Source organism: Tasmannia lanceolata, unplaced genomic scaffold (genome assembly GCF_043159265.1).
Source record: "Tasmannia lanceolata isolate RefF3 unplaced genomic scaffold, GAP_Taslan_0.1 ptg000008l, whole genome shotgun sequence".
Lineage (NCBI taxonomy): Eukaryota > Viridiplantae > Streptophyta > Magnoliopsida > Canellales > Winteraceae > Tasmannia > Tasmannia lanceolata.
Window position 1 is genome coordinate 48,276,730 of NW_027518685.1, and position 72,089 is coordinate 48,348,818.

At 38.9% G+C, this 72,089-nt stretch overlaps 3 protein-coding genes across 3 annotated transcripts; 1 reads left to right on the top strand and 2 right to left on the bottom strand.

Moving 5' to 3' along the window:
* The first annotated feature begins 6,357 nt into the window (after positions 1-6,357).
* On the top strand, positions 6,358-53,879 carry LOC143885346 (polyadenylate-binding protein-interacting protein 12-like). The gene is made up of 10 exons (XM_077389474.1): positions 6,358-7,478; positions 7,579-7,689; positions 8,037-8,081; positions 8,184-8,256; positions 8,363-8,475; positions 8,594-8,653; positions 8,742-8,789; positions 8,888-8,956; positions 53,343-53,404; positions 53,509-53,879. Exons 1-10 carry the CDS (start codon positions 6,987-6,989, stop codon positions 53,564-53,566), a joined length of 1,131 nt encoding a protein of 376 aa, XP_077245589.1. The 5' UTR covers positions 6,358-6,986; the 3' UTR covers positions 53,567-53,879.
* LOC143885582 (uncharacterized) lies at positions 10,395-11,347 on the bottom strand. Its single transcript, XM_077389795.1, has 3 exons — positions 10,975-11,347; positions 10,556-10,887; positions 10,395-10,468 (listed from the first exon to the last, which is right to left on the bottom strand). Exons 1-3 carry the CDS (start codon positions 11,331-11,333, stop codon positions 10,395-10,397), a joined length of 765 nt encoding a protein of 254 aa, XP_077245910.1. The 5' UTR covers positions 11,334-11,347.
* Positions 53,880-59,218: 5,339 nt separating the features above from the next.
* LOC143883012 (secreted RxLR effector protein 161-like) lies at positions 59,219-59,863 on the bottom strand. Its single transcript, XM_077386383.1, has 2 exons — positions 59,514-59,863; positions 59,219-59,363 (listed from the first exon to the last, which is right to left on the bottom strand). Exons 1-2 carry the CDS (start codon positions 59,861-59,863, stop codon positions 59,219-59,221), a joined length of 495 nt encoding a protein of 164 aa, XP_077242498.1.
* Positions 59,864-72,089: the final 12,226 nt, after the last annotated feature.

A 72,089-nucleotide genomic window follows, 5' to 3' on the forward strand; every position in this document is an offset into this window, starting at 1 on the left:
TTTCTTGTACTTTAGAAATTTCTTGAATCTCTTGGTGAAGAGAGCAAGATCATCATCTTGTATATCATCCTCACTCTCTTCTTCACTCTCAACTCTTGCTTTGAAAGCTATTCCTTTCTTTTTAGTATCTTCTTTTTGTTTGTTTAGTGTTTCTCTTCATTTTAGAACAATTTCAAAAGTTATCAAAGACCCTATTAAGTCTTCTAATCCCATTTTTTATACATCTTTTGCTTCTTCAATGGCGGTAACTTTAGGATCCCATTATTTAGGTAGTGATCTAAGGATTTTAGTAACTAGCTCCTTGTTTGACATTTGTTTACCTAAAGATTTTAAACCATTAGTTATGTTCGTGAATCTAGTGTGCATTTCGGCAATGGTTTCATTAGGGTCTATCATGAAGAGTTCATATTATCTAAAGAGAAGATTCATCTTAGACTCTTTGACTTGATTTGTCTTTTCAAGAGCTACTTCTAGCATATCCCAAATCTCCTTAGCAGTTTCAAGAGTAGAAACTCCGTTGAACTCTTCGGAAGATAAGGCACAAATCAAGGCATTCATGGCTTTAGCATTAATAGTGGATTCTTTCTTTTCATTATCATCTCATACGTTCATGTAAATACTGGGTTCTTTATATCCATTTTGAATGCTTCTCCATATATCAAAATCCAAAGATTTTAAAAACACTTTCATCTTAGCTTTCTAATATGGATAATTTGAGCCATTGAAGAAGGGAGGTCTAGTGGTGGATTGCCCCTCACTACTTTGAGAAAAGGTTGCCATTTGGATCTTCTCCTTGTAGTTTTTAAGAGAAATCCTATATAAGAGCCTAAGCTCTGATACTAAGTGAAATTCCACTTAGCAACCTAAGAGAGGAGGTGAATTGGGTGTCTTTTGAAATTTTAAGGATTTTAAAAACTTGCTTGCATTAGTTTTAGTTTGATTAGAAAATTAATAATAAGATTCAAAGACAAGAGTTTAAGCACTTACCACAAAGAGAGGAAGAGAAAAGACAAGAGGCTTCACACAAGATTTTTATATTGGTTCGGTCTTAAATCCAAGACCTACTATGGGACCCGATCCCGCGAGAGGGGTGGGGCGCGAGCCGCCACGATCTCCCTTGGTCTCTCGTACCCACGCGATTGGCGTGTGCTCTTTTAGTATTGATTTTAATTCGTCTTTTATGTGAACTTGGGATCACTAAGGCAATCTGAATTCCACACAAAAGAGACTGACAGAGTCGCCACCTAGATGTGGGATCTAGGACCCATAATTAACCAGAAATCTAGACTCGCTACCTGGTTACAAGAATGGAAGGTATGGGGAGTTATCCACCACATGCACCATTCCTGCCCGATAATTGGTCTTCGATTCCAAAAGCTAACTCTTTTAAATTTATTTTAAATGGCTCATTCAACTCTTAGTTAATGTGTTATCTATGTGACATGCATCCTATGATCTAATTTCATTATGGATCCTAAATGTGTATCTTGATTCCTTAATTTGTTTGAATTCAATCTAGGTGCAAGTTCTCCTAAGATTCTAATTTCATGGAAAGTCCTAAGTGATTTAATTAAGCATTTACAAGAAAATTAATATACAAAACCCCACAATTTGTTGTGGAGCCGACTCGCGGTTGGTATGCCATCAGACATCCAAGCTGCCTACGTACCCAAGCCTCACTGGGATCAGAGTCGACGTAGTTCGGTGCACCTAAGCTAAGCTACTTATGCCTAACTCATCTAAGATGCTATATGATCCTATCTAAATGCAAGTTATTCCTTAGACTAATGCAGGTTAGCCTACATCCTAGCTTACTATGCTTGTCCTAGGGAAAGAGTGGGTGACTAGTGTAACTAGACCTATGGCACGGTTGCTATTCATAGCAAACGTCCGTGATGAGGCTGGACTCCTAACTCTAGGACTCCCTAAAACCTAAGACTCCCTAAAACTTAGGACAAGACACGACACCAGTGTTCCTAAATTGGGCTCTAAGGGTTCTTATGACAGAAACTGTAATCCAACGGTTCCGAAAGACACGAGATGAATCGATTTCAGTTCTTGAAGTTAATTAATTTCAGATTTCAAGGATTTTCGGTTTCTGGACATTTAAGGAATACCAATGGTTCTAGGGTTCACCAATTTCGGCCCAGAATAGCATCCACGGAAGGGAATCGTGCGCTCTTTCCTTGTGGAATTTAATACTTATGTTATAGCATCTTATTGCCTGGCATATCTCAGGATTTCCATGGACAGTAACATCGGAGCCAACAACATGCTATAGCTTAAATATTCAAATTGTCAAAGATCGGTTGCAATTGGGATACGATTGTGGATGCGCTGGCCATTTTTCCAGGGAAATCTAAAAATCCTAAAATTTCTGTTTCGATGGATTAAGGAATTAATATGTGACAGAATCTTAAGGTTCTTTAGAAACTTTGTGATGATTTTTAATTAATTTCGGATTTTCAATGAATTTTATCAGTTTTAAACCATATGAGTGATTTTACAAGTGAAATTATTGCAAATGAATTTGAAATGAATTGAAACTTCTACAGAAGCAAGACATGATGGGATGTAGATTACTGGAAGATTTTTACAGATTTTTACACTAAGCTCATATTTAATTTTGATTTAAAAATAACGAGACCAGATTGCAAAAATAACACAGAAACTACTAGAAATAGGAATCTAAATTCATTGAAATTTCTACAGTAGTGAGATATAAGTAAAAATAGCGTGCTGTGAGATTGTCATGACTTTTAGAAACTATTTACTATCAATTTCGGATTTTTCAATTTTCAGACCAGATTATGAATTAACACTACATCCCATAGGAAATAAGATCCAAATGAATTGAAAATTTTATAGCAGTAATAAATATAAAATATAAGAGTACTGTAAAATTTTTGTAAATTTTAATAGTGATCTGATGTCAGTAAAAAGTCTCACAAAATCTGATAATTTTCGAAGAAAAATAAAATAATATACCAAAAAAAATCCAAAAAATCTCAATAATTCAAGGTGGAATGTATCAAAATCATATTATTTTCCCACGAAATTTCATTAGTTTTGGAATCTATTTAGTATATATTTTATTTTTCTTCGTCGAAAAGATATTTTTGAAGAGTTTTTCATTTTTAAAACACGATTTTTGAGAAAATTACGACTCCGGAAAACGTCCTTTAATCTTTTTCTGATATGATGAACACAAGAAAATTTTAAAATTCCAAAAAATAGATCATCCTGAGATGGCTATTTTTTTGAATTTCGTAATTTCTCAGCCATTATTTTAAATAAAATTCCACTCTTCACTCAAATTCTAAAAAACCTTTGATCCAATGTCCGATCCGATCCGATAGTTATTTTATTCTATTTAAGTAGATCATTGTATTAAATTTCGGGACGAAACGGAATTGAAACACTCATGTAGATCGTGATTTTGAGCACAGACATATAATATTGAATTAAATTCAATTAAATGCTAAAAATCGTGCAAAAATACATAAAAAAATATGAAATAATCCTGGAAAAATCTGAGAATAGTGCACCTACCTGTGATGGAGATTTTGGGTATCTTTTGAATATGACAAGATTTGAAGGCGGGGATATGGAGGATTTCTCTAGTAGTTTTCTTTGAGTCTTCTTCCTCTTTTTTTCTCCTTTTTTGAAAGAAGAGAGCATGGGTATTTATAGGTGAGGGATGAGCCAGGTTGCCATCTTTAGGGCCTAGAGGTGTAGGGTGGAGATTAAGTGATGAAAAAAGGAAGGAGAAAGAATGGCCAAGATCGGATTTTTCTAGAATATTCTCCCTCTTCTTTGGCATCTTCCATTTAAGCCATGGCTATGTTAAAAATGGCAGACACTTATGCGGCCAGGATCAAGTACTAAAGATTTAGGAACAATTCAAGGTCTAAGATGATGCTATTTGTCCTTGGAATCTTTGTAGATTTTGGAAGCAAATTTCAAGGTAAGGGAAATGTCCAATTTGGTTGCCTTTGTAGAGAATGGCAACGATTTGGATGGTTGCGATTAACTGCAATCTCCATGTGATCGAAAGAACGGGCGAGATCGGGTCTCCAAATATCCTGAAATCTTTGCAATGATATGGAATAAGATTGGGTGGTTGAGATCAATTTCGATCGAAAGAATGGACGAGATGATGCCTCCAAATCTCCTAGAATCTTGTAAAAGATTTTTCAAATATTTTGAATGTAAAAATCGAAAAACGCGGTTTTCAGGAGATTTTGAAGTCCGATTTCGATAATTCTTTCGCCATTAAAATCGTTGATTTTTCCTCTTTCATTTAAGCCCAATGTTGCCATAGAAATATTATTTTCAGAATTTTTGACCAATGCGAGCCGTCGGTTTTTAACAGCGAATCGTTTTTCCAACCGTTGATCAAATTGACGATTCGATTGATCCAACCAACTTAATCAATTTTTGATGAATGATCCTAACCTTTGAAATATGAATTTTGACAACAATTAAAGTACTGAAAGCACTGTTGTTGATAATTTGGTTAAATTATTTCGACGGCTCTCGTTCACCCACATTGATCCGTGATTTTTCACTGGGTTTTTGCTCAATTAAGTGACACAATGTTTAATCTGAATTTGAGATTAACCTTAATCGATCATATTTTGACTAAATGATCACAAATTCTTAGTAAGGAAAGACACCCAGGTTAAGATCTGCCCTTGATCTAACGATTTACGGAAATCGGGTCTCGGAATGGAATCAGGTCCCGGGCTGTGAAGTGACCCTAGCTTATTTTGTCCCGATTGATGATCCGTAAAGTCAGATCGAGATATTAATGACCTAAAACATATAAATCCATGATAGAGGGGCTCTCACATGGATTTAACACACTAAATTCACCAATCATGGTATTTTTCAATTTTTCGGATCTAATCATCTCACCAGGTACATCTCTTTATCATTTCGGTTTTTCAGAAAATTTGAGGATGCATACTTTACCAATGAAATTCCACGGATCAATATATTAGGTTATTGTTGGTTAAAGTGTAGCAAAATGAGGGTGTCTACACCTACTCCACTCTTCTCAAGTTGATCTCTTGAGGATTCCACAAGAATTTTCTTTTAAAGAACTTAAATACGGCGTTCCTCCCGCCAAGTACAATTCGAGCTTCAAAGCTCCAAGGGTCTTAACTACGGCGCCCTTTGTAGCTCGCTTGCCTCTTAGTAGGCTGATTAAATGTAGATAACACTCATTCTCACTCAAGAAAATGAGAAACAAGTAAAGTCCTAAGGTCTCTCAAGAATAGTCTAAAGTAAAAGGCACAAGAGAGAAAATGAGAGTGATTTTCTTGTTAAAATGGAGTGTAAACCCTTATGAATGCTCAATGAAGGTTAGGTAAGTTATTAAGAGAGTTCCTTAAGGCCCAAGTGGAGTATATATAGGAGAGTATGAAATATGGCATTTTTAAACTCCCCAACGGTCATTACGGAATTGCCGCTCGGAATTCCAAAGTGACCGTTGCACTTTAATTTTTTCAAACAAAACCTTTCACGGAACTCCGAGAAGGCCAATTCCAGCAGATTTTTAATATTTAGTTGCTGATTATTTTTTGGCCTTCGGAATCCACTTCTATCTTGATGAATGAAATGTCATATGGGTCCAAATTGTGAGGACACTACTATGATCATTCACTTGTCCAATTAGGTTGATTTGACTCCATTTTTGTCAATTTTTGTTGATTTAACTTATTTGTTTTTTTTTCACAAATTCGTCTTTCTATTCTTCCGCTTTCGAGTTGCCACGATGGTATGAAAAAAATAGAAATATTTAGGGAACAAGTGTACATTTTCATTTTCATTTTCTTATCTTATGACACCACACTAATGTAAAATCAAATATAAATCCCATCCACCCGTCTTTTAGAAATAAAACGTTTTTTTTTTTTTTTTTAAATTACACTTTCAAAGGGCATTAAGACGCCAATAAGAGAAGTTGAAAGAAGTGTAAAACAATTTGAGTTGTCCATTATCAAAACAGGGTAATCTCCGTACTGATGACCTCCAAGACCAAAGTTTGATCTAACAAAGAAGACCAAATGGTTTTTTTTTATGTTGAGGGTGATTTTTTTTAATGCTAGAGGGAGGGTTCTACAGTTGGTTGGACAACCATAACACCCAAATTATTAGCCAAACAGCGTGGTTCTCTGTATCATTTATCCCCAAAAAGAAACTTTTGCATTTTCCTAACATTATCCGCACAAGAAAAAAAAAAATGAGAGAAGAAGAAAACGAATCAAATAACGCCATGAATACAATATAAACATTGAATTAGTTTTGATAAAGCCACTCACACCCCGAAATGCATTTTGAAAATCAGGGCATGATGCTCTTCTCAAGAAAATCTCCTGTGCTTTCTCTGCCATGGATAGAGTCCTATGGAGAGATAGGAGAGAGAGACTTCCGTATCAAATGTACCAAATACCATCTTACACGTATCAACACGACAGGCTATTTCTGCCCACGCGGAGAATAGAAACGCCCTCAATATAGAATAGAAACATCTCGCACCCCAAGCCATACATCCGACCCATCCGTTGATTGCCACGTATGTATTTATCCCATGACATGCATGATGATGGATGACAACATGGGGTTGGGGGAGAATAGAAGGAGACGTGTCTTCTCCATAATTTAGGACGTTATAAGGTCTAAAACGGCAGAGGAGAGAAACGGAGGAATCAAAGAACTCCGTCGTCTGCAGAAATAAAAATAAAAATAAAAAAAAGCCCTCCCTTTTTTCCCATTTCTACCCTTTCTTCCCATTTCCTCAATAACAATCTCGTGGTTTTCCAATGGAGGCGATTTAGAAAGCAGGTACGCTTCGTTCCGGGTGTTAGTTTTTTCTTTCCTCTTTAGGATTTTGTTGATCATTGGAAGGAAAAGGGGAAAAAAGAGAAAAACAGAAAACATTTTTGTACAGAAATTGAGGAATCGGTTGAGCTTGGATCATGGCTGTTGTGGAGAATGCGGGAGTCGATTTAGGGATGAACATAGGTGGTTCTACAACTAGAAATTTTGAAGCTGAAAGTGCTAATTCTTATGATACTGATCAACAAAAACAGAACCATCTAGGAGTTCGGATGGCGGATCCTAATCTCCAACCTAATCAAATTATACGCTCACACGATCAGACCTTTCACATAAAGGTCCACCAATTGACCAACCATAAGCCCCAGATTTCGCATGGGCTTCATCAGGTCCCAAAGAATGGAATCTTTCCCCAACACAGTTCGAATGGGTATGGGCATTCAAATGGCCTAGGTGAAGGTTTCAAGAGGGATATGAGGGATTTAGAGGAACTACTCTCGAAGTTGAATCCTATGGCCGAAGAGTTTGTCCCGCCATCCCTAGTCAACCATGGATCTGACCTGGGTTTCTATTTGAACAATTTCGTGATGCATAATGTCAGTGTCAATGGCAATGGCGATGTTATTAGACGGGTAAGCGAATTGTGTTGTGTTTTGCGGTTTACTCTTCTTTTTACAAATGGGTTTGGTTGTATTTCTAGTTTTGTGCTTGACTTGGGCTATATTTGTTCAGAAAAAGAATACCTATATTCAAGGAAAGCGGCGAATTAACAGCCGAACGAGCAATGCACAGCGAGAAGAGATCATTCGGAGGACTGTATATGTTTCTGACATCGATCATCAGGTATATAGCATCAGTTTCCTATATTTAATTTATTTATTTTCTAACATTGTAATTGGTTTGGTAGGTTTCTGATTAAATTTAGGCTAAAGTAAGTTTGTTGTGGCAAAAATGAAACTATAGCGTATTTGAGTACTTGATATTCACGCATTCTTTTGGCCCATTTTATCTGTTCAGTTATTGATTATGATATTGTGATTTTTCTATTCGTGTTGCAGTGTATTGTTGGTTGGTTTTTGATATCTCTCATCCCTCACTTGGCATCTTTCTTTGTATTGTTGGGTAATTTGTTGCTTTTGCTTAAGATCAAAAGTCCTTACATTCAGCATGTTTTATCATTGGATGTTTAGGTCACTGAAGAGCAGTTGGCCGCCCTCTTCATCAGCTGTGGACAGGCAATCCCATATTTATTTTCACTCATCTATATGCTGCTTTGAGTTTGTTTTTAACTTTTTAAAGCCTTGTGTTCTGAAGTTTTTTGGTTTTCTGGGCTCAAGGTTGTTGATTGCCGTGTATGTGGTGATCCGAATTCCGTTCTCCGCTTTGCTTTTATAGAGTTTACTGATGAGGGTAATTTCCGCAACTTATTCGAGCTTTTGATTTGCATTTTGATGAATTTTCCATGTTTATATTTTGAAATCTTTTTAATGTGCCTTCATGGATTGTGCGACTGTAGAAGGTGCAAGGGCCGCATTGAGCCTGGCAGGAACAATGCTTGGATTCTACCCAGTTAGAGTGCTTCCATCAAAAACAGCTATTGCACCAGTTAACCCAACATTTTTGCCAAGGGTGAGACTTTCTCGTGATTGATGATTGTAAATCTCTTTGTACATGCATTGCTACCTTAGTCCTTATTTTCCATGATTTCTCTTAAAATTTTGTCGCTAACTGTCATTATGGTCTATAGTCTGAAGATGAACGTGAGATGTGTGCAAGAACTATTTATTGTACAAATATTGACAAAAAGGTATGATTTAAAATTATTTGTTATGATTGAATTGGTCATGTAAGTGGATGACAAACCTGTTTATGATTAATGTGTTCATTTGGTGTAGGTTTCTCAAGCAGATGTTAAACTCTTCTTTGAAACAATATGTGGAGAGGTTGGTGGCTGCTATTTTTAATGCACTTCAAATTATTTTCATCGTTTATGTTATTCTCAGAAAAGAAGGGACTGATGAGCACATTTTATATGGTGTAGGTTTATCGCTTGAGACTGCTAGGAGATTACCACCATTCTACCCGCATTGCTTTTGTTGAGTTTATAAATGTACGTATTTATTGTTTATTTATGCATAGGTATTTACTGCCTCTTTATCTTATTTGTAATGGAGATTGGTGTTTCTACACAAAATGAAGCCCCAATGGACTGTTGAGTGATCTCAATAGCTGTTTTTGAGATAGTTTTAAGCTTTCAAGCACGAAATTTGATATTTAGAAGTTAGTTGTCTTATGAAATTATCTTAGACAATATTCATGTAAACCAGCATGGCAATCCTTTGTTTTAGCGAGTGTTTTTTGATCAATTCTGTTGTGCCACGCTGATACTTACCAAATGATTTGAGACATAAAAACTATTCATGGTTATATGTTTCTCTTTGCAGTGTGATCTGATCTGCTTTTCTGGCTGCCATTTATGGCGTTCAATGCTAGTTTGTCATGAGCACACACACACACACACACACACACACACATATATATATATATATTGAGTAGCTTTGTTGCCTTTGAGATTAGGTGAAAGCTACATTAAAGAGAAGAATACTTGTTACGAGTACAATCTGATCAGAACAGTGGGACCTTGTAGAACTCTGCCCCTTTTTCAGCTCCACGATGAAAATGTTCACTTGTTGAAATTCCTCTAAGTTACAGACACGCAGACACTCTTGTATATCTTTTGTCACACATCCTCATAGAATACTTTATATGATTATTTAAGATTGTTTCATTTGTAACTTTAGGCTCATTAGATTTGAGCGGGTAGTTCCTAAAATTTAGCTCATCCCAACACCTTCACATGCACCCTTGCTAAATATCATAATAAATTTCTCAGACTTAGTGTTGGGGAAAGTTGCCTTATTTTCCACCCACGAGAGTTGCTTGGGTGGGAAGGCAATAAGACTAAATAGGAAAGTTGGCTTTTTTGGGTTTTGGTTTTGGAACACAGAAGATACATAAAAAGCACTTGATTTTTACTCTCGTGTTTTTGTGTGGTAACACAAGAGAGAGAAAAAGGGAAGAGAGGAGAGAGGAAGAGAGAGAAGGAGAAAGAAGTGGCTATTCTTCTTGGATTTTCTTGTGCTCTTCTTGGGTATTCTCCAAGGTTGCCAGGGCTGGATTCGAAAACGGGATTCGATTCGAGATTCGAAAGCGGGATTCGAAGGTTCCAGGGATGGTTGGGAGCGGGATTCGATTTTTCGCTTGGGAGTCGTCGGGGATTCCCCGTGGATTCGTCGGGGAGTCGTCGGAGAGCGATAAAAAATTAATAAAAGATAAAATTTAAGGAAAAATCTAAGCATTCAACTGTATACCATTAAATATAAACATGATTCTCCAAATACCGAAATTAATCAAATTATAACAATTTTTCATTTAGGACCCAGGAGGCTCAAGACTCCACCATTAAACAAAAAATTCAGTTTCCAAAAAGCGAAATATCAAAATTATTACAGAATTTCTCCAGTATTTTCAAATAAAAAGAAATAAAGTTAAGCTTTTCTCTTTCCTTTCGAATAAATATGATCAGTTCGTCCTCCTCCTTCTCCTCTTCCTTCTACATTTTCTGCAAAGGAAAAGTTTAAATAAATGAATTAATATTTATAAGACTAATATCTTCACTGAGAAATTGAAAGTGTTAAAGATTTTGTACCTCCCCTTGTACGTTCTCCACGACCCAGGAAACTAGTAAAACGACTTTGAGTGTTGGATGGTCTTCCAATTTCAAGTTCCGAGCTACTGACCACTCTTGGAGTCCCATATCCTGCAGCTTCGTCATTGTCGTCTAAATCATGAATAGTGAGTGAAGGACTTGAAGGTAATGACTGAGATGACGCACGAAATGTAGAAGGTCTAAGGAAATCATCATCAAGATCCTGCCATCGCATATCCTCAATTCTGATAGAGGAGTCATCCATAACTAGGAGCTCTGGGTTGATGTCCCATTTTCTATTTGGTCCTTCTTTGTATGCAGCCGCATTATATCTAAATAATAGATTCCAAATTAAATAAATAATCTGACATAAGTAATGAAAAACAATTATTACATGCAAAAACGAAACAAACTTAAACCTGGATAGGAGTCGAAGATTTGAGTGGATGTACACAAGGGTATCAGCACGATGTGAATTTAAGCGGTTACGCTTTACATTGTGAATGAAGCTATACGTGCTCCATACTTTCTCTGCAGAAGATGTGCTGATAGGCTGTGAGGGAATTTTGATGGCCACTGACTGTAACTCTGGTACATGACTTCCATGAAAGTTCCACCATTTGGTCACACACACATTGGGATCTTTTGCATCCTCCCTGGCAAATTTACTGGAAAACCTTCCAACCCTTCCTATGAAATCATATAACTGACGTCTAATCGTACCACTCATCTCATCATCAGGGGAGAGATCCTTAATGGCTTCATATACAGCGTCCATGATTTCAGGGTCTTTATTTGAAAATAAAATTGAATAATCGATCAGTTGGTAACATAAATGAAGATAAATACAATTACATTATGAAAATTCACAATATGAGAAGCAATTACATACCTGGGGTGACTCGTTTACCACCGCCTGGTGCTGGAATATTGCGATATGCAGGGTCATAATATTTTGGAGTGAGTACATGAGCCAAGGCATGCATTAGAATATTCATCTTCCCCCATCGTCCCACCACAATACCATGAATATGCTTGTACATGTCAGGCACATCTTTCAAGTTATCTTTTATTTGTCCTAACATATTGTCAATGCCTTCGTACACTTCTGATATCAGACAACCTTCCTGGTCAGTGAACTTAATCATTTTATAGATGGATTTCGTAATTAATAATGCCAATTTTATGTTCGTCCAAAATTCATCAGAGACTACACAAGTAGTTGTCATCTCGCCCCTCTCTATCATCACTTTGTCGGTGCAAGCATTCAACCAATCTTTCCAAGAATCTGTTAATACTGTCATCTGCAACGTCTCCCTTACATCGAGAAGTCTCTTAAGTGTAGTATAATGAGTTGCAAATCTAGTCTTCGCAACTTTCAGCAACTCAAACTTTGAATTGCTTCTAAATATAGCAAGAGCCTGCGAATGATTGGTAATATATTTGACGACATCCTTGCAAGAACGGTAAGTCTCTCCAATCCAACCTAGGTGGTTATGCTTGGTCAAGTCTTTGAATATCAAATTTAATGTGTGAACCACACAAGGAGACCAAACTATGTGGGGAAAAACTTTATTAACTTCTGTCCCAGCAAGCTTGCAATTGGCTGCATTATCTGTCAGCACTTGCACAACATTAAAAGGCCCTACTTCTTGAATGGCATCCAACAAAAACTTTGCAATGTTTTTCCCTGGTTTCTCGACGGCAGAGAAGTCGTGCGCATAGAGAAACATTGAACCGAACATATTCGATGCCAGTACATTAATCAGGGCTTTGTTCTTCACGTTTGTCCATCCATCAGAGACAATAGAAAGCCCATGTTTAGGCCATTTTTCTCTCAGAACACCTAGATCTCTTGTTACATTCTCTTTCTCATGGTCCAATAAAGTTGTTCTTGCTTTCTCATAAGAAGGCAACTTGTATCCAGGCACAAAATTAGCGGCAATTATCATCTCTTGAAAATATGGAGATCGGAGGACGTTAAAGGGAATCCCATTGGCGGCCAAAAATCGCAGCACTTTATGATCAACATCGTCTCTATCTTTTGCTCTAAAAGACTTGCCAATTGGTGATTCACCAACCTTACTTGAAGAAGTCGCAGCAGAGCTGGAAGACTTTGCAAGCATGTCTAACCGTGATTTCTTCAGTGGCTGTCTCCCAGGTAAATTCTCTGCTCTTTGGACTTGGCTTCTGATGTGCTCTTGTAATTGTCTGTCTTTTGCAACTGCACTGCAATATGCTATTCCTTGACCTTGACCTCTTGGTGCTTTCACAAGGTGTGCGTGCACCCTTGTATACGTCCCAGTGTAAACCTTCTTACAGTGCTTACATTTTCACTTTTTGGTTCCCCCATGTCCTTCGCCAGCTTTCTTTCCTTTGACTACGTGTTACCATAAAACTGTCGCTGACCTTGCGTTCGGACCCAACACTATGTCCTCGTCATAATCTTCTTCCACATATTCTTCATCATAGTTGTATTCTAGGCCCCCTTCAAAAACTATGTCATCATCACCTACACCTTGGCTTTGAAATTCTTGGTCGACAGTCTCGTCCATCTTTCCTCAATTGCCTCTGACAAAATGAAATTGTAAAACATTTGAATAGTATAATAGATATTTTCTACTGTGAGTGTCTTACATGCATGCATGCAAGGGTATGCAGCGGTAGGCTCAGGGTTGGGTTTCCATGGGAATTCCCGAGGGTATTCACTATTTTGCAGGGGTAGGTTCAGGGTTGGGTTTCCCGTGGTGCAGTGTCGAATCCATTGGATTTATATCCAACAGACCGTCTTACGTGGGAATTCCCGAGGGTATTCACTATTTTGCAGGTGTAGGGTCAGGGTTGGGTTTCCCGTGACGCAGTGTCGAATCCATTGGATTTATATCCAACAGATCGTCTTACGTGGGAATTCCCGAGGGTATTCACTATTTTGCAGGTGTAGGGTCAGGGTTGGGTTTCCTGTGGCGCAGTGTCGAATCCATTGGATTTATATCCAACAGACTGTCTTACGTGGGAATTCCCGAGGGTATTCACTCTTTTGCAGGGGTAGGGTCAGGGTTGGGTTTCCCGTGACGCAGTGTCGAATCCATTGGATTTATATCCAATAAAGTTAACTACCATTACATAAGCCCTATTTGAGAATACAAAATAGTAATCAACTAATTAACTATTGCATAGATCTGTTACCCCTTCGGCAAAATACATCATCAAAATACAAATAAATCACCCCCCTTGCACCGCTCCTAGAAGCAGCATTTGACTCAGGAGCACCACTTGCCTCACCACTTGCCTCACCACTTGCCTCACCAGCCCCATACTATTCCCAAAAATAGTTGTTCACCTCTCCAGAGGTGGGGTTGTCCTGAACGACAACGATGGTTCACCGATTCCAGTCTCTATCAATTGCATTCACTGTCCTCATCTTCAAGGATTGAGGGCGAATGGAGTCCGGTACCGAAACATCCATCATCGCTATGTAATGTTGGGCTCTAAAGTACTGTCGGAGGATCCGCAGAGGCAAGTAAAAGGAAGTGCTCTGGAACCCCATTATCCGAACGCACTTCTGACCAGAAGTCTCGAGGACTGCAGAGGAAATGGGAGCCCATGGGAGAGTCCACTCAATGTCCTTACTTTCGCGACCCTGAAGCCATATAGCCCAACTGTTACGATCATCGAATGAAACCAACACCTCCCGAGTATTAAAACTCCTCGTCCAGGCTCGTCTTGGCAAAGGTGGTGGAGCCAAAATTCGTAATCTCTCCACTAGCCAAACATCATTCAAGCATTTTTAATAAATCATCCAATACTTACATAAAGAATGACAGAACTTCCCGAGAAGTCAGACTCAGATCCAGTAGATCGGCGAGCACTATCTAGGCTATCAAAAAGTTCCGCTAAGACAGTAGGGCTAGATTTGCACCTTGGCGAACTTGATCAACCAAATCTACATAATATAATGGAATTGTTCTGATGACTCTGATCGGCCCGGAAAGAGAAACATTGGATAAGCACATAATGTTAATTCATTTTCACGGCAACGACGATACTCCATATCCAGTTCTCTACCCGGTGAAAAGACTTGTACTAGCTTATGTACGAAGATACTACTTGCCTGACGGTAGTGACCTAGGGACTTCTGTGGCACGCCAATCAGACGGCTCAATGCCTTATCATAGCCTTCCTTAAAGGAAGGCTTGAACATGGGACCATCAGGAGAAATGTGGAGCATCATGCAAATATCTTCATGAGTCGGACAAAGCTCTTGCATTCCAAAATGAAACACAAGCAAATCTAGATCCCAACAACTGATTGCGGCACGAATCAAACCCCAATCAACACAGATAGTGGCAATATTGCGTAAGCTGCATAGGCCCACCTTGCCAAGATTAACTCCTTCCACTTGATGCAACCCATGGATCCATGCCAGTAAACCATTGTTAGAGACTTCAGCCATTCCGCTCGCCATCACTCGTAAAGGCCCCACGTAGGCTCGTATGTAGTCTCGTACAGTCGTACTATTATCAAATGACAAATGATAAACAATATATCTTATTAGCTCAAAAGATAAGCTAATAAGATAGGCCCATCGTAAGTTAGAGACAAATTGAGTTTGTACTTTGTACAACTACAATGCTACAATCAGCAATTCAGGACATTCAATTTGAGTCGGAGACAAAAAATCAGCAATTCAACACATTCAATCATAAACAATATTTGATAAAAATATTTTTGCACAATGCTACAATCAGCTCATTCAATCTAAATAATATTCAATTTTGAACTCAAACTCAATTCTCAAATTCTAAAATTCCTAAATGTAATTTTGAATCAGTAAACACTTTTGGAATCAAAATTCACATCTCATCTAAGGAATATCAATTTGCAACACCTTTAGTGCCACTAACAAGATCATCCATCAGCCCCCTATTTAGCCAAGTATAGTTTTTTTTCAAAAAGGACAGTGGGGCAACTTCTTAGGATAAGCCAAGTATAGTTCCAAAGTTCGAAGTCCAAACCAAATGAATGGTTTGGATCATCTTATCAAGTGGGCTCCACTATACTTTTGGAAAATCACTCAGTCAGTCAGTTGTGCAATATTAAAACATGGTAGTGCTAGTAGCCAAAAGCCACTGCCAAACCCAAATGTATTTTGATGGGCCACGGCCAAAAGGACTACTGTATTTTGATGGGCCACGGCCAAAACCCAAAATGTATTTTGATGCGGGCACTCATCACTTTATTAAAAATTTAAAAGTATGGTATGGCCTGCACTACAGGATGATCCAAACCGTCCATTAGATGGGCCACGGCTTAAATAGGCTGGGCCCCAAAAATCATTTCCATAAAATTGAACCTAACCCTCCGATCTGAATGTTTGAGGGTCGATCCTAACCCTCTATAGATCGGAGGGTTAGGATCAACCTATGGAAATGATTTTTGGGGCAAAAACCTTTTTAGGCCATGGCCCATCGGACGGTTTGGATCTATAGAGGATTGATCCTAACCCTCTATAGATCGGACGGTTTGGATTATCCGATGGTGCGGGCCATGCCATACTTTTTAATAAAGTGAGGAGTGCCATTAAAAAAAACCGACAATTTCACATAAACTGTGTGAGAATGGTTTCTCACAGAAACCATTCCCACACAGAAATGAGAAAACCCATCCCTTTTTTAGTTTTTTCAAAAAAAATAGAAAAAAATATCAAATACATACCTTTTCGGCTTTTCTTCTTCTTCTTCTTTCTTCTTCTTCTTCTTCTTTCTTCTTCTTCTTCTTCTTTCTTCTTCTTCTTCTTCTTCTTCTTCTTCTTTGCCGGCGGGAATCACGGGGCGACAGTGAGAGAGGAGAAGGGGAGTGAGAGAGGGGCGGCAGTGAGGAGGAGAAGAGAAGAAGAAAAGTTGGTTTTTTCCTTTTTTTTAGGGTTTTGACTTTTATTAGCTTTTAAAATGAAATTACAAAAAAAACCCCACTCAAATACCCCCCTTACTGTAAAAAAATGGCCATAAATGTAATTTCCCGTCAAAAGTTGGGATTCGCGTTTCCCATTACTAAAAAAACGGATTTAATGTAATGGGAATCACGGTTTTAACTTATGTGATTCCCGAATCCATACGAATAAAAACCGCAGATTTTATTTTCATAAAACGCGTATTTACAATTCCAGAATCGCGATTCCGGTGGAAACAGAATCGCGATTCCCAATTTAGGATTTGCGAGTCCGATGGAATCGATTCGGGATTCCCCATAATTGGGGAATCGAATCGAATCACGATTCGGATTCGCGATTCGGGGAATCGCGAATCCCCACCTTCAGGTGCGAATTCTGCTTCCTTTAGTATTTTCTTCTTGGGTTTTTTCTCGGGTTGCTCTTGGTGTGCGGTCTTGGGTGAGAGAAGCAAGGAAAGGGTTGCGGGTTTGTGGGTTTGAGATTAATCCATTGTAATCCTTGTATTTTGTTTTTTCTCATAGTGGAAGATTGTGTTTCTCGCCTGTGGAGTAGGCTTGGCCGAACTACGTAAAATCTTGGTGTTCATCTTGTGGCTTGCTTGTTATTTTTCTTTTCCGTTAAATTTGTGCACGACTGGATCGGATTGCCCCGTGGATTTTCTCAATAAGTGGTATCAAAGCTGTGGTTGGAGCGATCGTCGAGGACGGGTGGAGTGATTGTGGGTGTTGTGGTTCGATCGTGGTTAGAGCGATCTTTGGGAGTGGAAAGATTGTCCAAGAAAGATTCTCGTTCGAGGTGGAGTGCTACACCGTGAAGTGCGGAGTAATCTTAGATGACAGTAAAATCAAGTTCTACTCGGTCAACATCAACAGATTTTACGAAAATGGCAGTTTCACCCTATGGCAGATGAGGGTGAAGGACATCCTAGTTCAGCAGGGCTTGGCTATGGCGTTGAAGGGAAAGGATGGGAAGTCGGAGAAGATGACGGATGCCAAGTGGGAAGACATTGAGTCGACGGCGGTCAGCACGATTCGACTATGTCTGGCAGATAACGTCATGTTTAACGTTATGGAAGAGGAAGATGCGCCTAAATTATGGGAGAAGTTAGAAAAGCTTTATATGTCAAAAAGCTTGGTCAATCGGTTGTATCTGAAGCGGCAATTGTACGGGTTGAAGATGTAGGAAGACGGAGATCTTCTGGAATACATCACGATGTTCAACGGGCTTGTGGATCAACACACAAGGTTGGCAAAAAGTTGAAGGAAGAAGACAAGGCCCTTTTGCTTCTTACTTCTCTTCCTGATTCGTATGACAACCTGGTGATGACTTTATTGTATGGTAAGGATACGATAAAGTTGGAGGAAGTCACGGCGTCGCTCTTATCGAATGAGATGCGGAAGAAACATGTTCTTAGTGGAAGTGAAGAGCATGAGTTGGTTCTTCATGGTGGGAATCAAAGAGGAAGGTCGTCTGACAGGGGATCTGTAAAAGGCAGGTTAAGATCCAGGGTCGGCGGAAATGGCGTGCAGTGTTACCGTTGCAAGGAATATGGCCACATCAAGCGGGATTGACAGAAGCGAGCTGACCAGGTGGACAATGGTGCTACGAATACTGTGGTGGCGGTAACAGATGAATAGAGTGAAGAGTTTGGAGACGTTCTCATAGTCTAAACAAGTAATGACACTTCTCCTCATGATGAGTGGATTTTAGATTCAGGGTGCTCTGTTCATGTATGCTCCAGGAGGGAATATTTTGATACGTTCCAAAAGACAAGGGCGGGTGTTGTGTCCTTGGGTGACGGGTCTACTTGTGAAGTACGAGAGTTGGGACGGTGAAGATCAAAATGTTTGATGGAGTGGTTCGTTCTTTGGGTGGTGTGACGTATGTCCCAAAGATGCGAAGGAATCTAGTGTCTCTTGGCCAGTTGGACTCCAAGGGTTGTAGGTTTTCAGCTGCAGGTGGAGCCATAAAAATCACGCGCGGTTGTAAGGTTCTGATGAAAGGAGTGTTCGTAAGATCTCGATGGCTAGTTGGAAACGGAGTGGTAGCGGGTGTACGCGTAGGGTCTCTTTCGCAGTTGGTGCAGAGACAGGCTTCCAGGTTGCAGACGACGGTGAGAAGGTGACAATACCTACGTTGGGGAGGATGGATCGAGATCCCTCTTCAAGGTTGACTAGGTGAGTCAACGAGTTGGCAGCTACACATGTGCATTGGCCGTATCGTTCGAATCTGGAGGAGTCAGAACCAAGGTGATTCGAGGGTGTGTAGCTGGTACTTTGGAAGGCCAATGGTGGTTTTGTGGCGATAGCAGACTGGTGACAACATCAACAAAAAATCTTCAAGTGGCTGGGAAATAAGCCAAGGTGGAGATTGTTGGGGAAGGTTGCCTTATTTCCCACCCACGAGAGTTGCTTGGGTGGGAAGGCAATAAGACTAAATAGGAAAGTTGGCTTTTTTGGGTTTTGGTTTTGGAAAACGCAAGATACATAAAAAGCACTTGATTTTTAATCTCGTGTTTTTGTGTGGTAACACAAGAGAGAGAAAAAGGGAAGAAAGGAGAGAGGAAGAGAGAGAAGGAGAAAGAAGTGGCTATTCTTCTTGGATTTTCTTGGGCTCTTCTTGGTTATTCTCTTCTTGGGTTTTTTCTCGGGTTGCTCTTGGTGTGCGGTCTTGGGTGAGAGATGTAAGGAAAGGGTTGCGGGTTTGTGGGTTTGAGATTAATCCATTCTAATCCTTGTAGTTTGTTTTTTCTTATAGTGGAAGGTCGTGTTCCTCGCCCGTGGAGCAGGCTTGGCCGAACCACGTAAAATCTTGGTGTTCATCTTGTGTCTTGTTTGTTATTTTTCTATTCTGTTAAATTTGTGCACGATCGGATCGGATTGCCCGGCCGATTTTCTCAACACTTAGGTCAAATACATCAGTTTGGGGACATGTTTGAGTGTGATGGGCACTTACGATTTGGAGCCTTGTCTTCAGTTTCTTCCACAGGGTGTTCTAAAAGTAGCTAACAAACTTCACATATTGATCAATACTATTGTGGAAGTGAAACATTGTGTAAGCACCTTGTTCTTCTTGAAAAACAAATCAGCTATTTGAGATGCATCCAAAGTTTTTCGAGATTCTACGATGTGAGCCATCTTGGATATTTGTTTGATTACAACAAGAATGCAATAATTTGTCAGCATTGAAGCCCAGAAGAAAGTCCATGCTTGGTCTACCTATATCCAAGGTGAAGAGGTTATTGGAAGTGGTGAGTATAATTTGGTTCTATATGAGATTCTCCATTGTTAGTCAGTTAGTATGTTCGACATTTCCTCATCACTGCCAAAAAAATTGATCCTCCACAATTGAAATTGGTTGATTTGACAAAATGACTGCCCACATCTTCTACTGAAGTTCACAAATAATTATTTTTTCGAAATGGCAAAATAATTTCATTAAACAAGGAGAGGGCTGAGATGGACCACCCCAAAGAATACAAGATACAATGATACAAAGATAACAAGAAAACCCTCAAGGAGGTAAGAAATCAAACCACTCCAGACCCAACCAACTAACACCATCCCTATCATTAGAGGATCTCCTCACATAATAAAAAACAATAGAAGATCTCAAAATAAGATCATCTATTTCATCAAAACGAAGAAAATCTCCCAGGAGGCAACACTGATCCACGCAACCAATAAAGTTCACAAATAATTTTCTCTCATAAGCTCCTTCAGGGTTGTGGGATTGAGTAGCAGGAAATTGTAGCCATCACGCATTAGGAATGAAGAATGCTAACAATCAACCCTTTATTAATTTTCTTTAACACCTTTGAGAAATATGAGTCCTTATATGGCCCATTCATGATGTCAAACCCAATGATTTCAACAGTCATACCTTTCAACAATGATGTTCTTCAGTTCAAAGCATTAATGGCTTGATTTTTTTGCTCTTGTGTTGTGCTTTAATGTAACATTGCACTCTTGGTGCACTCTGTTTTGCATGTCGAGGGCTGAGCTTATGCTGATCCAATTAACTTGAAGCCTCATGATCAGAGACTAAAGTAAATTCTGAGAGTAGAGGAATCCTTAACATTGCATGTGGTCAAGGAATTTATTTATTTATTTTTTTAAATTTATGTGGTCAAGGAAAATTTGGACTTTTACACTGGCCTATATTCGTTTGCGGAAGGTGATCGACCGAGGTCTGATGGGGAGGATTTCAGCATGATTGAGGACGCAGACCAAGTAGCCCTTGAAAATACCCTCTAGAAAAAGGAATTTGTCTATGTCTTTTCGCCCTTAGCCAAGTTTACGATCCCTGGTCTGGATGGATTCTGTTTATTCTTCCAGATTTGCTAGGAAGTGGTGAAAACGATATTTTGAACTTAAGGCTTTTTATGAAGGTTTGGACTTGGATAGAAGTATGGGTGCTACATTTATAGCCTCTATTCCTAAAAGTGATGGGGTAGTTAATATAACGGACTTCAGTCCAATAAGTTTGGTAAGGTGTTTATACAAGCTCCTGGCAAATGTGATGGAAGAGCGGTTGAAGGTCTTACATAAGGTTATATACACTAATCAATTTGTTTTCTTTCTTTTTTTGAATGGTAACTAATCAAACTGCTTTCATTCGGGATCATTTTGATTGTGCATTAATTGGTAATGAGGTGGTGCACTTTTTCTTCAAATGAGGGAAAAAGGCATTGTCCATAAACTGGATATGGAGACATCCTATGATAGGGTGGAATGGGATTGTCTAGACTATTTAGTGGGTCAGATCGGATTTGGTGAGAAATGGAGAAATTGGGTGCTGAGGTGTGTGTCGTTTGCTTGGTTTTTATTTATTTTGGTGAATGGCTTTCCCAAAGGCTTTTTCAAATTTTCTTGCGGTTTGAGGCAAGGTGACCCTTTATATCCCTTTCTCATGGTTATGGCAGAAACCCTTAGTAGAATGATTGATAAAGATGTGGTGAATCCAAGTGAAAGATGTGGTGAAGAGTGTGAATCCGAATCTCATTTGTTTACAAGAGACGAAGATGGAGTTAATAAATAGGAATGACTTAAGAAGCCTGGGGATTAGAGCTGAGTGGGACTTTTCTTTTGTTGGATCGGATGGTGCTTCATGGGGTATTTTGATTGCTTGGGATGAAAATAATTGGAGAAAACTTGAAGTGTGGTGGGGTAGATTCTCAGTTTCTATTTCTCTTCGAAGGGTGGAGGATAACTCTTTGTGGCTTTTCTCAGGTGTTTATGGGCCTGTTCTTAGGGCGGAGAAAAGGTTCTTTTGGGAGGAGCTGTAAAGGATCAGGGGGGTATGCTCTTATCCCTGGGGTATAGGGGGGGACTTCAATGAAGTGAAGGAAGCTGGAGAGAGATTGGCGTGCCAGAGATCAAATCAGAACATGAGGGATTTTGCTGATTTTATAGGATAGTTCGAATTGATTGATTTACCTTTATATGGTGCTAATTTCACTTGGTCTAGAGGTCAAAGTCAAAATTGGCTTGATCGCTTTCTTATTTGTCCAGGGTGGATTAATTTGGTTCCCGAGGTATTTCAGAAAGCTATAGCTCATTCAGTGTTTGATCACTGTCCTATTCTTCTTGATCCTAGGCTGGAGTCTTGGGGTCCACCTCCTTTCAGGTCTAAGATAGCGTGGCTAAACATCCCCCATATGGAGGAAAGATTGGGAGATTGGTGGGTTTCTTTTCAAGCTGAAGGTCCAGCGGATGAGGTAGTCGGTCAGAAGTTGAGACATGTGAAGAAAAAATTGAAGGAGTGGGTGAAGGAAAGAAAGTTGCAATCTCAGGGAAGAAAGAGTGGCTGGAATATCATATTATGGAGTTGGCAGCATTAGAGGAGTGTGGTCTTGTCTCTGAAGAGGACCAAGAAGAGATGGGGAGGATTAAAGAAGAACATAAAGGCTTGTTGCTCCATGAGGAGATCTCCTGGCGTCAAAAATCTAGCGTGGACAAAAATACCGCATATTTCCATGCTATGGCCAGTGCTCGTAGGAAAAGGAAAAGAATAGAAGCCTTAAATGTGAATGGCAATAGGTGACTTGAAAGGATGGTATTTCTAGTTTTATTTTAGACATCTACATATTGTTATATACATCTGAGGACTGATTCGGCCTATCCCAGAGGATGTGGAATTTACTAGTTTGAGTTTGGAGGAGACCTCAAAGTTGGAAAGACCTTTGAGGAGGAGGAGATTGAATTAGGGCTGCTTTCATTAGCAAAAGATAAGGCCCCCGGGCCTGATGGCTTTTGCCTAGCCTTTTTTCAATCTTGTTGGACTTATGTCAAGAGTGATATCTTGATATTCTTTTCTGAATTCTATGAGGGTCTGTCTCTTAATAGGCGAACCGGTGCTACTTTTATTGCATTAATCCCTAAGGTGGAGGGTGCTTCTAAGGTGTCGGAATATCGCCCTATTAGCCTAGTGGGGTGCTTATATAATGTCTTGGCTGATCGTATTAAAGTGGTCCTTACTTCAATTATTTCAGATAGTCAGAGTGCCTTTGTCTCTAATAGGCAGATTTTGGATCGTTCCCTTATTGCTAATGAAGCTATTGATTCATATTTACGAGATGGTTGGGGGGAGTATTATGCAAACTGGATATGGAAAAAGCCTGCGATAGGGTGGAGTGAGATTGCTTGGACTACTTATTGGGGAGGATGGGTTTTGGTAGCCGCTGGAGAGGGTGGATTAGAAGGTGCGTCTCTTCTGCCTGGTTTTCTTTTCTAATAAATGGTTCTCCAAAGGGGTTCTTCACGTCCTCTAAGGGATTAAGACAGGGAGATCCTCTATCTCTGTTTCTTTTTGTTATTGTTGCTAAGACCCTTAGTAAATTGATGAAGAAAGGGAGCGAGTTGGGTTTGTTTGAAGGCTTTAGAATTGGCTGCGATAGAGTGGAAGTGTTGCTCCTTAAATTCGCAGATGACACTGTTCTTTTTTGTGCTCCTAATGTCAACCAGATTTTGAATCTAAAGGCGACTCGTAGGTGTTATGAGTTGATTACAGGTCAGAGGTCTAACTTTCAAAAGTCTCGAATGTATGCTCTGAATTCTTCTATGCGTGAGGCTTGTAGTTTTGCAAAATTTTTGGGTTGTTTGTTGGAGAGCCTGCCTTGTTCCTACTTAGGGCTTCCTTTTGGGGTTGGAAGACCTAATAAACCTCTTCGGGACCTGATTATAAATATAATTGAAAAAAGATTGGAGACATGAAAAAGGAATATAGTTTCGAAATGGGGTTGGGGGGGGGGGGGGGGGGGGGGCGCTAACTCTTATCAAGGCGGTGTTGGCTAACATTCCTATATATTTCCTATCTTTGTTTAAATGCCCTGTGAGTGTGGTGATGAGAATTGAACAGATTCAGCACAGATTTCTTTGGGGAGGGGCAGACGATAAGAAACGCATTCCCCTGGTGAAGTGTGTCTCCTGTTTAAAAGTGGAGGTTTGGGTATTAGAAGAGTCAAAGAGTTTAATCATGCTCTAATGGGGAAATGGTTATGGCGTTTTGGTGAGGAACAGACTTCTTTATGGGTTAAGGTGATTGGGAGCAAGTATGGTTTTTCGGTAGGAAAGTGGGCTTATGCCAATTCATATAATAAGAAAGGGTTGACAGTGTGACGGGATATTTTAAGGTTGAGTCATGAATTTGGTAAGGGTGTAAGATATAAAGTATATGTGGGGGACCGTATTAGATTCTGGATGGATGCGTGGTGTTCGATTGATCCTCTTAAGGAGCTCTTTCATGATTTGTTCATGGTAGCCTCTAGCAAGGAAGTTCTAGTCTGTGAGTGCTTTGTCAGGGAGGATTCGAGGGTGGTTTGGAAGCCGAGTTTTGGGAGAAATTTATTTGATATAGAGTTGGCTTCAATCACTCAGCTGCTTCATTTGATTGAAAGTTGCTTCATAAAGAGGAGTGGGCCAGATAAGCGAGTTTGGATTCGGGACTCATCCGGTGTTTTTTCTGTCAAATCTTTTTATTTCCACGTAGTTCCTAGTTCTTCTTTCTCTGTAAAGGTCTGGACCTTCCGTTGCCCTCCAAGGTTGAGTTTCTTTAGTTGGGCAGTGAGTTGTGGGCGTATTTAGACAATGGAATTCCTCAGGAGAAGCAGTATGTGGTTAGTGGATCATTGCCCGATGTGCCTGGAAGACGTTTGATCCATTGATCATTTATTCATTCATTGCAGAATCGCGAGAGATTTGGAGTCTGATTCTAGTTCAGTTTGGGATCTCCTGGGTCTTCCCAAAATCAATCTCTGAGTTAATCAAGTCTTGGGAGTGGGTTCCTTGGAAGAAGAAAGGAAAGGTCTTATGGAAAATTTGTCTTCTAACCACTTGGTGGGTTATTTGGAAAAATAGAAATTCAAGGGTTTTTGATGGGGTATCTAAATCTTCTTTTTGGCTTTATGTTAAATTCATAGCATTATCCATTTCGTGGGCGAGAAGTATTCTTATGTTTAGATTTGTTTCTTCCTTTGATTTATGGGAGGGGTGGCAGATTGTTTGCAATGAAAGAGGGGGGAAAAATCATATTGTTCAGCGGTGGGAAGCACCTGCAAATGATGTTTTAAAGCTTAATTTTGACGGATCTAGTTTGGGCAATCCAGGGCCGGCAGGTATTGGAGGTTTGTGTGGAGATTCTCTCGGCTCAGTTTTGTGGGCATATTCAGGCCCTATTGGTATTTGCGACTCTAGCGGAGCGGAGGTTAGAGCGGCTTATCAGGGTATCAAGCACCTTGACAAGAATCTTTATGACAAGGTGATTGTGTAAGGTGACTCTTCAAAGGTAATTAGTTGGCTTTCGGGGTTGGTTGCCCCTCCATTGAGGTTTTTATCCTTTTTTGAGGAGATATCAGATTTAACTCTTGGCTTCTCAATTATTTTTAGCAGATTCTGAATCTAGCTAGATCAGGTGTTAGTAGGGCGGATTTAGAATGGTTTGATTTCCTCCCTCCTTGAGTTTGTTGTATTTTTTCTTTCTTTGCCTTGTAATCTTTGAGGACCTACTCGGCTCGCTGTTCATCAATATACCTTATTATCATTTCAAAAAATAAAATAAAAAATGATTGATTAAGACATAAGGCCGGGTCTTATTGAGGGATTCAAAATTTGGCATCCAGGGTTTCTTGTATCTCATCTTCAGTTTTCAAACGACCCGCTTGTTTTTAATGAAGCAGATGATGGAAAAGTTATGAAACTAAAGCAGTTCTACGATGTTATGAAATTGTGATGGGGCAAAGATTTAACTTTCTCAAATCAAGGGTGCTTAGTATTCACTTGGCAGAGGGTGAGAGTGCCGGGATGGCTAGATACTAGGGTGTTCAGTGGATCAATTCCTTTCAATCTACCGCAGGCTTCTGCTTGGTGAGGGAATAAAAAAGTGTGGGATCTGCTTGGTGAGGGAAGACCTGAAAGTGGAACCTTGTGTCATTGAGAGGCAGAATAAGCGGTTATTGCCAATATCTTCATCTACCAATTATCGGTTTGCCACTGCCTGATGAATATTATTAACCAGATTGAGCAGATTCAGAGAAATTTTCTTTGGGGGCAGCTCTGAGGAGAAGAGAAACATTCACCTTGTTAGTCGGGAGGAGGTTGACGCGGCAGTAGCAGAAACTTTTTTGTTGACTGGAGGGAAAGGGACTAAAGCGTAGAAAAGGGTATTTGAAAAGGGTGAGAAGGATATTTGAAAGGGTAAAAGGGCACCTAAAAGAGCATGAAACTAATAGAAATCTTTCTTGTAGGTCAAGAGAAGGTGTAGGGAATTCTACGGGTGAATTAGGGAGGCTCAATTGTGATGGAAAGAGAATATGGTTCGCAAAGGTGGAAGTTCTTGTGTTCAAAGAAGATCAAGAAGATTTGTTTGGAGCAATTGGGTAGTTAGAAAACAGGAAGGATTGTTGGATGTTAAAGGATGGTTTATCTGGTTGGTTATTTAAGGCTGTTAAAGAGATCAAAGATTTGGATTTTGGTTACAAGAAAGGGATTTTGGGTAGCTGGAAATCAAGATCAAGAATTTGTTTAAGGTGGGTTAAAGTAGGCTTGGATAGGGGCGTAGTCAGTGGGAGCAATGGGTGATGTTTACTTGGAATTTTGGTTAAAGATGTGCGTAGTCAGTTGGAGCAAAATGTGATGTTTACTTGGAATTTTTGTTAAAGATGTGGGTAAACGAATCTGCATCAATATGCAACTGTCATGGGTCTGCGGATTTCCCACCTTCAAAGTCTTCTGGACGAACTTGGTAAATGCTCCTCTTAGTTGAGCTTTGCGGGGTTGGGCTGACAATGAGATTTGGATGAATCAAGCCACCCTATGATCTGATGGAGGGGAGGGACTATGAACGTAATACATAAACAAGTAGGAGGATGCATTTTTTTTCATCATTTAGGAGTTTCAAGGCTAGACAAATAGGTTGGGGGGCCAGTTTGAGGATGGGCGAAGAAAAAGTTCCCTAAAGGAATAGAGATTTTTTTGGTCACCAAGATTTTGGTTCCTTGAATTTTGGTGGATGCAGGTGGAGGAAGATGATGGATGTAGGTTGAAATGATCGTAATGCAGGGCATTTGGCTTGGCATGGTTGGGGAAAGTTTCTTTTTGATTGGAGTGTAAGAATTGCATACGATATGATTCAGAAAGAAAGGGCCTAGTTTTTTGTTTAGCCTTTCTGGCTCAGGGTATGCCCTGGTCAGTTTTATTTGATACTATGTAATGTCAGGTGGGACTCCTGGTCCCCATTGTAATTATTATAGTATCAATAAATTATGTCATCTTAAAAAAAAAAAACAAAAAACGAATCTGCATCAATGGGCTGCTGTTGGGTTGGTAAACAACCAAAAAGTAGGTGGTTTGGGGAAGCGATTGGTGAAAGTGGGCTGAGAAAGAGTTTTGTTGGCTGCTATGTATGGTGGTTTAGAAAGGGATTTGGGTAGCAAAGCTATGGAGGAAAGGTGTTGGTAGACTGGATTTTAAGAGGCTGTTCACAAAGGGTGAGAAGAGGTACTGGTTTAGTGATGAAAGGTTTGGCCAACTCCAGGTGTGTGTGGCGGTTGTACGGTGCATAAAAAGAAGGAAGGGGGTTTACGGTTGAACAAGGGACTGTTGTGGGTGAAATTTCTGGTTCTTGGGAGTCAAAACAAGGTGCAAGGATGACTAGCTAGGAGGGGGGTTTGTTGGTAACACAAGTGGGATGTGGAGGCTCTCGTTGATGAAAAAAAATCTTCAGCAATGGGAAAGGGATGCTGATGGTTTAGAAATCTTGAATATTGAGTAAAACTGGTTGGTGAAGGTTTTTCAATCGTTTAAGGAAAGGGGAAAGGGACTGGTTCGTGTGCGGCTAATAGGTAGAAGGGAAGGAGTTGGAAATTGTGGGAGATTCTGCGCCTCCTGCATAAGATGATTTTGAAACCCGAAAAGGGCGGGTTTCGATGATGGTTGCTGTACCAATCCAAGCGAGCAGATGTAAGATGGCGTAGAAGAAGAAAAACTACAATCAAGGTTGTGTTGCTTCTCTGTTCCAGGGAAGAAGATGAAGATAAAAGAGAGATTTTTCTTTGTTCCAGGGAAGAAGATGAAGATAAAAGGGAAAGATTTTCCACCAAAATTCAAATTTTATTCATAATAATTCAGCCATTGAATTCTTGTACAGCCTACGTATTTATAGAGCTTTGTACATTTCCTACTCTCTCAGTGTTTCCTTCTACTGAAATTATATTTAGAAAACAAAATGGAAAAGAAAACTCCTTAATTATCTCTAAAATTCCTAAAAACTCTAATAAAATTCATCCAAAATGGAGCAATTACAAATCCTAATAAAATTAAATGGATTTGCTAGGGACCATCGCAGAAGGCATTTCGCGGTTGGGCCGTGCATGTGAGACCAGCCAACTCAGGTGAATTAAATGAATAAGACAAAATCTGAGCATTTGTGGCTGCTCTCACATGCAGCGGCCCAACCGCGAAATGCCTTCCGTGATGTGATGGTCCCTAGCAACCTCCAAAACTAAAACAGTTAATAATTTTACCAATAGGGAAATTCTAAATAAAATAAAAAACTAAAGCAAATAATTTTGGATCCTTGTGAAATAAGCACATTGTGTCGTTTGATATCTGAATGATCTTGCATTGATTGGCCTTCGGGTAATATGATCAGTCATCCTCTTGGCTCGATCGTCGATCAGTGTCATCCGTTGCTTCATCCGACGGCCCGAATTGGTCCGATCATGGCTATGGAGTTTTTAGCCTTAGAATGACATAGTTGCACTGGCATCAGAGTTGTACAAACTTATCACGCCTGGAGCATTAGTCTTTTGAAGGTTGAAAGAGGTTACTCAAGCTCTAATACGTAAGTGGCTTTGGAGGTTTGGCTAGCAGAGAAATCAGCTGTCGAAAGAGATTAGTGTTAGTAAATATGGGATTTACGCTAGCCATTGGATTTCTTATCACTGATTCAGAAGTAATGGATTGATGGAATGGAGCAATGTTTCAAAACGTGGATGCTAGTCAAAACGCGATCGGAGAAAATCCTAGTCGACTTGGCATGTTGCAGTCGAGTACTTGGTTTACGCGGTCATAACTCGGGAGAGTCAAAGGAGTTTTTATTGACTCTGTAGGGCAAAAAGCGGAACACGGTAGCAAAATGTAGAACACGACCGAGGAAAATGGGAGTTGACTTGGGGGAGTCCACGATGATGCAGGGGAGTTTTAAAACCATGGTGTGGAGTGATATTTTGTGGCAGAAGTTTTAAGTATAATGAATGGATCAGGTACAAAGTTTACAAAGGCAACATAGTTAAGTTCTGGAATGATAAGTGGTCTCATGGATTGGCATTGGTGAAGTTGTTCCAGATCTCTTTGGGGTGGCTTCCAATAAGGAGGCTTTTGTCTAGGATTGTTTTGAGTGGAGAAAGGGTAGCATCTTGTGTCAGGTGAACTGTAGGTGGAACTTCTTCAATGGACAGACTTGATCGGATGGTTTCACTTTTTGACTTGTTGTACTCTTGCTATATCAAGAAGTATGGTTAGGCTAAAAGGATTTGGATCTTGTGGTCGTTGAGGGTCTTCAGCGTCAAGTCTTTATATCACAGGTTTGTTCCTAGCCCTTCTTCGTTGCATATGGCTAGTGTGTGGTGCTTTTTCTGCTCCCTCAAAGTTTTCGCTTTTGGGTGGTCTGCCTTCCAAAAGAGAATCCTAAGGTTGACCATTTGTGAAAGCGGAAGTTTCACATTGTTGACCATTGTGGCTTGTGTGCCATGACGGGGGTTTGGAGTGTATTCTCAGTGGGGCATGTGTTTTCTCCTGAGCTATTTGACTGCTGGTTGTTCGCTCCTTGGCCAGAAAAGGGGAGGATCCTGTGGAAAAATTTCTCATCGGCTACGATATGGGCCATCTCGATAGAAAGGAATGATCAGGTCTTGAAGAATTTGGTGAAAAAGTTGATCAATATTTTTATGAAAGTTGCCTCGCCCAACTATTTCTTGGGTGAAGGTTCTCCCTTGTTTCAGGTTTACTTTGTATTCCGATGTGTGATGGTGTAAGCAAGCTCAAACTAAGGAATGGAAGTTACGCGAAGGGGCACCTCTGATTGTTGGTCCCCTTCTCTTTGCTTACCTTTCGTGAACTTCCCCACTCACTCTTATCTTTACTCAAGGAAACCACATTATGTGCTGTATTTTCTTGAGAATGAATTCTGGGCAGAGTCTAAGGTAACGACACTATTTCAGTGCTTTTGTTACAGTAAACTGACGACTAGTCTGGCTGTCTTGAGTGATAAGCACTACTAAACCTCAATTCAGTGCCCTACATATGCGGCGACGGGTTACAAGAGAAGAGGGGTTCAGATCAATATCTATGACCTTTAGGGGACCTTTATCTCATCTGAGTTGGCCTAGAGGAGGGGGTTGAGGAACGAACACACGCATTTGACCGCCTTCTTGTCCACCTTCTTGTCCAACTTCCCTTTGGACGGTTCAGGCATGTGAACATAACAGACAGCCAAATACTTGCAAGCTACCAACATCTGGTACAGAGATCCATTCTAGCGCTCTCAATCGTTGCTTGGTGGCTAAGGCACGATAGAAAGATAGATCTGCCACATCTCTCCCCCATCAATCGGTACTAGTTATTGCCATTTTCATTCCTTGACCTTATTTGTCCGATGAGAAATGCGAAACAAAAGAAGGAACCGTTTAACGCCGTGATATATAATAGCTGTGGCTTGCCTTTTTTCGGGCTCATGAGGACTGAGGGTTTCATGAGATATGCTTTGATGCTGTCGAAAGCATTCTGGCAAGATATAGATTTACTCTAGTGGGGAGAGGAAGGAGGTCCTTTCTCCCCAGTGGTCTCCTCTTGGCCCTGGGTTGCTTAAACTTATCTTTGATGTTATGACTCTAGGTCATTTTGATGTGATATGGGTATTTTGGCCATTTTATGAGATAAGGATGTTTTTGTCATTTTCTATGAAAAATAGGTGTTTAGTCATTTTTATGAGATATGGTATTTTGATCAATGTGTTTTGTTCATTTTTTTATAAAATTTGTATTTTGATAATTTTCTGTGGAGGGCGAGCCTTGGCGCAACGGTAAGGTTGCTCCATAGTGACCTGGTGGCAATGAAGCACGGATACGGGGTGCGGGTACGTGGATACGTGATTTAAAAAAAAAAGGATACGGGTACGTTGGGGGTACGCTGAATATAATATATTTTATTATATATTTATAAAAATTTAAAAATATAATATTTTGTTAAAGATTCAAGCAATTTAATTGGAAACAATCAAATAACAATAACATCGCCAAAATCTAATATTACTTCTAAGTTGTTAGTTTTCTAATTACGGAATATATATATATATATATATATATATATATATATATATATATATATATATATATATATATATATAGAGAGAGAGAGAGAGAGAGAGAGAGAGAGAGAGAGAGAGAGAGAGAGAGAGAGAGAGAGAGAGAGAGAGGAAATGAAGTATTTGCAGCTGCACAGATAATCCATCTGTGCATGGCTACACAAACCATAGTGGGGGCCACATTTTTGGGGGAATCCAAAGCATTCATTTGGAAGGCCCTTCCATGGATAGGGTGTGTACCAAAAATCAGTCCTTTAGGATCATCCTAACCCTGCCATTTGGAGGTAAAAAATGGACAGAAACAGTGTCTGTCCATTTTCCCCTCCAACTTTGATTGGGTTAGGATGATCCTATAGGGCTGATTTTTGGTACACACCCTATCCATGGAAGGGCCTTCCAAATGAATGCTTTGGATCCCCCAAAAAATGTGGCCCCACTATGGTTTGTGAGCCATGCACAGATAAGCTATCTGTGCAGCTGCACATACTTCATAGGTTGATCCAAACCGTCCACATGTGTAGATAAGTTATCTACACAATGTGTAGATAAGTTATCTACACAGTTCCTACACACATGTGTAGATAAGTTATCTACACAATAGCTTAAAATACAGTGGGGGCCACATTATTTGGGTGATCCAAACCATTCATTCTTAAGGCTCTCTCATAGATAGGGTGTCCACAAAAAATTAGATCCATAGGATCATCCTAACCATTCGAACTGTGGAGGCAAAAAATGGACTAATTTGTGAAGGTTTAAAGACATCCATTTTACCTCCACAAATCGTAGGGTTGGGATGATCCTATGGATCTGATTTTTTGTAGACACCCTATCTATGTGAGGGCCTTTAAAATGGATGGCTTCGATCACCCAAACAATGTGGGCCCCCACTGTATTTTAAGCTAGTGTGTAGAGAACTCTCTACACATATGTGTTGGAACCGTTTTCTCATATATATATATATATACTAGTAAAAAACCCCGTGCGATGCACGGGCCGACAAAGAACTGTACGGACCACATCATAGGTTGATCCAAACCGTCCATGTGATGGAACACAACATCAATAGGTTGTGCCCGTAACATCATTTCCATAGGCTGATCCTAGCCCTCCAATCTATAGAGGTTTCCATAATTAAAAAAGCATAAAGGAGGGGGGTAGGATTGAAATTATGTGACTTTAATGGGTGCCTTTGTTAAAAAGCATAAAGGAGGGGGTAGGATTGAAAATATGTGGGTTGAATGGGTGCCTTTGTTAAAAAAGTCAAAAGAAGTGATGTGTAATTCTCATAGAATTTTGGGAGAAATTCAAATAATTCTCTCCTTTTCTCTTCTGCTATATAGTATATAGATATATATTATAGATATTTTGATATATTCATCCCCATCTTTGTTAATTGGGACAACCCCTCTATTGTAAAATTGTAAATTTTGATTTAATTCGAACATGCGCACCCGATATACCCAAATTGGATTTTTGTTTTGTTTGTTGTTTACCCAAGAGCACCCGCACCCGATACACGCCCGACATGGGTGCTTGGGCCTCCGGAGAGTACCAATGCTTCTTAGCCTGGTGGTCACGGGTTCGAGTCACAGAAACAGCCTTTTGCAAAGCAGGGGTAAGGCTGCGTACATCTAGCAGCCCTCCCCAGACCCCGTAATGGCGAGAGCCTTGTGCACTGGGCCGCCCTTTTAGGATTTATTCAAGTTAGAGGGCGAGCCTTGACAAAACGGTAAGGTTGCTTCATTGTGACCTGGTGGTCACGGGTTCGAGTCACGGAAACAGCCTATCTGCAAAGCAGGGGTAAGGCTGCGTACATCTAGAGCCCTCCCCAGACCCCGCAATGGCGGGAGCCTCGTGCACTGGGCTGCCCTTTTTAATAAGATTTATTTAAGTTATTTCTATTTTTCTCAATTTTTTTCATGGATACAAACTTTGGGTCAGAGTATTTTGGTTATTTCGAATTGCTATGGGTATTTTGGTCAATTTTTGATAATGCTATTGTGTTTATTTTCTATGAGATACGGGTCTTGTGCTAATTTTTTTAATAAAAATTTCGGCGGTTTGGCCATCTGTAATGAGATATGGGTATTTTGGTCATTTTTGGTGTAGGGGTATTTTAGTTATTTTATGAGATAAGGGTATTTGGGCCTCTTCTTATGAAATATGGTTCTAGGAATTTTTTTCTTTTTTAGTTTTTTTTTAAAGTTTTGCATCAGAAAAGGTGATTTTGTTCCACAATAGAATCGACTATTTTTGTCACATTTTGGGTGTTTTTGGACTAGAAAAAGAATAAAAATGTTTCTCGATCTCGCCATAGTTGGGATTGTGTGATAATTTATAATAATTCTAAAAATATATACAATAGTATTGTATATGGGGCACTAATGTTATTTTAGAGTTCCCAATCGTATTACGCGTAGGATTTTCTTTCAGCCAAACTTGCTATGAAAGTGGGTTCCCATGGCCTTCCTTTTATTACCGGCATCATATTCATTAAAAGAGTGATCTAAAATCTGTCGTGACTAAGTCACGCGAAAAGTTAACTGAAATTTTGAGGCTGATGTCAGCTATGCTTATTTTTTGTCTAAATCTTGGCCTGCCGCATAACATGATTGGCTTATTTGCTGCAATAGAGCTTCTGCCCTATGAAGCTTAGACCACGTCTACAATAAAACCTTACCTTCTAATTTGATTTTTCTACTTGTTCTGCGTTTATACTCTAAATTGTAACTCAAGTTTTACATTAATATGGGAGAGGTTTAGACAATGTTTTGAAAATCGGATTCGAACCCTAAATCGTAATAGGGGTCAAATCGTATCGGAACATAAATCATATCGTAAATCGTAAGATTCATTCAAATATATATATATATATATATATATATATATATATATATATATATATATATATATATATATAAAGGGGAGTGATAAATCGACTCCCCAAATTGATGAATCGACTCCCCATGTGTCTTTCTCTCTCCTCTAGGTTAGAGAGAGAAAGAGGAGAGAGATAGACACATGGGGAGTCGATTTATCACTGCCCTATGTATATATATATATATATATATATATATATATATATATATATATAAATTATAAAGAAGTTTACCATTCAAAAAAATTATAAAGAAGTATTTTTATGCTTTGAAAAATTATAAACAAGTTAAAGAATAAAAAATAGCTAATTATTCATTTTTATCCAAATTCATTAAATCAAATAGATACCATGATTAATCATTCAATATCGTAATACAAAATTTTTATTAACAAAATTAACATATACTAATCATCTATTTCTCATCCAAACCCATGCATATTGGATAATATTCTTAAAAATAAAAAAGAACCAGTCTATAATGAACCCATCCAAACCCATCTATAGTCTATAATGAACCCATCCATACCCATCTATAATGAACCGGTCTTTTATGATTGATATTTTTCATTTGATGTTTGAGACTTTGAGAATTGATACGATCTTGTGTATTTTTTATTTTAAAGATTTTTTTTGAGAAAATTCAAAAAAATCGTAAAAATAAAAAAGACACAAGATCGTATAAATTCTCTAAGTCTCAAACATCAAATGACAAATATCAATCATAAAAGACTGGTTCATTATAGTCGTCTCACACCTCGATGTAAGTAATGCCTTCAAGCACATGCACTGTGCTTGACTGGTTCGATTCGTTCCAACTCCTACTCCTTTATCTTCTTCCTTCTAATGAGAGAGATTTTGAAGGCTTCTTGTAATGTAGAAAGCAAATGAGGTCTTTCAAAAGAAAGTCCAATTTTCTTTTATACAAAACTTAATTTGGATAAATTGCATGAATCGTACGATTTACGATTGAATCGTAAGATTCAATTGAAAATCGTAAGATTCATACAAATTAAGATTCAATCATGTTATTCAATTGTTATGCATAAGATTTGATTTGAATCGTAAAATCGAATCGTAAACCATAAGATTTTCAAAACATGGGGTTTAGTATCAAAATGGCTAATTGGTTCACACAAAACCGTCAGATAGCATAGTTCGAATGTCGAGTTCGTGAACTGGTCAGTTTAGTTAGTTTTTGCAAGCAATAGGCATTTTTGTTAAACCGAACAGCACTTGTGACTTGTCGAAGTTTAGCAAGGTCCGACAACTAGTTTGATCTGGTTTTTGGAACATTGGTTCATGGTAATAGCCATTTAATTATGGACGTGGATGGCAAGTGGGTGATAAATCAATTTATTTTCTTCTATGATGTTTATGAATTTTCTTTTGGGAAATGATATTTCCTCTTCCTTGTTTTAATAATAACACCCCTCTTTGTATTTAGTATTTACCTTTAATTAGCTGTTAAAGATTGTTCTAATGCGCACAATGCTACCAACAACAAGAGAAAAATGTTCCATAGTGGCAGTATCAAAATGGCATCTTTGTATTGACACTTAACTAATTCGGTGTTAAAGATTGTTGTAATATGCACAAAGCTACCAACAATACAAAGAGTGTTTCATAAAGTGGCAGTATCAAAATGACAGAGTGCGGATATCATTTCTCGGTTTTTTTCTAATTTTTTCAGAGAAATTGGAATGAGTTGTATGATTAGCGATATGTTTCAACCCCTACGAGGATCTATTTTTGATATCTTGAAAACATTCTATAAATGCTTGAAACATGTCCTTTTATGATTCACGAGTTATGTTGATGCTATTTGTAATGCTAGTGCCCTTTGTGTATCATGAGATTTGAAATCAAAGGTGTGGAGTATCTTTCGTGTTGCCATCTCTAGTGAATCTCTTCCATTTGCCTTTCAAGAGTAGAGAGGGGTTCAAACCATAAACCGTATGGCCTAAATTCTCATTCTTTACTTCAAAAGCGTTGGATGTTGTTTCCAACCCATCTAGTCCTATATGTATGATGCTTCCTTGAGTCATTCGTATGCGGCTATGCATTTCTTCCTTCTTATATCACTTTCACTTAAGTCTTTCCTGTTTTCTATCTGAATGAAACATCAAACGAAATGGTATTGACAACTACGCTGGGAATGGGAATATATTTTATGTTTTTTAAGGTTCGAATGGTGAAGGAATGTATTAGGGTTTTCTAAGATCAAAATAGAATTATAAAGTGCGATTTAGGGATTTGAAAAAGGGATTGGGGGATAAGGAATTCTAGTGGGTGGAATGGAAGAAAAGAAGAGAAGGATTAGGGTTTCCAGATGATAGCAGAAGTTGGAAGACTTAGAATAAAAAAACAATGAAAGGTGGTTTAATTGTGAATAATACTTACCTATCGAGTAGAATGAGGGGAAATCACCTTTGCGTGCGGTCCTGCTTTGATACATTCTAAAGATGTTGGAGAAGTTGAAGTAGAATAAGGATAAAAAATGAAGGACATGATGATGGGATTAGGTTCTCGAGTGGATGAAATAGAAGAAAAGTAAAGGGGATTCGTTTTTTATTTTTATTTTTTGAAAAATGGGATTAGGTTTTTTTTATGATGCTGGGAGTTTGAGAACTTCCAATAGAAAAAAGAAAGATGGTTTTAACTTTTAATAGAGAATAACCAACCCTTTCAAGTAGAATTGAGCTAAATCAGCTTGGAGTGTGAACATACTTCGATATCATGTAAAAGTATTGAAAAAGACAAAAGTATGAGGAGAAGAGGAAGAGGGCAGACACAATTTGTGTGGGAATCTTGTATTCAATATCATGAAATATATATGACACATCACTTGTGTATTGATGTTGTTTAAAATGAATTGACGAATATGCTCTTCATGTTAATAATGAAATTTATCATAAAACTATAAATAATGAAAATTATTCAAAAAAAAAAGATAAATAATGAAATCTCTAACACTTTTTCAACATGACCTGCTTGCTCACACAAATTGAGAGAACGTGAGAAAGTGGAGAATAAGGAGAGGAGAAAGAGAACAGGAATGAAGGCAAAAGGGTTTGAAGTGTGTTGCATTTCTTATCGTTGCTATGGTCGATCTCTCCACAATGGCACAATTACCCAAATTAATGAGTTAAGTATGGACTCACACACATGGACACATAATTACTTTATTGATTAAGAAACCTAATGTTAGGAGATACCACTAAGTCTATTGTACACATGCACATGGGCTTTTGATGAATGACCTCTCTTACACCTTAATGGTCCTCTCACCAATTTGAATAATTTCACTAAATATTTTGGGAACTAATCACTCCATATTAAAATGCTAAGAGAAAATCGCAAAGTTTTCTAACCATTGTGCAATGTAAAACAAGTTTTCAATTATTTGTTTGGGTTACTACTCATGGTGTGCCAATTCGTGGGTCTAATCCAAGGTTACCTGGAACGCGGTTCGTTCCAGTACGCGGTACGGGAACGGGGTACGATGGTAGCCCTGTACGCGGTACGATGAGGGTAGGCTAAGTCGGTTGGCTATTTTAGCTCGGGGTTGATTTGGATTGCAAATCTGGGTCGCTCTGGTACTTTATATGTATAATTTCATATATTATTACAAGAATATCATTCTATAGTCCATGCTACATACATTTAATAAACAAAACCAAAAACCTTGTGTATGCCATTTATATATATTCAAAATGAAAATTCCAGTTTCAATCCAATCCATAATATATAAAATTTGAAGATCTCCAAATATCTCTCCAAATATCTTTAAATTAAGTACCAACATATATTGCATTCTCAATCTTAAATGAAAGCAAACAAAAAATAACTACCTGATTCTGAAATAAGAACATAAAACTATGAACTTATAAACTATTGTGCAACTCTCTTTTCCTAGTCCACCGAAGTGTTTCCTCTCTCTATGCATCTCTTCCTTTCGTGTGGGTCGCCCGGGTCGCCATTTTTGGTGATCCGGGATGCAAACGACCGATGTTTTAGGTCGGCGACCCTGGATCGCGGGTCAGAGGGTGGGAGGGCGATCCCGGTAACTTTGGTCTAATCTCCCCATTTTGGAGGCGATTGCAAGTTAATATCCCTTTGTACTAGGTGATGTACCGAAACAAAAATGGAAGGACTTATTATTGCAATGAAACATGAAATCTCTTGTTTTCAGTTTAATTATTTTGTGTCTTACAAATTAGTTTTCTCCTATAGGTTAATTAGATTCATTCAGGGTTGTATATTACATATCTACACTATCAAAAAATTCAAATTAATGAAAATCTATCCGCCATTGATTAAGTTGTCATCACATGGTTGTGCATGATATACTTATGTGACGCTATTTGCGTCTCTACCTATTTTGATAGGGGTGTGTTTGGTTGCACAAAAGCAAGGGTGGCTTAGGGATTTTGGTTGGCATTTGGGTGCTACGACAACAAAATTCCCTGTTTGGTTACCAGTATAACATTGGACTCCCTGTAGACTAATTGGGATGGTCGTCGATAATTATTGCATGTCTGCTTATGTGGCATTCTTGTCTCCACCTTATAACATCCAAGCCAAAGTCTTACAAAAAAGTTGGAATTTTGCTTGATATTGGGAACGGTGCTTTTCTCTTTTTCCTCACAAACACACACACACACTCTCTCTCTCTCTCTCTATATATATATATATATAGAGAGAGAGAGAGAGAGAGAGAGAGAGAGAGAGAGAGAGAGAGAGAGAGAGAGAAAACTGTTCCTGCACGAGTGTGCAGAAACATGGTGGGGCCCACATTCTTGGTGGAATCAAAACTATTCACTTGGAAGGCCCTTCCATGGATAGGGTGTGGCCCAAAAATCAGCCCCATTGGATCGTCCTAACCCAATCAAAGGTGGGGGGGGGGGGAAATGGATAGACACTGTGTGTCCATGTTTCTGCCCATTTTTCTCCCTCCAAAAATGACAGGGTTAGGATGATCCAATGGGGCTGATTTTTGGGCCACACCCTATCCATGGAAGGGCCTTCCAAGTGAATGCTATGGACCCCCCAAAAATGTGGGGTGCAGGTAAGCTTACCTGCACACTTGTGCAAGAACAACAACCTCATATATATATATATATATATATATATATATATATATATATGAGAAAACGGTTCCTACACATATGTGTAGATAAGTTATCTACACACTAGCTTAAAATACAGTGGGGGCCACATTATTTGGGTGATCCAAACCATTCATTTTTAAGGCCCTCACATAGATAGGGTGTCCACAAAAAATCAGATCCATAGGATCATCCTAACCATTCGAACTGTGGAGGCAAAAAATGGACTAATTTGTGAAGGTTTAAAGACATCCATTTTACCTCCACAAATCGTAGGGTTGGGATGATCCTATGGATCTGATTTTTTGTATACACCCTATCTATGTGAGGGCCTTTAAAATGGATGGCTTGGATCACCCAAACAATGTGGGCCCCCACTGTATTTTAAGCTAGTGTGTAGAGAACTCTCTACACATATGTGTAGGAACCGTTTTCTCTCTCTCTCTCTCTCTCTATATATATATATATATATAAATCTTTGGGAAGTATCACGATCATCCAATACGAAGGGTTTAATGCCACCCCTTTCTTATTCCCCTACTCTCCTAGTATATGCTGCTCAACCAAGCACTACTTACCATTATTCTCCGAGGTAATTCCAGGCAAATCCAATGCTTGTCTCCTCCCTGTGGACTACTTATTCAACTACTCCGAGTCTATGCCGCACAACCAAACAGACCCGATCAATGTTTCAAAATGCGGATGCGAGTCAAAACGCAGGCAATGAAAATCCTAGTCGACCCGTCACGGCGCGGTCGAGTACTCGGTTTACGCGGATAAGTACTTGTTTGATGCGGTCATAACTCGGGAGAGTCAAAGGAGTTTTTATCGATTCTGTAGGGCAAAATGCGGAATACGGTGGGAAAGCCTGGAATGTGGCCAACCTCATTCAATGGGAAAAAGAAAGTCGACTTGGGGGAGTCACAATGATGCGGGGGAGTTTTAAAACTATGCCCTAGATGAATACCAGTGTGAAATCTGATGGGATCCCCTCAAGTGCAACCTTGTTCAATGGTTAATTGTCTAAGGCTAAGATTGCACACAATTGGAACTTGAACCATGCCCTAGATGAATACCAGTATGAAATCGGATGGGATCTCCTCAAGTGCAACCTCGTTCAATGGTTAATTATCTAGGGCAAAAATTGCACACAATTAGAACTTGACCCATTTTAGTCGGAGCTGGTATACTTTGTAAACTCAAGCTTCCTAGTATCGTTGGTGGAGGTATTCACACTTATGTGATGGGTTGTTGTTATCCATTTGTGTTACGTCATGGACACCATGTTATCATTTTGTGTCATGGTGTGGGGAATGATTTCGTGGTTGTACACATGACATGCCGCAATGCAACTTATCATGATCATGTTTGTTGTAGCTTGTGTCTCCTAATCCCTCTACTTATTGCCTCCTCATATTAAAATAAGATAAAATAATTTAAAAATCTATCCTCTATGTCCTTGACCCTTTTAGTTGAAGCTATGTTGCATAGCTAGAGGCCATACTTGTGCATTTTAATACCACGTGTTGAGTTGTACCATTACGTACCAATATTCCATTTCGGTTTGTTTGACACATAATCAATTTATGATGCCTCTTACTTAGCTTCAAGCAATGTGCTTCACATGAGTGCTAGTTGAGTCTAGTTAATCTTTCCACTTAAGAAGCATGCCTAACTCCATGCTCTCAAGGCTTGGTAGCATATGCAATGTTGGGAGTTACATTAGCTAAGTGGCCCCTTTCTAGCAGTTTTGCATATAAAAATGCATTTTGACAGGGATCTTAGAAAAAAACAAGGGTACTCAGGTAGTAGGATGGTTTTGAGTTGACCATCCATGTCAGAATATTATACATATCCCAAGCAAAACGGAAATACGGAAACATTAGAATTTTTTTGTATATTTTTTTCTAATGAATATCTTTATTCATTTTCTTACAATTATTATTATATATATAGCCTAAACAGAAAGGGCTATTCTCATTGGACCAGTGTCACCAGGGTTGCTACCCCCCATCATCCTGATTTGGGTCGCACGACCCCAAACATGATACTTTCGCAATTCGAATTGCAAATATTGGTGACCCTGTCATCTCGCTTGCATATCCAACTTTGCAAGAGGAAACACTTAAACATGCTATCTTATTAGTTTGATCATTTGTCAATTGTCATGCTTTTATGTTTTTATTTCAAACGTGGGTAGTTTTTCATTTGCTTTCTTTTTGGAGTGAGTATGCAATATAGGGAAAGAAAATACTAATCACCAATGTAGAGGGCAAGTAAGAGAAGGAGGTTGAGAGGCAAGAGATGAACACAAGGATTTTATAGTGGTTCGGTCTTTGAATACAACACCAGGACCTACGTCCACTCACCAAGACCTCCTCGGTGCTTCCACTATTACGATCCTCCTTTCTTAATAGGCCAGATCGGAAAACCGTCTTACAATATCAAGATTCACCTTTCTTAACGGGCCGAATCGAAGACCCTCGTACAAATAGCTGAAGAAAATGAAGAACACTCTATTAGCCTATTGAAGGTTTGGTTACAACTTGTAAAGCTCACAAAAACTCTCCAAAGAATGAATACAATGAAAGCCTAGCGGAGATCTTCCTCAAGTGAAAATACACATTCAAGCTCTTTGAGGAATGAGATGGATTTGAAAGTTTAAGCTCAAAAATAGATTTTCAATATGTTCAAAAGTTGTTAAATCTATGAGAAAACAATGTATTTATAGTCTGCAATGATTCCTCAATGTTTGGGGGTAGTTTGGGCCATGGAAGCAGGATTCTTCCTTGGGAGCCTTCGATTCCCGCTTTCAATTCCCGTTTCGATTCCCGCTCTGGCAACCTTGAGTAGGATTTTTCCCTGGGAGCCTTCGATTCCCGCTTTCAATTCCCGTTTCGATTCCTGCTTTCGATTCCCGCTCTGACAACCTTGGTTTGGTAGGGCGGTAGCCCGCCACTGGTCTGCTGGAATTCCAGCAAAAAATTGTTTTCAGCTGGTTCTTGTAAAATTCGTATCTCCCTCGTTTCTTATCGGATTTGATGTTCTTATACTCTACGGACATGAGAAAAATGAGAGTTGTCTGTTAAAAATATTTTCAAAAATATTTGAAAATGTTTTGAACCAGTTAAATCAGGTTTAAGGTGTTGGACTCATAATTCAAGAGCCAATGTTATGCTTTTCCATTTGTAAACTTTGGTTAGCACTTGTGCTTTGGTTATTGAACTATGGACTTTTGTTTTTATAATATTTAGGACCTTTGAAAATGATTTTCCATGAAATATAAATAGTTTTCAAGGTTGGTTTTGAAAGATAATTGAAAAAACACTATGAAATGCAAAACCACTTGAAAGAGATCTCCAATACAATTTAGAAAGTTAAACTACTTAGCACCTTGATCGTATTGGCTTCAAAGGTCTTCTTTGTGCTCTTAGTTTGTAAGTGAACACTTGAGAATGCTTGGTCCATATGACTCTCTCTCTTGAATGGATTCTTCACTTTGAATGCTTGAGATAGTCACCAATACTTGTTCAACTTCAAGCTCCTCTTGGCAAATGCTAGGCTTGCTTGTGGGATCCTCAACTTGAGCTCTATACTTGGACATCTCACAAAGGTGGTTCGTCTAATATGTGCAAGCTCACTTAGTTCCTTTGTGCATGTTGATCCTCAAGCCATGTGTTGTGTTGTGTTGTGTAATGACGATATGACATGTAAAGTTCATGTCTAAGGCACAACACTACAAAGCAACACATTAGTCCATAAAGACTAATCAATTTAGGTTTGCTAACATCAAAACTACTAAGAAAAGGTGATTAGTTAAACCCATGGGGAACCTTGGGCTAACAATACCCCCCTTTTTGATGATGGCAAACCAAATTGATTAGGAGGAAGGAGATACCATAATAGATAGACAAATAATATCAAAGAGATATAAAATGAAGTGCAATACTCCCCCTCACTATATGCTAAGTATAAATAAACAATATAAATCAAGTGATGCATATAGAATATGAACTACCTAATCAATTCCAAAATTCTCTCCCTTTTGGCAGCAGCAAAAATAGAGGTTTCAACAGTGAAAGCTCAAACTAATATGCCAAGATGTGCAATATGCACTTCGCCTATCTACTTATCATATATATAAGATGCTCAAAGTGAATCATATATGATAAGAGTGAAGTAATATAAAAAACTAGGTAATTGCCCTCTTTTTTTGTTAAGGCAAGTAAATGTATGTAATTTAAACACAATCAAAGGGTGTTTGCTAGCATGGACATTCTAAATACAACCCTATGAAGCCTATGAACATATAAGATTTGATAGTTTCCTCCTAAATTTTTGTTATGCATACACAATAGATCACTAGAAAATATGGCATAACAAGCAAAATGATTGAGATGATATAACATTTATGCTTCTATTATGAAACTATAATGACTATAGGGTAATCAACTTGAATACATGATAGGCATAGGGACAAGCAATACATAGAGATATGATTTGCATTTGCAAGACAATTATATATTTGGTCCTATGTGGAGCTATGTAAGATGGGCACATGCAACGAATATAGAAATACTACAAATGAACTCTATGGCCATAAGAACATGAATGATATGTCAATTTAAGCTCTCCTAATGCTTATTATAAGAGATTCAACCAGGAAATTCAAACGAGGTTCATGATAAGCAGTTTTTTGTTTTGTTTTTATTATTCGATCTAGAGGATTTACAATTTAAGCACGACTAATGGGGTAATGGACATTGTGAGCATATCACTATGATCCATATAAACATAAAGATGAGACACTTTGGCTCTCCCCGTAAGTATTTGTCATTGGCCTTGGTTAAAACCTAAGAGGCAAGGCATGGCAAAGCAAAATGGCTAAGGATATGACAATGAGGGCTTGACCAGAGATACTTATCATGGAGAATGGGTGAATATAGCTTCAAAAGCACATGATAAGCATGAAGATTCATAGGTTACAGGATTGATCAAGTAAGATAGGATCCTATGAATGGACTTAAAATAGATTTGCAAAATTAGGCTAAAAAATAGAAACTTATCAATGGCAAATGTGATAACCATCATAAGGCCATTCAAGATAAGTTTGAAGTCTAAGAATGATATTACACTGAGGCTCAGGCTAAGGGTGCTTGTCATAAGCGAGAGATGGTTTCAGAATGAAAGCATAAGGCAGTCCCAACTTCAACACAAATGGAGCAATGAGGCTTCAAATGAGTGCACTTATCATATGTAATATAATACCTATATCAAGCAACATATGATAAGATAGAAAATGACAGATATTTCATACACAGTTCCCCCTTTGTTAGAGCGTCATACGTAATATGAATCCAAAGGGCTGTCCAACACAGAGTCGCCAAGGGTTTGTGAAGTGATTAGTTGAAAACAACCCTTGGGCTACAATTACATGTTTGCTAAGGATACTCAAATGATATCACCTGAGGTGGTGAGACATCCTAGCAACACATGCTCCCCCTAACTAACTGCATATATATATATATATATATATATATATATATATATATATATATATATATATATAGCAATTCAAGACACATATCACTTATCATGGTGAAGATGCTGGCTAGAAGCCAGAGAAATTAGATGTATTAATTAAAGTGATGGTACTGTTCCTTCAAAAGAAGGCATGAGCACCTATTGAATAGCTTTTAACATTAAGGTTTAACATCTTTACCATATAGCTAATACTACACACGGGTGATATTACATATATAGAGTGCTATATTTTCATCAATTGAACCACAAACTTAGGAAAGCAAATTCAACCATCTAAACAACCTAACAACTTAGGGCAAGCAACTCTATTTGAATGTGAAGGCAACTAGTTCTTTTAAGTTTTCGTTCAAAAGCAAACTAGTTTTCAACTTTTAGGGAATACTTGTTTTCATTTTTATTTTCTTATCCCTTATTAAGTTATTACATGTGTTTTGATGGATTGAAATTTAATTGAATGATTAAGCATGATCGTCAAAACTCATTTCATCTCAATTTCTCTCTTTTAAAGCCAATTATTTATATATAGATATATATTGGGAAATGTTATCATCACTACTGTATTTTGATGAGGGCACTCCTCACTTTATTAGAAGTACAGTATGGCCCGCACCATAAGATGATCCCAACCGTCCATTAGATGGGCCACAGCCTATTTTCTTATCCATTAAATAGGTTGTGTCCCGACAATTATTTCTATCGGTTGATCCTAACCCTTCGATCTATTGAGACACTCAGATCGAAGGGCTAGGATCAACCTATGGAAATGATTTTTGAGGCATATCCTATTTAAGCTGTGGCCCATCTTATGGACGGTTTGGATCATTCTATGGTGCGGGCCATACCGTACTTTTAATAAGTGAAGAGTGCCCTCATCAAAATACAGTAGTGCTAATAACATTTCCCTATATATTTTAATTTTAGCACACTTTTAGCTTTTTAGGCATAATCCCATGATTTTGATGATGTTCATAATTTGCAATGAACTCGTGAGATAAAAATTTGAGTGACTGATGGAAATGTTTTCAAATGACTCAAACTTATAGTGATCTAGCTTGGGAGTCTTTACTTTGATATACATAAATCACATATATATGGATAATGTGTGTATATCTTAAGATCACATGCTTCTAACTAAGTGGATTTCGATGATCATTTCATTTAATGATTCCACTTTAGTTTGAAGTTCACAAGTATTTTTATTTTTCATTTTCAACAATTCTTGTGAACAAATCAAGGTCATATGGATGCTATATTGCACAAACATCATATGTACTCCATAGTGACCATGTGTTCTAATGTGCACAAAAATTTTACTTAGATTTTTATTTTTCTAGTGCACATAGGTTTGATGTGAAGGATTAGGAATGACACAAGTTTCTTAGTACTTCAATCATTAAGAAATTTACTTGTTTGAATGTGTTAAGTTCATTTTAGAATTATTTCAAAACAAGTGAGTTACATGTCATACATGAATGATCATATTGAAGCTCTTAGACATGAGAGTTCAATGAGAAGTCAAGATAACTCACATGTATTTCTCACATTGAACCAAGTCCCAAATTTCCCTTAAGTGTTCTAAGATTTTAAGTTCAAAGGGATAATTTTCAAAAGCCAAGGATATTCATGATTTTCTCATAAATGATAATCACCTTGGGCTAATGAATCAACTTATGAATTCCTCATGGTATTAACAATAGTTTTGGAAATTCACTAAGTTTTGTATTTTGACCCAACCTTGTTTGTTTAAAGAAGTCTAAGGATTGATCTACAATGATTTTGCTTAGACATAACATTTATGCATTTTTTTTAAATTTTCTATCATTTCTTCCATCTTCTATTTTGCTCTATTTCTTTTATGATTGCTAGAATGACATGGTCAATAACTCTTAAATACAAAAGTCTAGCAGTAGCAAGAAAATATTTACAAACCTAGCTTGAACCACCCTAAGTAGACCAAGGTTGATTATCATACCATTATGAGATGATACAATCTCATTGATGTCATAAATGGTATGAATACTACATCATAGATACGTATAAGATGGAACAAGATAAGCATATTTGTATCTATAATATAATATTTTTTTTAAAGAGATGTAATCTTTAAGCACTAATGGATACATGAAGATAATCAATAATGAGTACATGTATCACATAACTCATTTATTTGATGAGATGAATTAGCTCTTAATTGTTCTTCATCTTCACACAATGACTTATATTTTTCCATGAGCTCAATATTTGTATTTTCTAAAGTTTTATTTTCTTAAAGCAACATCTTTTCCTTGCTTGAGGCTTCATTGAGTTCATATTGGAGGGTTTTCATTTTCTTTGTTAATGAATCAAATATTTTTACAATGACTAACTCCTTTTTGTTTCTATCCTTTAACTCATTAAAGAGGTCATTATATCCCCTTTTTAGCTCATCATATGACATTTTATTTTTAGAGGAATTTTCCTCTTGAGTTGTTGCTAGAAGACAATGATATGATCTATAAGATTTTTCAATGGAAATCCAAATGTCTTTAGCATTTTTACAAGAAATAATGTTTTCAAACACACAACTAGGTAAAGCAAAAGATAATGCAATCATGGCTTTGCAATTTTGTGAAAACATATTTTTATGATAATCACTTAATCTCTTTGGTAGTGTAAAACCATTTTCAATCACTTTCAAGAGATCCCCATCTAAACCTTTAAGATAGGACTTCATACGAATCGATTAAGATCCATAATCGGTTCCATCAAAGTAAGGTAGTCTAGATGCCATTAGGTTGCCAATGAATCTTTCTCTTGTAGGTTTTTGAATCAAAAACCTCTTTAAGAGCCTTAGCTCTGGTACCAAATGAAATCCCAAAGGGCAACCCAAGAGGGGGGGGGTGAATTGGATTTAATTCAAATTTTAATGGTGTGCAATATGATTATCCTCAAGTTCAAAACAAAAACTAACCCTTGTTAATTATAGATTCAAAATAAATACAAAAGGGAAAAAATACCAATCACCAATGTAGAGGGCAAGCAAGAGAAGGAGGTTGAGAGGTAAGAGATGAACACAAGGATTTTATAGTGGTTCGCTCCTTGGATACAACACCAAGACCTACGTCCACTCGCCAAGACCTCCTCGGTGCGCGCTTCCACTATCACGATCATCCTTTCTTAACGGGCCGGATCGGAAAACCCTCTTACAATATCAAGATTTACCTCTCTTGATGGGTCGAATCGGAGACCCTCTTACAATGATTTGATTCGCCTTTCTTAACAGGCCGAATCGAAGACCCTCGTACAAATAGTTGAAGAAAATGAAGAACACTCTATTAGCCTCTTGAAGGCTTGGTTACAACTTGTAAAGCTCACAAAAACTCTCTAAAGAATGAATACAATGAAAGCCTAGTGGAGATCTTCCTCGTGTGAAAATACACATTCAAGCTCTTTGAGGAATGAGATGGATTTGAAAGTTTAAGCTCAAAAATAGATTTTCAATATGTTCAAAAGTTAAATCCATGAGAAAACCATGTATTTATAGTTCACAATGATTCCTTAATGTTTGAGGGTAGTTTGGGCAAGAAAAGACAAAAAACGGGTTAAAAAAGCAACTAGCCGTTATGCCCTAACGGCTAGTTTTTCGCTTAGCAGTGATAGCCCGCGGGGGGGGGGTCGGTCGACCACGGTAGGGCGATAGCCCGCCACTGGTCTGCTGGAATTCCAACAAAAAACTGTTTTCAGCCGGTTCTTGTAAAATTCACATCTCCCTCGTTTCTTATCGAATTTTGATGTTCTTATACTCTATGGACATGAGAAAAATGAGAACTATCTATTAAAAATATTTTCAAAAATATTTGAAAATGTTTTGAACCAGTTAAATCAGGTTTAAGGTGCTGGACTCATAATTCAAGTGCCAATGTTATGTTTTTCCATTTGTAAACTTTGGTTAGCACTTGGGCTTTTGTTATTGGACTATGGACTTTTGTTTTTATAATATTTAGGACCTATGAAAATGGTTTTCCATGAAATATAAATAGGTTTCAAGGTTGGTTTTGAAAGATAATTGAAAAAACACTTTGAGTTGCAAAACCACTTGAAAGAGATCTCCAATACAATATAGAAAGTTAAACTACTTAGCACCTTGATCGTATTGGCTTCAAAGGTCTTCTTTGTGCTCTTGGCCTGTAAGTGAACACTTGAGAATGCTTGGTCCATGTGACTCTCTCTCTTGAATGGATTCTTCGCTTTGAATGCTGGAGATAGTCACCAACACTTGTTCAACTTCAAGCTCCTCTTGGCATATGCTAGGCTTGCTTGTGGGATCCTCAACTTGAGCTCTATACTTGGACATCTCACAAAGGTGGTTCCTCCAATATGTGCAAGCTCACTTAGTTCCTTTGTGCATGTTGATCCTCAAGCCATGTGTTGTATTGTGTTGTGTAATGGCGATATGACATGTAGAGTTCCTGTTTTAGGCACAACAGTACAAAGCAACACATTAGTCCATAAAGACTAATCAATTTAGGTTTGCTAACATCAAAACAACAATGAAAAGGTGATTAGTTGAACCCATGGGGAACCTTGGGCTAATAGTTATTAATAAAAGGGTGGCCCATTGCATGAGGCTCCCGCCATTGTGGGGCTTGGAGAGGGCTAGATGTACGCAGCCTTACCCCTGCTTTTCGGGGAGGCTGTTTCCATGACTCGAAGCCGTGACCACCAGGTCACACAATAACCCGTGATTCTTAAAGGTTATTATTTTAGCAAAATTATTTCATGCTTCAATTGGATGACAAATGGGAGAAGATGAAGAAACCGGTTTTTTGAGTAATTGTTAATGGTTGGATGGAATGGGGAGAGGTGAAGGTTTTGATTGTAAATTCTGACTCCATTTTTCTACCGTTAGTGTGATTAGAGCCCTCTATTGATCATTTAAATGAGTATTGACAAACTCTAGGACTATCAGCTTTTGTCGTGAGACGTGGGATGCCGTTAAAGGTGAGATTGTGCAAGTTATAAAGGAGTGTCATGAAAGGTAACATCTGAGCATGGAAGCCAATACTGCCTTTATCACTCTGAAGAGCTCTATATGTTAGATAAGAAGGCTCCCTCTCCTTTCACTAGTATGTCTGAATTGTCAAGTAAGATGTTCTCCCCACCTCCATTTTGCACCTCTACTTTGCGGACAACATGCTAATTCATTGTGTGAACTTGTGGGATCAAGTGATGAAATAAGCATTATCAGATGGCTTGAAGTAGTTCCGAGCCTCAAGGTGAATTTGAGAATGCACTATGGTAGGGGTGAGTGTTGAGGAGAATAGAGGATTGTATTTTGTGGAGTTTTTGGGATGTGAATTCCTTTCAGGTGCTTTTTGGTGTGCGTTCCTTCTTCCGCATTTTGGTGATTGGTGATGGGACCATATCTAAATTCTCTCATATCTGGTGGTCTGCACCTCCTCACAGGACAGTGGCTTTCGCATGGACAATATCAAATAGACGAATTAACAGATGCAATAGGCTCAAAAGGCACCATATTAGTTTGGTCAATAGGTGTATATTGTGTAAATCGGTGGAGGAAGCTATTGATCATGTCCTACCTTTCTCCTACAGCCTATGGGTAACCATTACAAGGAGCTTCAGTGTTTCTCTGGCCTTCCATAGATCCATCAAGAAAACAATCCTACATTGGTGCAATATCCCCTTAGGAAAGATGGTCGCTCCCTTTGGAATCTTGGTCCCTATGCGATCATATGGCACATTTGGCAACAGAGAAATAGAAGAATTTTTTATGAAGTGGGGAAAAGCTTCTGCAAATTATTGTCGGATATCAAAGTGGACTTGATTGCCTTGGCTAAAGTGAATGATGCTCTATGCTCGTACTTCGCAACTGGAGGTCAATAATTTAAGAGAGAAGCATAAAAAATCGTCCGTCCCCTTGTTGGAATCCCCTCTATCGGATGGTTGAAAGTTGAAACTCAACTTTGATGGCAGCGCTGAAGGAAAACCGGGTCCTGCAGGCATTGGAGGTTTGCTTCACGACTCAAATGGCTGCTCCTTGATGTCCTCTGGTTCGACAGGGATTTGTGCCTGTAGTGAGGCTGATTCTAGAACCCTTTTGTGGTGTCTAAGGTGATATGCGGATCATCTTTCTTTCCCCTTGATAGTAGAGGGAGACTTATCCAACTTTATGGCGTGGGCTAGTAACTCATCTCCGGGTCCATGGAAGCTATCCAACAGAATTGCAGAAATCGGGGACTGTTGCAGGAGAATCCGTCCCCAATTCTCACTTAAATTCGAAGCGGCCTAGCTTGCCAAAGTGTGTCTGGACAAATTGACCATGGAGGTGTTAGTGCCACCGTAAAGAACTGTTGGCTGTATCAAGAATGTCTATATTGGGACCTTCAGATTGTTAGCTTGTTGGGTGACAACTTGTCTCCCTCATTGTTTTGTAGTCTGTTGTAACACCGGTGGGATCCAATAAAGTTACCATTTTCAGAAAAAAAAATTGAGATGTAGAATGCTACTTGTGCTGGGAGTTCTCTAAAAGTTTTGGGATCCAATCATTTAGAGGGTGGGAAGCAAAATTGGAATTTGAAAGAGAAGTGGAGCTACTTATCGTTAGGAGGTAATAGAATAACTCTTATCGAATCATCTCCTCAAATCGTCAAACCTGTAATGTTCTAAGTTTAGTGGCTGGCAAGATTGAGAAGCTCTAAATAGAATTTTTGTGAGAAGGGAAGGAAGATGGGAAGGGCCTTGAACATAATGTGTAATCTGGTTCTTAGGAGAGATTTCAAGGGAGATTGGTTTGGGTCTTCTATATTATAGGATTCCCACGTTTCTATTGCTTCTATGAAAAGTATGAGTTGGGAGGGAAGTCAAATAGTAGTGTATGACCAAGTCGTCTTTTAGACCCTTTTTGTGATGATGATTTCATTTCCCCGGTTGTCAGAGTATGCAAGATTCCAATCCCTCCTAGTTTGCAAGCCTTTGTTGAATGGTGCCAAGGCAGTTTTTGAAAAGATCAGAACACAAAACAAAATGAAGAAGAAAAGCAAGCGTTTTGTTGAACATGATGGTGTTGGGAGAGATTAGAACACGAGACAATGAATAAAGCTTTGGTAACATGGTATAATGTGTAAAAAAAGAACAAGTGACCACATTTTTTATCCATCACAAGATAGTGCAGAAAGTGTGGAGGCATATATACTTCATCAGCTTGGCATCTATTTGGGCGGGGGAATGCAAGCTTGGTGGCCCCACACTCTCCTCAAATCCCTTCAGCCTTTCTCAAGACTTACAGCTGTAGGACGAGAAAAAGGAGATCCAAAGTAGGTTATACTGATTCCATGTCCTCCATCTCTATCGAAACCTACAGTCAGAGTCGATCTTAGTACATCTGTCTGTTCTGGATTTCCAGAGAATTTTAGGGTACTCTATGTTGGAGTTTTAGTAGGTATTGTACTAGGAACGTTAAATTCCTTATTCAACAAGTTAATTTGTTTATATTTTGGTAGTTGCAATTTCCGAATTGGAATGTGGAACAGGGTCTCCAAAATAGCTCCATAACAGTAGATGGTTAGGATTAGTACTCTCCTATATACTTCCTAGGTGGAGAAAAAGCGGATTTGAACTAATAGCACTACAGCATTTTTTTCTTTTTGAAAAATGACATTGTATTAATTTTAAAGGAGTCAGGTAGGAACAAGATGTCCCCTACTGATATTACATCGATAAGCAACCGATTACAGGTTTAAGGAAAAGATAAATTCACGAACATAGAATCTCTCATCACCCCTTCACTAAGGAGTCTGCTATTTCATTAGCCGACTGCCTTCTATGCTCAATTCGCAGCTTTAGCACTAGCACCAAGTCCAAGATTTCTATGATTATATCCTGAAAACGCCAAGGCCATTTCGATTTGCTTGAGTCCCAACTAATCACATTGGCCGAATGTCCTTCTACTATTAAATGACTCAGCACGTGGTCATTAGCCCATCGCAGTCCAAAGAGAAGCGCCCTTACTTCAGCTTTATTCGCATTGCACTCACCTATCGGGCCAGAATAAGTCATCATTGTTGAACCTTTGTCGTCCCTAAATAGCACTACAGCTTTATTCAATAGATTCTCTTCATTTTTTTCTCGCTGGAAATTCGTAGAATATTTAATATTATTCTACTTCTGCATTTGCTGCCTACCATAGCTCAGGGCCGTGGAGTTTAATCCATGTTATTGATTCTCCTTGCCCGTGTGGGCCATCCGAGTTTTCCTATTCTCTTCGATATTAAATGATCTTGAGTAAGGTTGAAGGATCTGTCTACACGCTGAATTGTCATAACGTTTATATACCCTTCGGGTAGGTCGCTCCAGCTAGTTTTTATTTTATTCAATGCCTGAATTGTGAGCATCCTGATTTCCGAAATGCAGTGGAACACATTGTGATGTGGAATTTCCTTGCAGGCTGATAGTGCAATTACTGCTCTTAACTGTAGCGGCGCTGTACTGGGATCCTTGCAAATTAGGTCTGTATATGAGGCCATTTCCGTCTTTACATATTGAGTTGCTTTGCCTTTGTGGTACCTGTTTTTTAATTGTCTTTTTGTTTATTCCCAATCAATATATTCAGGGTAAGTCCATCAAAGACGCCAGTTCGACCGCGCACTTCTCGCCCATCCGTGCATTGAATATTGCGGGTCCCATGTGGCAGCTAATGTTATTAACAATATGCATATACACAGATATAAAGGTACTCTTCTGGTCTACATATTTCGTCTAGGTTTCCTTGCTTCTTTTGTGAATCATGATATATGTAAGGGGTAATGGATTGTTCTAGTTAGAATGTAAAGGTGGTTGGAACTTCGAGGTTATGAAGTTTATCTATCAATGCATATTATTATAAACTGTTGGGGATGTCCAAAAAGAATGTGTGGATGTTTTCTGAGTAAATTAGCGACTAATCCAATCTCTCTCTGGTAGACTGGTTTTATGGTGCACTCATTTTGGTATGAGTATTAAGGAAACATTCGGATTCAATTATGGTACTAGTTTAGCAACCCTTGCAATGGCTTGCCAATTACTTATTCCAGTTGGATCTGTTTTTGCTGCATGGGTGCTACAAACTGGGTATTGACTGGGTATTGGTTTATTTAAAGTCTTATATAAAATTGGAAAATATATGATGAATGATACGAGATAGAACAATCCTGCTATAAAATGGTCCCAGTCACCATGGTCTAGAGATTTACCCATAACAAAGTGATTTCCATTGTTGGTCAATATTAGATGCTGATAATATTAACTGAGCAAATGAGACCAGCTTTAAAGTATGAATCTCGACCGAACGAGCAATGCCGGGGGGGGGGGGGGGGGGGGGGGGGGCGCATGTTTAAACACTGTTCAGGAGCCTACTTAAATTGTGTTAATTGTGTTACATTAAGGGGCTGTTTGGATACGCAGATTTTAGAATCATGGATTTCCTCAAAATCGTAGTTGGGAGACGAGAGGAGGAGACCAACCGTCGTTTTCTAATTTCTCGCCCTTCTTTCTGTCAGCAAGAGAGCAGAAGATCATCCCATGTTTCCAGGTTTTAGAAATCTCAGGATGGGGGATAGATTTCTAAAACCTGGATTGCTTACTTAAAATCCAAGATTCTAAAGAGAAGCTATAGTTGACAGGAAAATTGTTTTAAATGAAGGTCATGCTTAGCCTTTTGACAGAAGAGGCATGCCACCATACTTGGACCTTATCTGCAAATAAGATTATTTTAATTTAAATCTTATTTGCAAATGGAACATTAAGTCCAATTTGAAATCATTGACTACTATCATTTCTAAATAAGACTATTATGATCATTGCTTCCAAATAACTATATTGAACTTCAAAACCATTTTTGCATATAAGAGTGATTTTAAGAGCTATTGAAAGGGGTCCTTTGAGAATTGAGATATGCATATGCTCGTAGGATGTGGCCAGATTTTTTCTCTCATCTTTGGCCAGGAATTTTTTTTCATGATAAATCAGTGTTTCCAAGTGGTGTGAGTGGGGTAGGGCAGGTGGGAGGAGAGATTTGCAGATAAGATTGATTTTTAGAGCTATTGAAAGGGTCCTTTGTGAATTGAGATGTGCATATGCACGTAGGATGTGGCCTGATTTTTTCATTCTTCTTTGGCCAGGAATATTTTTTCGTGATAAATCAGTGTTTCCAGGTGGTGTGAGTGGGGTAGGGCATGTGGGAGGAGAGATTTGAGGGGAAGAATGAGTTGAGGGTGAGTAGAGTGGCTAAAAAATCAGGCTGTTGGAGATATCTTATCCCAGATATCTTACAGCTATGGCTTGAGAGATTCATTCTTTCGCCTAGGCATTCATCTGGTATCAAGTAGTATTGCTATGATTTTTGGAGGATTATATCTAAGGTTTTAATATAGAAGTCAGGCTGTCGGAGATAGCAGTTTATCTATAAGTGTTCAAGTTTTTGGGAGGTTAATTGGTATTAGCAGCATTATCAAGATGGTTTTGAGCAATCATTGTGAAATTGTATAAGGGTAGCTTACCGAATAGTTATAAGGATTGTAATTCATGTTTTGTTCAGTTTAACTTGGCCTTGGGTATGCCCTAGCCATCATATACCAATATTAGGCTGGGACCTCTGGTTGTGATTGCTAAACAAATATTAATGAAACTTATCATATTTCAAAAAAAAAAAATCACGAAAAGGTCGATCACATTTGGAGGGGATTTTTTGTTTCCTGATTTTCATGCTTTTCTTGCCCTCTCCTCTCTGAGCTCCTCTCATATTCCGGAAAACAGATCCCTCGAAAGAACCTCACCACTTGAAGGAGCTAATTTATCATGAAAATAAATTCCCGTGCTACCGTGCCCTTTATTGCTTAAGCTTTCTTCTGAAAGAACATTCTCTTCTAAAGTTTGACTCCTTTTCCGAGGGTGCAATTTCTGGCGGCTAGTATGAAATTTAAGAAGCCGATACTTGCACTCCTACGTCTTAACCCTTCACTTTCCTAGTCAAGAAACCTCTCCAAGTTTTCTAACCAGGTGACTCCTCTCTGGGACTGTCTTGAATCCAAGTAATTGGTATATGATGGACATCATCTCTGCTCGAATGACAAGCCTCTAGCTCAATGGCCAAGGCTTCGGAGGGTCAATCCAAGCTTACCTACGAAAAAAGGGACTATGACCATCTGTACTACATAGTAGGCACCTTTGTACTGAGCGGTAAGAACAGTGATTTTGATGAAAAGGATCCAACAACTGACTTTGTGCTGACACTGAATCCTTCACGATCTAGTCGATGAAGGTCTCGAGCCCTATTACGAAAATGACCATGACTAGTGCATAGGTGGCATGTGTGCTTGTTTATTGGTCTGATGGAAAATCACAGAGCGAACCAGTGGGTCCAGATCAGAAGCCAAATCAATATCTTATTTGCAAGATTTTGGCATGCGAAAATCAGCGGCTTGATCAAAAGTCTAGAATCATCTGATGCGGGTGGGATCAAGGAGAATTAGGCCGAAAAATGTGATGGCAAACAATATTCATGGATTCGATCACTGTGTATGTAGCTCACTTCTGTTTGTACTATGATAATGTTCCTTGACGAAAACCATGATCATTCAAAAGGTTTTTCTCTTTAGATATTTGGTCGCAAGTATGTCGGGGCAGGGGATATGTACACTCTCGCTTGTTAATGGAAAAAGGTTCAACATTTGTAGGGCTGGAATCATCCAATTGGTGACATGTTTAAGATATGACTACGTTAAGGCACACAAATGAACGGCGTGGATCCCTGAGTCACTGGCTGCTAAAGCAGTCATTCAAATGTTTAATGGGAAATCTATTTAACAGAGAAATCATAGTAGTATAGTAGTAGAACACGAGATTAACGTGGTCACTATTATGTGACAGTCCACAGGCGAAGGCATTCCAAGAGCTTCAAGTAGGAGCAAAGATTACAAAACTTTCTCAATATTACACCTGGTTCTCCCATAGACGGAAATTATACGATTTTTCATGAAAAAGATATGTTGGAAGGGTTTTCACGCCATGCGAAATCGCTATACGCAATGGAACTAGAAATCGCGTAGAATAAAAATTTTCTTCGATTTTGCCCGATAACCTGGTATCATAGAGAACTAGATGATCTTATGGTGACATAATAAATATAAAAAGATCAATAACATTAACTTGAGAATTCGAAGTTACGAATTCTGCTTGATCTACTCCTCAAATATCGGCGCACATTCTCAACGCCGTGAATCCACAAGTTGAATTGATGGATTCCAGTTCTTTGCACTTGTAGGAGATGGAATAACCTTTATTCCAGCAAGGAACTGATCCAAAACAGTTCTTTAACTTCAATGTAAATGGAACAAACTTTCCTGTAAGAGCCTTTATGTAGTTCTATCAAATTGAACTAGAAATTCTAGAAAGAGAGTGTAGAGAGAGACTAGAAGAGAGAGACAATTGAATTCTGATTTTCTCAGTGGTAAGAGAAAGGGCTGGAAAAATTTCCAGAGGGAGGGAGAGTGGCTATAAAATTTGTCCATCCATATGTGTTTAAATAGAATTTTGAATTTTGATAAGAGTTGGATTAGTTTTCCTACAATTTCTCTTGTTAATTCTATCATATGTTGAGTTTCTCATGAAATAGGATTACAAGGACCAATAGTATGCTCTTATTTGAAGGTAGGTTATCTTTTGCTAACTTTTAAGAGATGTTTTCTCTTCAAATATATTTCAAAAGCTAGATCCTAAATTGTAGAAAACAAATCCTTAAGTTTTAGCCTATTATTTAGCAATTCCTACAAAATAGGAAAACACTTTTCCACAAATGCCAATACTACCCCTAAGGGTAACAAATTATTTCAAACTCCCCAAGGAGGGGAAATTGTAGGTGGTCTGTCAAGCATGGGGAGCACCCCATTGCCGAATTATCTAGGATAATTCACCCCCTGTAATGTTAACTGCATACAGGATAATTCACTCCCTTGAAATGTCAACTGTATACAGGATAATTCACTCCACTTATGTATAACTCTCACTAATTAATATACTAAATATATTAAATCTCATCCAGTGGGAACACAAAAGGCTCCAATGGATTTCTAAAATCCTTTTAAACATTTCCAATGTTTCTTTTCCATCGGATCAAATTCGTAAGTGCTTATAGATAAAATGCGGAATCCTAATTCATAAGAATGTACTCGGGTCATTCGAGTTATGAGTGGGATCATTGCAGGGACATGACGGTCGATCCTGCAGAACCTAACAGTGGGCCCCACTACGATCTCGCTCCATAGATAAAACTACAATCGCATTGAGTCAGTGGCCTCCATCGAGATGTAACCTTGAACATGACCGTCAAATCATCTTACCCCTAACCACATCTAGCATGTGCAAGTCCCTTCTCCGATCTACATCTACCGAGTTGAGTCCTATGGGGGGTGGACTCCCTTTACCCCCTGGGCCCACTCATGGTATACCATTCCAGTCAAGTGGTGTACGCCTCCCAAATGCATGTGCAAAACTATTAAATCTTCTTAATGTTTCAAAACCTTTTTAATAAACTTTTAATCAAATCCGGCCACCTTACCGCTCTAACTGAAATTGTAGATGTCTTCCATAGAGTTTAGGGCGGAGAATTCCATGTTGGGTATCCCTATTGATCTCGAGGGTTTGTCCTAGGATCCAGTACTATCTGAATAAGGCTCTAAACAAGAAGGACTATAAGATAGACGAAAACCTTAGAACAGGCTCACATACCAATATGACCCCTTAGGTCAAAGGACATGTAAAGGGTCTTGTCTTGTAGAACAACCTTATAATCTCATGTCCACATGTTGTTCCAATGTGATCCTGTTCAGTGCGCGATCCAATCGTTGCACTCACTCTTCTGAGGGTCCACTACCCAGATGACCGAGATAAATCATTTCACGACACGTGCATGTAGGTAAGGATGGTCCTGTTTGTATACAGAAAGAGATTTCCAATCTCTGCCCCAACCAGGAACTATTAAGGTCTGCAGAGAACCAGAATGCCATATCTACTTGCTCCTTTGGATCTGTAAATCCTTGAGCATGGCATTCCTACTTTGTTACCTAAGGACGAATATGTGTAATAAAGTAAGCACATTACATACATTCTTATGTTTAATACCCATAATATGTCATGAAAAGAAACTTTATTGATATTTTAATAAAAAGAAACACAAAATGCACTGACTTTTAGGGCACTAACTCTAACAATCTCTCACTTGCCCTCAAAGCCAGTCATGCATGTATCGCAGACCGATTCTCTCTAAATGCTTATCCAACACCTTTTGACTATGGGACTTGGTCATCTAGTAAAGCCACTTTTACTATGGCCACATCTCCTCTGTCTATTATCTCCCGTATAACATGATACTTCTGAATGACGTGCTTCGACTTCTGATGAGACCTTGGTTCCTTTGCTTGAGCGATCACCCCGCTGTTATCACAATATAGCATAATACGTCTCTTAACAAAGGGGACGACACCAAGATCGTCAATAAATTTCCACAGCCATACTTCCTTATTCGCTGCATCATTTGCAGCGATGTATTCTGCCTCAATTGTGGAATCCGTGGTAGTGTCTTACTTGCAACTCCTCCATGAAACTGCACCACTTGCTAATGTAAACACAAAGCTTGATGAAGACTTTATGTTATCGACGTCTGACTGAAACTTTGCATCCGTAAACTCGAAAATGACCAATTCGTCTCCTCCATAAATCAAAAAGTAATGTTTAGTTCTTCTCAAATACTTGAAAATATGTTTCACAGCCGTCCAATGCTCTGGACCTGGGTCTGATTGATATCTGCTAACCACGCTTACAACGAAATAAACATCCGGTCGTGTGCACAACATGGCATACATACGGCTTCCCACAACTGAAGCACAGGGAATCCCATTCCTTTCCTGCTTCTCCTTAGATGTCTTGGAATACATCTTCTTGGAGAGCTTGACTCTATGCCTGAAAGGTATTAATCATTTCTTGGAGTCAGCCATATTATACTTAGCCAATATTTTTCCAATGTAAGCTTCCTCTGATAGCCCAAGCGTTCTATTCCTTCGGTCCCTAAACAATTTAAGTCCTAGGATATAGGAAGCGTCACCCAAATCTTTCATTGCAAAGGTACTAGAAAGCCACACCATTGTATTGGACAATATTCACGCATCATTCCCAATGAGTAGGATGTCATCCACATACAACACTAGAAATGAAATTCGAAGGGTGGTCCCGAATTGGCAAAAAATGAGGAGTGGAAAAATTCGGTTGCTAACAAGTTTTAACCTTTCTAAAAACTCAAACCCAATTTTTAAGATTAAGAGATCAAGATGAAATTTAAGCACACAAGTTAAATCTTAAGGTGCAATGCAAATGTAAAGTAAGAGATTAAGAGAGAGTGCACCCGAGATTTAAAGTGGTTCGGTCCTCCAAACACGAGGCCTACTCCACTCCACCAACCAAACCCGTTGATGGCTTCACTATTCGATCTTCTTAACTTCGGTGAAGATCAATGCCGATTACAATTCCAACAGCGTTTAACCTTGCTGGCGATCTTCACCACGGAGAGTGGGCTCTGCTTCTCCGAACACTCGCCCAATACAAGTTCTTGATAAGAAAGAAAGAACAAAAAATAATCCCTCACAAGGGTTTACAAATTGTAGAAGATGTACTGTTAGCCCAAGGGTTCAGCAAGTACTCCTATTGAATTGTTTTGATGATTAACAAACTCAATTTGTTATAAAGGTTTTATACACTAATAATTTCCATTGGCAAAGTTATGATGTTCACAGTGTACCATCCTCAAGAGTGCATGACAAGGGTGAACTCAAGCACAAGAAATGGCAAATCAACTCAAGCACAAGAATGGCAAATCAACTCAAGCACAAAAATGGCAAATCAACTTAAAAGTTCAAGCTTGGCTCAAGCATCAATGGAGTTGAGTGAAGACATGTCAAAGCCCCTACAAGGTGCCAACAAGATTGAAGACCAAGTAAATTTAGAATGTAAATGGTCCTTAATGTTTAGTCTAGGTCTATGGCACAAAGGAGAGTTAAAATCAACCTAGATAGAATTTAATGGGTTTGTGAATTTTCATAGTGGTGTCCCAACATTGTTGGACCCTCATGACATTCCATTTATCTTGAAAAATCAAAGTTCCAAAAGCCCAAACAAAAACAACAAAAATATAAGGAAATTCTGCTGTTCGTAGGCTTCTCGGAACTCCGAGAAAATCCTCGGAGCTCCGAGAAAATCCTCGGAGCTCCGAGAATTGTTCCAGGTTCAAAAAAATATGTTGCTCGGAGCTCCGAGCCCGGAGTCCGAGACGACCGTTGGGGAGCGAAATTTTGTGTTTTCTTTGCCCTCCCTATATATATGAACCTAGGGACTCTTGGGCTTTTGACCTAAGGATTTTACAAAGATTTCAAGAGCACTAAAAGCCATTTATTCTCCTTCTCTTGAAGATCTTCACTCTCCATCTCTCTCTTGTGCCATTTACCTTAGATTATTCTTGAGAGACCTTAGGACCTTCATTTGTTCATCTTGTTCTTGTGAGAGTGAGTGAGCTTTACCTTAAATTAGCCTATCTAGAGGCAAGCAAGCCTTTTCATTTCATCTTCTTTGTATTTGGCACAAAGGGCGCCGTAGAAGACTCTTGGAGCGTGGAGCTCGATTTGTACAAGGCGGAAGGAACGCCGTATTTAAGTTCCTTGGAGAAGATAGTGGAATCCTCAAGGAGAGTAACTTGAGAAGAGTGGAGTAGGTCTTGAGCTAAGACCGAACCACTATAAAAATCTTTGTGTCAAAGCTTCTTTGCCTCTTCACCTCTTCTTGTGTGGTAAATTTTCACTATTGCTTTGAATACTATTTTTGATTTCCTATTCAATCTAAAACTAGTGCAATCTAAGTTTTCAAAATTCTTAAAATTTGAAAAGAAACCCAATTCTCCCCCTCTTGGGTTGCTAAGTGGAATTTCACTTGGTATCAGAGCATAGGCTCTTACATAGGAATTCTCTTTGAAAACCTACAAGGGAAAGATTCAAATGGCAACCTTTTCTCAAAGCAATGAGGGGCAATCGACCACTAGACCTCCCTTCTTCAATGGCTCAAACTATCCATATTGGAAAGCTAGAATGAGAGTGTTTTTAAAATCTTTGGATTTTGATGTTTGGAGAAGTATCCAAAATGGATATAATGAACCTAGTGTTGATATGGAACTATGGGATGAAAATGAAAGAAGAGAATCCACTATCAATGCAAAAGCAATGAATGCCTTGATTTGTGCCTTATCTCCCGAGGAGTTCAATCGAGTTTCTACTCTTGAAACCGCTAAGGAGATTTGGGATATGCTAGAGATAGCTCATGAAGGGACAAATCAAGTGAAAGAGTCCAAGATGAATCTTTTCTTTAGAGAGTATGAGCTATTCATGATGGACCCTAATGAAACCATTGCCGAAATGCATACTAGGTTCACAAACATAACAAATGGGTTGAGATCCTTAGGTAAACAATTGTCTAGCAAGGACTTAGTTACCAAAATACTTAGGTCTTTACCTAAAGATTGGGATCACAAGGTCACCGCCATTGAAGAAGCAAAAGACGTATAAAAAATGGGCTTAGAAGACTTAATAGGTTCCTTAATAACTTTTGAAATGATTTTAAAAGGAAGAGAAACCTTAAACAAACAAAAGGAAGATACAAAAAGGAAAGGAATAGCTTTCAAAGCAAGAGTTGAGAGTGAAGAAGACACACAAGATGATCTTGCTCTCTTCACCAAGAGATTCAAGAAATTTCTCAAATTCAAGAAAGGAGGCAACTCTAGCCAAGGAAGAAATAGGCCTTCAAACAAAGAGGAAATGAGATGCTATAAGTGCAACAAGGTTGGTCATATACGGCCAAATTGCCCACTCATCAACAACAATGACAAGGATAGGAAGAATAGAAGACATGGCAAAAAGGCTTTGTGTGCGGCGGCTTGGGATGAAGGGAGTGCTTCATCCGGAAATGAATCCAACGGAAAGGATGAAGATGACCTTTGCTTCATGGGACTCGCCGATGTAACACAAGATATCTCCTTATCCGAGGTAAATGATGTTGATGATATGTCTCATGAATTCTCTAATGATGAACTAATTTTTGCTTGTGAAAAACTTCATGAAAATTTGGATTTACAACTCGCCAAAAACAAAACAATGAAAAAGTCCTTACAAAATGTCACTAGGGATTTTGGGTTCATGAAAAAGGAATTCGATTTGCAAACCAATACAAGTGAAAAATTGATTTTGGAAAACAAAGCTTTGAATGAAGAAGTAGACAAATTAATCTTTCAAAACAAAAGCTTAAAAGAAGAAAATGAGAAACTTGTTTTGAAATGCAAAGAACTTGATTTAACATTTAAAAAATTCTCATGTGGCAAAAATAAACTAGATGAAATTCTTGAAAATAAGCTTGTCTCTCTAGAAAAAAATTGTCTTGGTTACCAACCCTTTTCTAAAGGAAAAGCCTCATTCAAAAATAAAGTTATAGGAAATTTCTCCCACATCCATGCTAACACTAGTGCTTTTATTCCCACTTGTCACTATTGTGGTAGAATAGGACACTTAAGGTTTGCATGCAATGTTAAGAAATCAAAAGCAACAAAATTTATGTGGGTTAAAAAGAATGAGCTTTATGATGTTGCTAACCTTGAAGGACCCAAGAAAAAGTGGGTACCTAAAACTTCAACATGAGCTTTGATTCTTGTAGGTGTGCTTGAAAGGAAAACCATCAAAGGACAAGTGGTTCTTGGATAGCGGCTGCTCAAGGCACATGACGGGAGATGTAAGTAAGTTCGCCTTTGTCACCATGAGTCATCAAGGAAATGTCACCTTTGGGGATGATACAAGAAGCAAAATCCTCGGTGAAGATACCATTAAAATTAAGGACATTAAAGTTGAACATGTTTTGCTCATTGACGGTCTTTCATTTAATTTGATAAGCATTAGTCAACTATGTGATCTTGGGCACAAAGTTCTTTTTGAAAAAGATAGATGTAAAATTTTGAATTCCAAGAATAATGAAGTTGAATTTGTTGCATATAGAGATGGCAATATGTATTCATTAGCATTAGAAGACCTTGAAAATCAAAACATCTAATGTCTCTCCGCCATGGATGATAACCCTTGGTTATGGCATAGGAGACTTGGTCATGCTTATATGGATTTAATTTCAAGATTATCTTCTAAGAATCTTGTTAGAGAGTTACCTAAACTCAAATACATTAGAGATAAAGTTTGTAGTGCTTGCATTCATGGAAAACATGCTAAAGACTCTTTTAAACCCATAAGTGTATTATCTACCTCTTGTCCACTCCAACTCCTTCACATGGACCTATTTGGTCCCATGAAGACAAGTAGTAGAGGAGGAAGTAGATATGTATATGTGATTGTTGATGACTACTCTAGATTCACTTGGGTGTTGTTTTTAACTAGTAAAGATGAAACCTTCAAGAAATTTGTCAACTTGTGCAAGCGAATTCAAAATGAACAAGGGGTTTTCATAAATGAAATTAGAAGTGATCATGGAACCGAGTTTGAGAACTTTGAGTTTAATACCTTTTGTAATGAAAATGGAATCAAGCACAACTTCTCGGCTCCAAGAACTCCCCAACAAAATGGGGTAGTTGAAAGGAAAAATAGATCACTTATTGAAATGGCTAGAACCATGTTAAATGAGCACAATGTTCCAAGAAATTTTTGGGCGGAAGCCGTTCACATGGCTTGCTATCTTTTAAATAGAGTGCTCATTAGACCTCACCTTAACAAAACACCTTATGAATTATGGAGTGGAACACCCCCCAAAGTTAGCTATTTCAAAGTCTTTGGTTGTAAATGTTTTATATTAAACATGAAAGACACCTTGCACAAGTTTGATTCAAAATCCGATGAAGGTATCTTCTTAGGCTATTCAACCCATAGTAAAGCTTATAGAGTCTACAACAAAAGAACTCAAATTGTGGAAGAATCAGTACATGTAAAATTTGATGAGTCATTTGAACCTCCTAAAGTCATTAATGAAGATGATGAAGGTGTCAATCCTCTAGAGCCTCATAGCCAAATAAAGTCCACTGTTCAATCCTTAGAAACTCTTGATCTAGAAGGTCAAACTATAGAAGAATCTCAAGTAGAAGGTCTTCCCAAACATAGTAAAATCATGTCTAGTCACCCTTCTACCCAAATCATAGGTGAAACCTCACAAAGAGTTAAGACAAGATCTCACTATAGGAATGTTTGTGCCAATATGGCCTTTATCTCCCAAATAGAACCAAAGTCCATAAAAGAAGCTGAAAAGGATGAATTTTGGATGATTGCTATGCAAGATGAACTAAACCAATTTGAGAGGAACCAAGTATGGAGGTTAGTTCTTAGGCCTAGTGATCACCCGGTTATTGGGAAAAAATGGGTGTTTAGAAACAAACTCAATGAGCATGGAGATATTCAAAGGAATAAGGCTAGATTGGTGGCCCAAGGTTACAACCAAGAGGAAGGTATCGATTATGATGAGACCTTTGCTCCGATTGCTAGATTGGAAGCCATAAGGATGCTACTTGCATTTGCATCCCAGAAAGACTTTAAGTTATATCAAATGGATGTGAAGAGTGTGTTCCTGAATGGGTATATTATGGAGGAAGTTTATGTTGAACAACCTCCCGGTTTTGAGGATTTCAAATACCCTAATCACGTATATAGGTTGGACAAAGCCTTGTATGGTCTAAAGCAAGCTCCTAGAGCTTGGTATGAGAGGCTTAGCTCATTCCTATTAGAGAGTGGCTTTCAAATGGGCACGGTTGACAAAACCTTGTTCATTAAAAGAAAAGGAAAAGATATGCTTATTGTTCAAGTCTATGTAGATGATACAATATTTGGTGCTACCAATGATAAGATGTGTGAAGAATTCACACAATCCATGCAAAAAGAGTTTGAGATGAGTATGATGGGAGAGCTTACCTATTTCTTAGGACTTCAAATCAAACAATATAAAAATGGAATTTTCATCAACCAAGAGAAGTATAGTAGGGAACTCCTTAAGAAATTCGGCATGTATAGCTCACAAATCAAGCCAACTCCTATCAGTACTTCCACCAAATTAGAAAAGGATGAAATTGGCAAACCGGTTGATGAGAAAAAGTTTAGAGGAATGATAGGTAGTCTATTATATTTGACCGCTAGTCGGCCGGATATAATGTTTAGTGTGTGTATTTGTGCTAGGTTTCAATCGGCTCCTAAAGAGTCTCATTTGAGTGCTGTTAAGAGGATATTCAAATACCTCAAAGGAACTCCCTCTTTAGGTTTATGGTATGAACGATCGAATGAGTTCAATCTAGTAGGATTTTCGGACGCCGACTTTGCCGGTTGTAGAATTGATAGAAAAAGCACAAGTGGCACTTGTCAATTCCTTGGAAGGTCTCTAGTGTCTTGGTTTAGCAAAAAACAAAACTCGGTAGCCTTGTCTACTACTGAAGCAGAATATATTGCGGCCGGCGCTTGTTGTGCACAAATCCTATGGATGAAGAACACTCTCATGGACTACAATCTTGCATTTAGTAATGTTCCAATCCATTGCGATAATACAAGTGCCATCAACTTGACCAAAAATCCAATTCAACATTCTAGAACTAAGCACATAGAGGTAAGGCATCATTTCTTAAGAGATTATTCTCAAAAATGGGATATTGAAATTAAGTACATCCACACCAATGAACAATTGGCGGACATCTTCACAAAACCCCTTAATGAGGATCGATTTTGTGACCTTAGGAGTGGACTTAACATTTGGAGTCTAGATCAAGTGAAAGAGTTTGCACATGAAGCATGAATAGAAGACACAATTATCTTTGTATATGTCTATATATATCTCATATTTTGATTGTGACTACATGGTTTTAGATGATCCAACCCTAACTCTAAAAATCACTCAATTGGTACCCATAGCCCACTTCATTTCAAGGGGGAGTCGGTACCATCACCCTAAATTAAGATACCTAAAACTCTGGCTATGCGCCATCATCTAAACCCTCGGTAAGTCATCTGCGTGTTCATGCATTGGATCATGGTTAAGTTGCAATTCGAAATATCACATGTAACTATATTCTCCTCACATTCAATTCAAAAGAAAAATAAAATAAAATAAAATCTCGGAACTCCGAGATTTTGTCTCGGAACTCCGAGAAAATGGACAGAGGGCTCCTGGAGCGTTTCTCGGAACTCCGAGAAACTTTCTCGGAACTCCGAGATTTCTTCCAGATTGTCCTCGGAGCTCCGAGAAAATTTCTCGGAACTCCAAGAATCGGACAGTAGAAAAATAAAAAAAAATTGCGTGTGTTCTCAGAACTCCGAGAATATTTCTCGGAGCTCCGAGAATCGGGCCAGGAGCGTTAAAACCCCTGGACCCGGTTCATTTTTACTTATGTTTCTCTCCTCTTTCCCTCTTCCTTCCATTTCTCCTAAAACCCTACCTCAATTTTCGTTGTTTTTCTTCCTTTTTCTCCCTACACCTTCCTCCACAACTCTTTTCTCCCTTCAAAATCCCTCTCTTCTTCCCAAAAACCTTTTTTTCCTTCAAACCCTAGAATTTCACCCCGTTTTCGTTCTTTCCTTCTCCATTTCTTCTAATTTCCTCCATTCTAGGGCTATTCTCTCTTTTTACACCATTATTCTTCTCTATTTCCCTCTATTTCTCTCTAATTCTCTTTATTTCTCCAAATTTCTTTCATTTTAGGGCTCTCTTCTCTTCTTTATTTTTCTCTCCACCCACATCTTTCTCTCACCATGCCTCCTAAAACCAAAAATCTCAACATTGGAGGCTCCTCCCAAGCTGCAGATCCCGAATACGTTCCTGAAGAAGTTCCCGAGGAAGAAGGGCCTTCTCGGAAGAAGGCGAAGGCGAAGGCTGTGGCGGCCGAGGTTATGGCCAACTCATTTTTCACTGGGGATAAGGCCAAGAAACTCTGGGCCGATGTCGGCACTGGGTGCATCCTCACTGGCAGGTACATTGATCCCCCTATCCTTCAACATTTTGATTTACAGGCCAAATTTGATGCCCTCCATTGGACACCCATCCTTCACCTCAATGAACCAGTATACCCTCGATTGGTGCGTCTCTTCTACGCCAATCTCGCAATTTCCCCTTCCTTCTTCAAAATTGAATCCAAAATCAAGAAAACAGTCATCAAACTCAACTATCACACCTTTGCCACTCTTCTTGGGATTAGTTCTGATGGCCTCTCACACTATTTCTGGCCGGAAGATGGGACACATTCACTTGATGATATCGATCATGACACGGTCTATGGTCAGATGACGCGGCGCTACCGCTCAAATATGCCCGTCCAATCCGCTGACCTCATTCCGGTAGCGCGCATGCTTCACAATTTCATGTACCACATCTTCATCCCTCGTGCTGGGATGCGTGAAGCCCTCAGACCCTTAGAGGCCCATCTTATCTACAGCATCCTAGAGGGCCGCCAGCTTTGTCTGCCGTACATCATGTTCCGCTTCATGTTTCAGACCCCTGGCCGCTACCGCTCTTCGTTGCCCTATGGCATGGTCCTCACCCGTGTCTTCCGTCACTTTGGCATCACCTTGGATGGAGAACTGACCATGACTCCAACTGCCCCGTTTGACGATCAGACCTTTAACCGCATGGCTCTGAATCAAGCAGCAATTGACGTTGATTCTGACAATGGAGGCGGCTACGAAGCCGAGGCCCAGGCTGCACCAGCACCCCAGCCATCACAGGATACCTCTCAGTTCTGCACTCGCCAGGATTTGGCTCACATGCAGGAGGCTATTGAGCAATCCATGGCCTCACAGTTCGCGCAGCTGTCTATCCATGTCGACTCTGAGATTTCTGCTCGCTTCCAGACCCTGACTACCCATGTTGATGACCAGTGGGCCGCCTATTATCGCTACCTCTCCGGTGAGCAGTGGGGCCAGGCGCCGGGCAGCTCTTCTCATCAGCCACCGCTTCCTCTGCATCAGTAGATGGCTCGAGTTCTCTGATGTTGGCTCTTGTTTTTGCTCAGATTTCTATTTCTATTTGGCGTATCTATCTGTTTCTATTTTGTATCGATAGTCTTTGGACTATACGTTGGTTGTATGGATCTTTTTTGGGATGTATTAGGTTTATCTACATCTATCACTATTATGATGTGTCATGAATGCTATGTACGCTGACTGGTTGTATGCACTTTTCTGTATGTCATTTCACATCCTCTATATATATATATATATCTCTTTTGTTTTCTGTGCGGTGTGCTTCTATGTTCCATTCTTTTTGCTTGCATACCTTGTATTATGCCTACTCTCTCTATAGCATTACACGTTACTTGTTCATTTGCTCTCACCTACCCTCACTCCTTTTGTTCCACCTTTTTGGTGATGACAAAAGGGGGAGAATATTTGAGCTCCCAATGCATATATTAAGGGGGAGCAAAGCTCTATACTTAAAATTTTGCAATCAAATTTTCATCCTTAAAGTAATGCCTTAAATGTTCAATTAAATCAAACTCTTAGGGGGAGCCCAAAGTGTTTTATCCATCCCTAAAGGGGGAGCTCCTACCCTAAAACAAATTATGTTTGTCATCATCAAAAAGGAGGAGATTGTTAGCCCAAGGGTTCAACAAGTACTCCTATTGAATTGTTTTAATGATTAACAAACTCAATTTGTTATAAAGGTTTTATGCACTAATAATTTCCATTGGCAAAGTTATGATGTTCACAGTGTACCATCCTCAAGAGTGCATGACAAGGGTGAACTCAAGCACAAGAAATGGCAAATCAACTCAAGCACAAGAATGACAAATCAACTCAAGCACAAAAATGGCAAATCAACTTAAAAGTTCAAGCTTGGCTCAAGCATCAATGGAGTTGAGTGAAGACATGTCAAAGCCCCTACAAGGTGCCAACAAGATTGAAGACCAAGTAAATTTAGAATGTAAATGGTCCTTAATGTTTAGTCTAGGTCTATGGCACAAAGGAGAGTTAAAATCAACCTAGATAGAATTTAATGGGTTTGTGAATGTTCATAGTGGTGTCCCAACATTGTTGGACCCTCATGACATTCCATTTATCTTGAAAAATCAAAGTTCCAAAAGCCCAAACAAAAACAGCAAAAATATAAGGAAATTCTACTGTTCGTAGGCTTCTCGGAACTCCGAGAATATTCTCGGAGCTCCGAGAAAATCCTCGGAGCTCCGAGAAAATCCTCGGAGCTCCGAGAATTGTTCCAGGTTCAAAAAAATATGTCGCTCGGAGCTCCGAGCCCGGAGTCCGAGACGACCGTTGGGGAGCAAAATTTTGTGTTTTCTTTGCCCTCCCTATATATATGAACCTAGGGACTCTTGGGCTTTTGACCTAAGGATTTTACAAAGATTTCAAGAGCACTAAAAGCCATTTATTCTCCTTCTCTTGAAGATCTTCACTCTCCATCTCTCTCTTGTGCCATTTACCTTAGATTATTCTTGAGAGACCTTAGGACCTTCATTTGTTCATCTTGTTCTTGTGAGAGTGAGTGAGCTTTACCTTAAATTAGCCTATCTAGAGGCAAGCAAGCCTTTTCATTTCATCTTCTTTGTATTTGGCACAAAGGGCGCCGTAGAAGACCCTTGGAGCGTGGAGCTCGATTTGTACAAGGCGGAAGGAACGCCGTATTTAAGTTCCTTGGAGAAGATAGTGGAATCCTCAAGGAGAGTTACTTGAGAAGAGTGGAGTAGGTCTTGAGCTAAGACCGAACCACTATAAAAATCTTTGTGTCAAAGCTTCTTTGCCTCTTCACCTCTTCTTGTGTGGTAAGTGTTCACTATTGCTTTGAATGCTATTTTTGATTTCCTATTCAATCTAAAACTAGTGCAATCTAAGTTTTCAAAATTCTTAAAATTTGAAAAGAAACCCAATTCACCCCCTCTTGGGTTGCTAAGTGGAATTTCATGTACAAATTGAGCCTAATGATCTAAATCCTAAATCAAGAGGATGAGAGGCATAAACAAGCTTTGATTCACTCTTTGGATGTTCAAGAAGAGTTTTAGAGTGTTAGGATTGATATTTGGGAAGTTTGAAATGCCCATATTTATAGAAAAACTCAAATATGACCGTTCAAGGGCATAGTAGTAATTCATGCGAAAATTCCCAACGGCTATAATTCTGACCGTTATAGTGTTCTCGAAGTTCCGAGAAATTTTCTCGGTGTTTCGAGAAATTCTCGGAGTTCTCTCGGAGTTCCGGGAATACAAACAGAAGTTGGAAAATTTCTGCTGGACCAAATCTCGGAGCTCCGAGAATTCTCTCGGAGTTCCGAGAAGCCTATCAGCAGCAGATTTTCAATTCTGTTTTTGGGCTTCCAACTTTACACCAAGTTGGGATTGTAAATGAGGGTTCCAAAGTGTTGGAACACCACAAGGACAATCACATAAATATTTTAGGGTGTGTGATTATTTACTTAATTTATGCCTTTCAAAATCCTAAACTAGGATTGGATCTTATACAATCTAAAATGACTTTGATCTTCAATGGCGATTCTCCAAGTCTTCAATCGTCTTGGATCATCGATGTCTTTGGCCTTCCGAATGTGGTCCAATGAGAGCTTCTTGGCCTAAATCCAAGCAATCTTGACTTTAATGCAATCATGATCTACAACTTAGACAAGCAAACACATTAGTGATCTTAAATCACTTGTGTATTGGAATCATCAAAATAAGATGGGAATTGCCAAGGTGGGAACCATTGGGCTTACAAGAAATGTCACAGCGCTTCCACTGACCTTCTTGTACGCACAAGCCTCATCTACGTTTTGTAAGAAGCCAAACTCTTTTACCGCTTGATCAAAATGAAGATTCCAACTTCGAGAAGCTTGCTTTAATTCACAAATGGATCTTTGCAACTTGCACACCTTTTGACCACCTCTCCAGTAGGCCTGAAAACCCTATAACCGGATCATGTAAATATCTTCCTGAATGTTTCCATTCAAGAAGGCAGTTTTGACATCCATCTGCAAGATCTCATAGTCATAGTGCGCAAAGATAGCTAACCTTATGGACATTAGCATAGCTACTGGTGAGAAGGTTTTCTCATAGTCAATACCAGCCTTTTGACTAAAGCCCTTCGCGACTAGTCGTGCCTTATAGGTCCTTTC

Bases quoted from the DNA above. Each gene is read 5' to 3' on its own strand.
- LOC143885346 (XM_077389474.1), top strand. From the start codon at position 6,987: ATGGCTGTTGTGGAGAATGCGGGAGTCGATTTAGGGATGAACATAGGT. The intron at 8,790-8,887 runs GTTGGTGGCTGC...TATATGGTGTAG, and splicing joins TTGAAACAATATGTGGAGAG to GTTTATCGCTTGAGACTGCT. The intron at 53,405-53,508 runs GTCTGTATATGA...CAATATATTCAG, and splicing joins CTGGGATCCTTGCAAATTAG to GGTAAGTCCATCAAAGACGC.
- LOC143885582 (XM_077389795.1), bottom strand. From the start codon at position 11,333: ATGGACGCTGTATATGAAGCCATTAAGGATCTCTCCCCTGATGATGAG. The intron at 10,888-10,974 runs GTTTAAGTTTGT...TCTATTATTTAG, and splicing joins AATCTTCGACTCCTATCCAG to ATATAATGCGGCTGCATACA. The intron at 10,469-10,555 runs GTACAAAATCTT...TTTCCTTTGCAG, and splicing joins TGGAGAACGTACAAGGGGAG to AAAATGTAGAAGGAAGAGGA.
- LOC143883012 (XM_077386383.1), bottom strand. From the start codon at position 59,863: ATGTATTCCAAGACATCTAAGGAGAAGCAGGAAAGGAATGGGATTCCC. The intron at 59,364-59,513 runs GTAAGACACTAC...TTGTGATAACAG, and splicing joins GTTTCATGGAGGAGTTGCAA to CGGGGTGATCGCTCAAGCAA.